At 41.4% G+C, this 72089-nt stretch overlaps 2 protein-coding genes across 2 annotated transcripts; one reads left to right on the forward strand and one right to left on the reverse strand.

Annotated features, from left to right (window-relative positions):
- Positions 1–1382: 1382 nt before the first annotated feature.
- Positions 1383–46837, forward strand: CEP162 (centrosomal protein 162). The gene is made up of 28 exons (XM_063124901.1): positions 1383–1469; positions 2056–2163; positions 8813–8939; positions 11910–12023; positions 16065–16214; positions 16892–17078; positions 18543–18610; positions 19436–19515; positions 20631–20658; positions 21446–21565; positions 22220–22408; positions 24258–24339; positions 25380–25647; positions 26376–26631; positions 28219–28352; positions 29564–29791; positions 30300–30437; positions 31833–31945; positions 32762–32867; positions 33595–33721; positions 34392–34555; positions 35494–35598; positions 37081–37311; positions 38693–39363; positions 40365–40506; positions 43006–43104; positions 45526–45660; positions 46392–46837. Exons 2-28 carry the CDS (start codon positions 2107–2109, stop codon positions 46599–46601), a joined length of 4329 nt encoding a protein of 1442 aa, XP_062980971.1. The 5' UTR covers positions 1383–1469; positions 2056–2106; the 3' UTR covers positions 46602–46837.
- A 4233-nt stretch (positions 46838–51070) lies between these two features.
- MRAP2 (melanocortin 2 receptor accessory protein 2) lies at positions 51071–57436 on the reverse strand. The gene is made up of 3 exons (XM_063125783.1): positions 57307–57436; positions 52694–52793; positions 51071–51464 (listed from the first exon to the last, which is right to left on the reverse strand). Exons 1-3 carry the CDS (start codon positions 57434–57436, stop codon positions 51071–51073), a joined length of 624 nt encoding a protein of 207 aa, XP_062981853.1.
- Positions 57437–72089: the final 14653 nt, after the last annotated feature.

Genomic DNA, 72089 nt, shown 5'->3' on the forward strand with positions numbered 1-72089 from the left:
GAGGGATTGGCCCTCCAGATGTTGTTGGACTGCAATTGCTACCATCCTTCACTGTTGGTTGTGCTCCACTCATAAAAAACAACCACCCACATTGTGTAGAGTTTAGCTAAATCATGTGAAATTGAATCAGGGGGAATAATTAGGAAAGCCACATTTGGAGCTGACATCCAATAATAGTAGTAGAAATAATAGCAGTAACGATAATAACTTTTTATTCCTTGAAGGATGGGTGGCCATTTTTCAATCCTCACAACAACCCTGTGAGTAGGGTAGGCTCACAGACAGTGACAGGGCCAAGGTCACCCAGTGAGCTGCATGCCTGAGTGGGGATTTGAATCCAGGTCTCCTGAGGCGTACACCAGCACCCTAACCGCTCCATCACACTGCCTCTCACTCAGGATGGTAAAATCCCAGGTAGGCTGTGAAGAGCTCTCTCCAAACTGAATGGGCAAAAGAACAGCAGATGAAATTTGCATTGTGAACCTAACCATTCAGATGTGAGACCACTCAATGATCTTGATTTGGAGTTGGTTCAGGATGAGACAAGGAAGCATTATTCTGTAGGATGACATATTTAACTTAAGGATTTCACTATATAGTGATGGCTACTAGCTTTAACGGGAATCAACAAATTCATGGAGCATAGATCTATTAACTGCTTGTAAGCTCTCTAGGTGAGAGTCTCACTGCCCACTACTGAAATCAGAATGTTGTATTAGATCAATCTTTGATCAGACCAAGCAAGGCTATTCTTATCACCCATATTTAACATTGATCAGATCTACATACATATAAGTCTTTTTAGGATTGGGCCTATAGAACTGAAATTTTTAAAAGCCCCTGATCTTCATCAACTGGATCCAGGGTTTGGCTCATCATATCAGTACACTTTTATAAGTGTGCTAAATTTGTAGAATGAAATAACTGCACCATGCATAGGAAAATCAAATGTGTTTTATGAAGAAAACTGGAGTTAGTTTTTTTACAAAACCCTGATTTTTTTAAAAAAAACTCTTGCTGTACTTAGTTGTATTCATTGTCAGTAAAGCAATTCAATATTATTTCTTGTACCATTTAAAAAAGGCAGATTAGATTATGTGTCATGGGAGGTGGCCTTTGTAATCTTCTTACCATGTTTTCTGAGACTTTTTCCATGAGCTTACATAACAATATCTTATTTAATTTAATCCTGTACACTTGTTCCTGTTCTATATTGTGCTACCAATGTGCTGTGTAGGTGTCAGTTGAGCAATCAGATATAGAAATTGGGATTTGTTCTGGGGAACACTTTGTGTAAGCCGTTATGATATTGAAAGAGGTTTAAAATGTTAGAAACTAATCTGGAAATTCTTCATTTACTTTTTATTTATATAGTACATATTCCCATGGATCCTGAACTGCTTCTAGAAAGTCTTCTTTAGTTGTGTCCATCCGTTTGTATTGACACGGGAAGGATTCTTTGCTGGCAGGTAAGTGTGTCAATATGTTTATCTTTGTAATGAGAGCAGGTATAACTTAATTAAGGGGGGTGTTTTTGTTATTTACTGATCCGTGAAAACATATATGAGAATTATACAACTAGAAAGTAACTCAGGAGATATCCAAGTAACTCAATATTATGAAATATGCTGCCTAGACTTAGCTAAGTCTAAGGGCCATTTTTGTAGTGTTGGTTGGAGCAAGTGGCTTTTTGGATAAAACTAATCTTGTTTGTTTGTATATTTATGTGGGGCCATCAGCATCCATGGTGCTTTAAAGTGTAATGTAAAGAAAAAACATTTTCATGCCAAGGAGCTTATGCTTACCCCAGTCTTCTCCCACCTGGTGTCCTCGAGATATGTTGGACTGCAGCTCCCATCATCCTCAGCCAGCATGACCATGCTCGCTGTGAATAATGGGAATAGTAGTCCAACACATTTGGAGGGCACTAGGTTCAGACTGGCTATTCTACCACAAGGATATACGCTTGTCTGAGAAAAGTTTTTATTTTAAGGTTGTAGTCCTTTCTGTAATAATTACCTTTCTGAATAATTCTATTTTTCTTTTTCTTTTTAGTATCTATTTAGTCATTTCATTGATTTGGGAGTTTAAATCCAGTTGCTGGCTATGGCTCACCAGTTATCAGAAGACACAGACGAACTGTTTGAAAAGTTTTTGAAAGAGGTAGAACTATGTTTTTTTTAAAAATGTATATTTGAACTGTAATACCACCCTGCCATTGCCACATTCTGAAAGCTTCCAGACTGTCCCCATCTCCTAAAGTTGGCTCAATCTGGTGTCAGCCAGTAGCTCCGTCAAGAGGTTTTAGAATGTTTTAAGGATGTTTTAATCATGCATACTATGTTTTTAATCAGTTTTTATGTGTTTTATATTCACTGTTGTTCCCTGCCTCAATCCAAGAGGTGGGTAAGAATTATTATTATTATTATTATTATTTTACCAGTATGTTTAGCAGCATATAGGGAAAAGCTGTCTCACTCCTGCCCTGTTTGACTTACATTGCAAGTCAGTGTAGCTCTTGGCGATTGTGACAAAACGATAATTTATGTTATTGTTTATATGTGTATGTTTAAGTGTTTGGTTCAGGTTTGGATTTGCTGGTGTCATCCGATTGGTTGGTTGATTTGAATGGAGAGAGCGGAGGTGGGGGGGAGTGTGAGACAGTTAAGGGTTTTTTTAGGCAGTAAGAAGAGTCATTCAGAGTCAGAAGAGTCAAGGTTAAGGAGTTAGTGAGGGTAGAACTGAGTGGGGTTTAGTAGAGGCTTGTTTCAGTATAGTATTAAGAAAGTGAGGTTATAGGATTTGGAGGTGGTTAGAATTCCCTGGGAGACTGAGGGAGGTAGATGTATGTGGATAACGTAGAATAATGTTAAAGTGTATTTTAAAATCTTTTTCTATATGAATAAACTTTATTCTTATTTTGTTTAACCACCATGTCTGCTCAGTCATAAGTGTTACTTCAGGTGTACAGTACTCACACGCACTCACACACAAAGATTTATTATTCTCTCATTCTTTTAGAAGATAAAGAATAGGGTGGTGGCAGCAGAGGAGAGGTTTGATAATAGACGTCACAGAAGCTGGTGATGCCACAGCTATCCATTACCAAAATGTTTTATCTTGTTACATGTACCTACAACGCAAAATGTGTGTACTTGACTTTATTATAACTTAGTCCACAACCCACCAAATGAGATAATATTATAAGGAATTCAAACAACAGGACATTTCTTTGAACGTTGAAAATAAATGCTTGTAATTTAAGTTGATTTATGCACCAGTCTTTAATTACCTGGAATTAAAATTCCAATGATAGTGGAATTTTCCTTCCTTTAAATGTGGATAAAATCACAGCTGTTGTCCCATTCAAGTGAATGGACATACCTTTCCCTTTGTAGGATGGCCCATTCCAGTAGCTGAAGACTGGGGTGTGGTGAAATTCCTATATCTCAGTGGCAACAGGAAAAATGTGTTCTTTTAAAATTAGGCTTTTGTCAGACCTAAGTGGCCACACTAAGTGTACACACTCTGTACAGCACCATGTACATTGATGGTGCTATATAAATAAATAAATAATAATAATAATAATAATAATAATAATAATAATAATCTGGGCAAAATAAGCAGTGGCTAAGTGATAGAACTGCAATATCCTGTAGGGCTTGTTCTGTCTGGTTTGGTTGAGGGGGATTCTAAGGATTGTCTCTCCCTGTGAGAGACCTCGCTTAATCAAAAGCCCAAAGCATCCAGTGGAATAAGTCCGTCAGCCAAGGTCCGAACCCATCCAAACACTAGCACGCTAACTGCACATGTACATTGATGGTGCTATATAAATAAATAAATAAATAAATAATAATAATAATAATTCTGGGTTTTTATACACCTGTAAACAAAGATTTTGATGTCATGTCTATCATGGCTAAAACATGCAAGAAGCAAGAAAAGTATCAAGAATTGTAGTTTGTGCCTAAAAACAAAACAAAAAAGATTGCTCTTCTGCCGGAGGCATCAGTAAAATACAAAAGAGGATACTTTAAGCCAGGGGTTCTCAACCTGTGGGTCGCAACGCTTTTGGGGGTCGAACGACCCTTTCATAGGGGTCGCCTAAGACCATCAGAAAACACATATTTCATTTATTTGTAATTAGAAATAAATATTTCACAATATATAATTATATATTGTTTTTGTGATTAATCACTATGCTTTAATTATGTTCAATTTGTAACAATGAAAATACATCCTGCATATCAGATATTTACATTACGATTCATAACAGTAGCAAAATTACAGTTATGAAGTAGCAACGAAAATAATTTTATGGTTGAGGGTCACCACAACATGAGGAACTGTATTAAAGGGTGAGTTAAATTAAATTTAACTGTATTAAAGCATTAGGAAGGTTGAGAACCACTGCTTTAAGCTAATGGGAGCTCCGTCCAGCAGAGGGGTATCTCAATTTGGCCAAGTTGTGAAACCTATTTACTGCCTGTTCAGTTTCTCTTACCTATACCTCAAGGGTTTTTCATTCTAATCAGGGCAGATACTTACGTGGAGCTGTGGCATGGAGGGGGGTCCTTGTCCCTCTATGCCTTCTATTCCTAGCCATCTGCTCCTGTTTCTTTGGGAAATTTGTGCCCATATATTTAGTGTACTTTAGGGACGTTAATGCAGCCAGTGTATTCATAGTAGGGGCAAGAAGGAGTAGAAAGCTTATGTGTTTGTGTCAGGTAATGAATTTGCTAGTTTGAAATTCAATCTTGCATGTAAAGTGTGTGGGATGATAATAGTGATGATGTCAGACTCCCTTCTAACTTCACAGAGTTTTAACAGTCATGATCTTGAAAATGCTTAATAGTGTACGTCATTAATGAGGCAATCTGGTTGACTTAATTAATACTGTATGTGGACTTTTAAATGCTGCTTTCACTGGTTGCGTTCGGATGACACGTTAGTCCACGGAGTGTGAATAGTCCACTCGACAGATGACTATTTGCATGTTGCACTTGGGCTCCATGGAGTATTCACACTCCATTGAGTAGCTGTCTCTCCCCCCTCCAACCCCCACCGAATGGTGGCGCTAGTTCCTGCTTACCTTATTGGGGTGCTGCCATTCTGTGGGGAGGGGCAAAGTGGGGATGAGAGCTGCAGCACACGAAGATACGCCATGGCCGTTGCCAGAGCAACGCTGGAGGCAGCGCATTGATTCTACTTGCTGTCAGGAGGTATGGTGCCTCTGCCACCACTTCTTTCTCCCGCAAAGGCCACAGTGCATCTTTTGCAGTGCCCGTCGCCAGAGAAAGAAGCGGTGTTGGAGGTTTTGCTCCTCCTGACAGGAGGTGGAGTCAATACGCTGTCACTCCAGTGGGTGCGTTTCCTCCCTGGCTGTGCAGGGACAGGTCATGGGGATGGCGCTCGACACTGAAGTGTCCTTTGCCAGTGGCTGGATCCCATGCCCTGATGCACAAGGAGACGGTTCCGCAGCTTCTTGCTTCTGCAGCTGGCATGTGCAGAGAAACATGCGCCACAGCCACCGCAGAAGCAAGAGGCTGCAGAACGGTCTCCTTGCATGTCAAGACATGTGATCCAGCTGCTGGCGAAGGACACGTCAGCACCGAGTGCCGTCTTCCCTGTCAAGATCACATGGCTTGGCGCCGACACATCCGTACTTGTCGGGGCCATAGCAACAGGGAAGTGGGTAGCTATAGCAATGCTGCCCCCTTCCCTGTTGCCATGGCCCCAATGGGGAAGGAGGAGTGCCGCATGGGTGCAACCATCTGTCCTGCAGCTGTGACGAGAAGGAGAGTCTTGCTCTTCCTGTCTCTATTCACCACACCAGAAGGGGGACGGGAAGTCGAAGCACCACTCCTGCCACTGCCAAGCCAATATCGGTAGATGGATTTCTCCTTACACATCAAGCCACAGGGGACATCCTTCACCACCTGCCCTGCGATCCATTTGGGAGTCGGCTCGAGGAGATGGAAGGAGCTCCTTCTACCCCCTCAAGCCGATCTCCAGATGGATTGCAGGGTAAGGGGCATGCACATCCCTGGGAACATGTCGGGCCCCGCAGTCAGCAATGCCCCACCCAGGGATGGCATGATCGGCAGCTCCCAAAACGTTTCCCGGAACCAGCTTATTTCCCATGCCGATAGAGGCACGCTGGGCAAGAGCAGCAAGGGTTTCTGCCACTCTGGCCTCATAATTCTGTAAACACGGGAAATAATCCATGGAGCCCGCCACATGACATGATAAGCAACGGTTGTGCAGATAAACAACTCTGCAATTGGTTGGTTACCTCTGTTGATTATTTCTGGAAAATAACTAACTGGCGTGGTTTTTCCCGACATACGACACGTTAGTCAACGGGGGACTATTTAAGCAACGGTTGACTAGCGTGTTGTCTGAACTGACCCATTGTGTGTTAACTTACTGATAAGAACCATCTATTTTTATCCAACTGCTTTGTGTACACCATCTTTTTTCCAGAGTTTCCTTGTTTGGAAGGTTACAGTTAGAAAGGCCTGGAGATTTGTTCCTTTTTCAATATTTCCTGATATCTCAGGCAATTGATATATCAGGAAACGGCAATGGCATTTTTTCTGTAAGTGTTTTCTTCCCCAGCTGTTACTCTACTATTTGAAGTTGACAAGATGGCTGGACATAGAAGGTTTCCAGATCTCAGTCACAACATCTGGGGAGGTTTCAATTTCTTCAGTTACTATACTCTGAGGAGTATCAGCATCATCCAAGTCCCACTTGCTGAACAGAGGATGCAGTCAGTCACAAAAGAAATAGCAAGTGATAACAGAACATGCATCAAACACCTGTCAATAGCTCCCAAGTCGTTGTTTTGGGGCATGGTGTTGCATTAATACTTGCGGTTTGCCTTAAAAAAACAGAATTTAACCTTGCCTTTTTTATTTATAGGCTATACATTAAAATTATATTAAAAAAAGTAAATCTCCTTTCTCTGGATAGTTCAATATCTTAGAAGAATAAAAATATATGTTGTTGTTTTTTGGCTTTACCATTTACTTAAGGCCTGCTCCATATACCATATTTCGCTACATGGAATGTCTAGACTTGCTTTCCCTAGGCTCCAGATGTTTTGGACTAAAACTCCCAGCATTCCTGATCATTCGCCATTGTAGCTGGGATTGATGGGAGTTGAAATTGAAAACATCTGGAAGGCACCAGGCTGGAGAAGGCTGTCTAGAAAAAGTATGCAACCTGCACATAGATCACTATGGCTTGGTTCAGATGTAAGGCCAGACCATGGTTTGCACTAACTCTAGTTTAGACTTCAAACTATGATTTGTGTTCCAAACATGCAGGCAAACACATGGGTTATGCAGTTTCCTTCTCCACCCATCTTCCCCAAGAATCCCTGAATGCTGTCCTAAGCATTGGCTTCCGAGGGTGGAGCAGCATCCAAAACCATGATTTGTCAGTTTGGCTATAATACAAAAACATAGTTTCAAACCATGACTTGAGATTCTGGCCACTCACAAACCATTGGCCCTGTTCAGACAATACACTAAACCATGACTGTTAAGCAGTTTGAGCTACACATTCTGGCTTAGTGTGTTGTGTGAACCATTCCTAGCCATGGTGGCTACATAATCATGGTTTAAACACACTAACCTATGATGACCATATGAAAAGGAGGACAGGGCTCCTGTATCTAATAGTTGCAATGAAGAGGGAATTTTGTCAGGTGTCATTTGTATGCATACAGCACCTGGTGAAATTCCCTCTTCATCACAACAGTTAAAGCTGCAGGAGCCCTGCCCTCTTTTGTATCTGGACACTCTATACTGCTGCAGCTTTAATGTTGTGATGAAGAGGGGATTTCACCAGGTGCTGCATGCATATAAATGACACCTGCTGAAATTCCCTTTTCTAGGCAATTGTTAAAGATACAGGAGACCTGTCCTCCTTTTCATATGGCCACCCTACACTAACCACTTGCCGCAAAAGGCTTAGGGAACCGCCCAGGGAGCTTCGGCTGTTGGGCGGTATAAAAATGCAATAAATAATAATAGTGGCCTATCCATGGCTTAGATGTTATCTGAACAGTCCCATAGTTTCTTAAATGGTGTTTGTTCAGACTTCACAACAAAGTATGGCTTTGCAAGTCATTGTTGGGTGTTTATGTCTGAACTATCTCAGTGAGTGACAACTGCACACTTACCTGTTTGGTGCAAGTTTTTGGTGTATAAGCAAGTGCTTTTTTGTTTTATCTGTCTTTTTTGCAGCTGGTTTTATGGTATTTGTGTATGCTATTGTATTTATGAGGGTTGTATGCCACCGTGGCCTCTTTGGTGAGGAAAGGCACGATATAAATAAAATAAGTTGCCACAAGCCTCTGAGTTCCTTCAGAAATATTGTAATAAATTTTTCAGCAATAGATGCATACATCTACATCTACATTTGTATACATATATAGCACAGAGGCAAAAAACAGACCCTCTCTCCATTGCTGGAAATGGCAGAGATGGAAAATAAACTTTGGATAATTCTGAGAGACTAATATGTAGACTAAAATACAGGAAGAAAATATAGAAACATAGCACAGATATTTTACTTAATCATTGAAATATGTCTTCTCTGTTTCTGCACTAAATCAATGTGGATATGATCAAGCCAAAGTTAATTACTTCAAAGTCCCGTTGAATTTTAAGCACATACTCAATTCTCCTTGAAATCAGTGGGACTCAAACATGCTTAACTTTGGCTGGATCATGCACAATTTATGGGGAGCCAACAAAAATAAACCATAACAGCACAAGTGATTCTTTTACTGATTCAGTCTCTTTCAGATGATTCACTTGGAAATGAACCAAAGCAGAAACGCGGTATTCCTGAGAGCATTGGACAATCTAGGAATAAGAAGCATTCTGTGCCATGGTGGATATCTGAGGAAGATTCAGACGATGGTAGTGAGTTTTGTTACGCTTTGTGTAATGTCTCTGTTATTTGTGGCCACAAGATGTCAGTGAAGGCCTTTTGTGTCGCTCACTGCTTTTCTCCCCCTTCTTGTTTTACTTCTGACCGCAGCTCATGTCTCAAACAAAGCGATTTTCAGTTTTGAAAATGGTGTTTCTAAATACAACATATGCATAACAGAAGCAATGTGCACTATGAAGTGTATGAAAGAAGCCTCTGTAAGCAGAACATAAGTCCCTGAATGCAGTTTGAATTTATACTTGTGCAAGGTTTTGCACAAACCGTATGCTCGCCAAAAAAATAGCAGTTCTGCATGTGGACGCTTCTTTCTATCATATAAGTGATTCATTAGATTAAAATCAGTGTCTTGGATCCTAAGAAGTTCACAAAGGAGAGTTTCTCATTTTCTCCACTCTCCTGCAGCCCCCTTCCCTCCGTCCCCCAAAAGCCTTTCTGGAGGATCGGGGGCCCTTCTGAACAATGTGGGATGGGATGCAGAGGGCTGAGGTTAGGAGGAGGAGAGGGGGAATACTTGTTCCATGAGCCTCTTTAAATTGGTTTATTTTAAGATTCAAGCCAGTATCTTTTATGAATTACATGTCAGAACAAGTGCAATTGGAAGTCTGGGAAATATAGGTTAAGCCTTACAAAGTTCTGTTTCTATTCTTAGCTATATTCTAATCATAGGTTTTCCTTCTTATTTCTGCCAATAACTCAAAAAATCCATAAGGACTTCTGATTAACCTATACATAAGTCCATTCCACTTCTTTCTTCTGGAGTATTTCAAAATGCATGGATGCTGTCTCCTTATTTACTTCTGCATTCAGGGGACTACAGACAAGCAGAAATGAGAATATTCACCTGCAATCCTAAATGTGCTTATTTGGGATTAAGTCCCATTGAGTTCAGTAGGTCATCCTTCTGAGTAAACATGCAAATGATCACACTGTGATTTGGTTTATATATTCATTGGGAGCTGAACTAACATAGGATACTATAAGCAGGGATTACATCTGCCCACCCCAGATGTTTTGGCCTACAACTCATATGATCACTCACCATTGACTATGTTAGCTAGGGCTGATGGGATTTGTCGGCCAATAAAGTACAGCAATCTGCTTCCTTACTTTCTATCCAAAGTGTGGATCTGACAAACTAATATATTAGGCGAGCAATTGTCCTTTTCTGTATGTAACCTATCATTATGCACTGTCTGTGTAAAAATACAGTTCTAAATTCCTGTATGCAAGTACAGGTTGTGCGATAAATGTTTCATTTCTCATCCTGTCTTCTGATCAAACTTGGTCATAAATTAGAAACAAGAAGTATGAAGAACAAAGGAAGTTTTAGGATTGTTGGAAATCAAATGATATTACCAGACCAATAAAACAACTATAGGATAAAACTTGGCTTATTTTTTCTAGATAGCGTGCCACTACTTTCCCAACAGATCTGAAAATCTGTTTCTCTGTTGAACTGCACAGTGTTGATTTCTGCAGAATTAAGCTTGGTGTTTTTTTTAATATAAGGGGTTTCATGTTTTTATATGATGCAGTTGTACATCTGTTTCTGCTGCATTTTCAGCTTTTAGGCTGCAATCTTAAACCACCATATTTTGAAGTATGTTGATTTCAAATGAGCAGAGCAAGTAAAGAAGTTTAGGACTGAGGTGCTAGTCAGCTTTTCACTGTATGGTCCTTGTTTCTTTGGCCTGGATCTAGACCTGCTCTTCTTTTAAATAGAAGTGCTCCTTCTGTTCATGAAGGCTCTTGATCCACCAGCAGTTCTCACCAGTTCCACCTTCCCGTGCAATCCGCTGTGTCGCATCCCATATGTTTCTGGAAAGGAGCATATTTTCATGGAGGAACGGAAGGAAAAAATCAGCTAAAATCTCACCGTCCTTCTGCCAGTGGAACATCGAGTGGGTGGGAGTCTACTCACAGGATCTCTGGATCCAAGCCTATTAGTTTAAACAGCCTTAGATTTTGCACTTCTCTGAGTATGTAATACATAGAGTGAGAAGCTTAATATTGCATTCGTTCAACTACAGTCACTAAGATTCCACAGAAACACCCGGTCTGAGAATCAAAACCTAAACAATCATAGAATCGTAGATCATAGATTCATAGAATAGTAGAGTTGGAAGGGGCCTAACAAGGCCATCAAGTCCAACCCCCTGCTCATTGCAGGAATCTACCTCAAAACATACCTGACAGATGGCTGTCCAGCTGCCTCTTGAATGCCTCTAGTGTGGGAGAGGCCACGACCTCCCTAGGTCATTGGTTCCATTGTCATACTGCTTGGTGTTATATTAATGTTTCTACATTTTGTTCCATGAGCAAAAGAGATGTTACTGCTACTGCTATGGACGTTCTGCACTGTATATGTCAACACTGTTGCAGTACTTCCATAACTGGTTGAAAGTCGAAATAAGATATGTGCACAAATCAAGGCACCTTAATTACTTGTCAAGAGAAGACTTTTTTTGTTTTTGGTGAAACACCTATAAGAAGTCTCCCTAATCTTAGTGCCAGCATTTCAGTAGAAAGCAAGACAAATCACACTACAGTCAAATGCAGGGATGTCTGGTGAGAGAACCTCCATATTTTATTAGTTTCAGATTGGAGAAAGATGGATTTGCAATGGATTTGCAAGCTACTTGCATGGCTGCATGGAGGGTGTAGTAGTTCCTATTTATGGGCTGAGCAATTTTTGAAGTAATGATGGCAGTAAGAAATATATCTCTACTACCTTATTGTGATAATATGTTTGGATTCCTTTATTCTTAAGCAAGTTTTTGTAATCCCACACTACTAAGCGTGTTGTGTAATATCGAAGCCATCTGGACAGTGCTTCTTTTTTCCTCTTTGATTAAATCATTTTTGGACTTGTTTATTTTTGCTTTTTAGTCACTATTGAATTTTTTTCTCTATGTTATGTTCTCCCTGGATTGCCCAAGTTCCTAAGACAAACAAGTTTATCAAACAAGGGAATGAGAAGAAATTTACTGGGGGAAAAGATGAAATGGTTGAAGATGGTGAAAAGAAGATACTACTTTCAAATAACCAGTCTGGTACTAGATTAAATTCCATGTTTGTAGATATCAGCTTGGTGTTGTGCTGTGTTGCAAGTAAAAATCAATTCCTCTGCCATAATAATGTGTTTCTTTTGTTTGATCGCAAGCTTTTTTGATCAAACAAAGATCGCTTTAGTAATTATGTCTGCTATTGCCAAAAATAATTAGAGAGCACAACCTAGCAGGAGTGAGTTGGTTCAAACAGAAGGTTCCTCTTGTATCTAGAAGGGCCCAGGTTCAGTCTCTGGCTTCTTCAGTTAGGACTGGTGAAAATGCTTGTCTGAAAACCTGAAGAACTACTGTCAAAGCATTTATTTTATTTCTGCCTTTCAGGATTCCCTCTCAAGGTGGCAAGTACCTCTCCAATAGGCAATAGTGAGCTAGTTGATCTCACTCGGTATAAGGCTGTTTCAATATTCCTGTGAAATATTTAAATGTACTATGAAATAGTTCTGTAAGCTTTCCTGGTTTCCTGAGCTCTGTGTGGAGGTATGGTTCAATGCTTAGTGAGGGATTGGGATTGAACTGTACCTGGACATGATCTCCTCCAATATCTTCATGTTTGCATATGGGCCTGTCATGCAGTGTTGAACAGGGCAATCTGAGCATAACACATTGTTTACAAATAGTGTGGTATGTATGCAAGAGCCTATGGAAATGTGATGTCCATTGTGTGGTGCCGCAGGGATCTGGTCCGGGTCAGAGAGAGTTCAATCACAATTCTTCCACTTTGAGCTTGACTCAATGATCGCAACAGGAAAAGCAGCCTTCGTAGCTTCTCTCCCCACCCCTGCATTTGCTGCGCGTGCGACTGCCATTTGCATAATCCTCATAATGCTACAAGCCCTACTGTATGTCATGGATTGTAGGGTGGGTGCAAAGCCACCCCCAGCGGGGTTCGGACAACACAGCAACCCATCACAGGAACAATGCCAATGGTGGGCACGCGATACACGCATGCCATGATAGCTTATTTTCCTGGTCCAATTGTCCGAACTCAGCCTGTATATTGGATTGAATGTCTGCACAGGACTGTAGCGTTCCAGTTTTATGTAAATTCCAACTTTTGCTTAGGAAGAGATGGAGTTTGTAAAGTTCCAAACACTGTACTGCAAACACTGGATGACTGAGGGCTCTCCTGTGACTGGAGGCTTAGCTTAGTGTAAACATTGCCTTTCTTGCTTAATTAGATTACTTTTAACACCCTTCTGAAAAACAAAACTATTCATTAAAAAAACAACCCTAATCTATGGGTTGTATCCAGTGGTTGCATGAGTGGAAGGCAGCTCACACACCAGTCTGCAGTTCCCTCTCCCCACTAAAAAGCTCTCCTGAGAGCTGGGGAAACCTACTAACCATACAGGGCTGCAGTAGAAGGGGGAATTTCCCAAAATCAGATGGGGGAACTTTTCGCTGATGACTCACATGGGGGAATGGATGGGAGCAGTATAACACTATTGGGTCTTCTGCAGCTTTCAGTGGTTTTTGTTACCATCCATCATGGTATGCACCTTGACTAACTGAGTTGGGCTTAGAACCAAGTAGGAGTTCAACCTGGCCTTGACACTAAATGGGAAGTTCAGGTGGCAGTGATGACTGGGAGCACTTTTTACCAGCTTTGGCTGCTACACAAACTTACCTGTCTGGACAGGATGAACCTTGCCTCGATTATACAACCACTAGAGACATCCAGGTTGGACTACCGTAATATGCTCTATGTGTCTTTCAAGATTCAGAATCTTCAACTGGTGCAAAATCCCTCCACCCAAGTAGTGGTCGAGGCTACATGGTCAGAGAATGTGATACCCATATTGTACCAGTTACACAGGTTGCCAGTGAGTTTCCAAGCCCAATTAAAGTGCTGGTATTGAGCTTTAAAGCCATAAACAGTTTGGGACCACTTTACCTGAAGAATGACCTTCACCTATAACAGCCTGCTACTTATGCACCGGCCTGTGAGAGCAATTAGGTGGGTGGGCACATGGGAGAGGGCCTTTTCAGTAGTGGCCCCACATTTGTTGAACTCTGTTCCAGTGGAGTTACATCAGGCCTCATCATTGTACTCCTTTAAATAGGCCCTAGAGACTCATTCAGGGTCTCCTTCTAGCACAACAGAACTTTTCCCCTGTGTCCTCACTCTTGCAGCCATCTGTGGCACCCAAGAATAATGCTCCAAAGGGTTTCCCAGCCCTTTGGAGCAAATTTTGAGGGATGTGCATGGGGAATTGGTTCCACTGATGGGCATCCTAGTGAATTAAATGTTTTAGAAAGGAATGACAGTTTATGGGAGCATTGGAGCTGTGCATTAAAAAGTGTGTAATATATAAATATGGAGTACTGATATTGACATTTAGACATCTAGAGTTTCATCTGAACCACTGCCTCCCTCTTGCAAAGTCTGCTGACTTCTGCGAAAGCATTTTAGAAATAACTGGAACTGGGAGTGCTTTGTTTAATATTCTGCGTCATTTTTGGCAAAGTAGCAGACCAATTATATTACTATTCCTTATTATCCATCTTGATAGCTAAGCCTCACTGCAAACGGTATTTGAACAGTTAGAAGATTTATTTATTTATTTATTTATTTATTTATTTATTTATTGCACAGGGCAGCCAGATCTCTTTTCAAGTCAAATAAACTTGTATAATACTACTTGTAGTGCGAGATATACTTTTTTCAGTCTAGCACAATTAAATCCCCCAAACGGCATGATATTTTTTAGAGGAGCTGCCTAACTATAGGTGATATAGTCCAGCCTGCAATGTGAAAATAACTACCTATTGAATCATTTTTCAGCTTAATAACATTATTTATCCTTCTCTTTGGCCCCTAACCCATTATTAATAAACACTTGTGACTGTTTGTGTGTAGTTAAAGTAGTTACTCCTAAACCTTTTTCAAGCGCATCCCGCAGCAAGGCACTGGCTAAATTCAAAACACTGGAAAAATCCCTTAAGGCAAAGAAAAGTGTACACTTAAACAAAGAAGAAATCCCTGCTACTGACAACCGTGATGATACTGAGGGTAACAGTTCTACTGTTTTTTTCCGTGTGATTTTTTTTTTAATTTAAAAAGTTGAAGCGCACACCTTATTCTTAAGAATTATTTCTTCTCAATGACCCTCATTGGTTTTTATAGCCAAGTTGATGATGGGCTTAGAGAAGTCATCAGGGCTCTATTTCCTGGATTATGTATGATTCTAGTTATTTGTTCTACAACTTACCGACTATCCTAATTGTGAATCTTTCAACCATTTATTAATCGGCTATTCAAGCCTTGGGGATACTTAGCTGTCAGATATGGTCAGGGGCTGGCAGTGAGACAGTTTGCACGTAACGAGAGGCCACTGTGGGTGAATTTGCCTGCGGGACTTATTTGTTATTGTGGCAGCTGCCACTTTGAATGAACTTGGCGCAGTGAGTGCACATCATACCTTCTCATCGTGTACAAACCTGGTGAGGTTGAGTGATTGACAAGCCACCTGCAACACTGAAACAGCCCATGGGTTCTGGGTGGCTTGTCAACCACAGCAACAACCCACACTTGCCGGGTTTGCACATAATGAGACGCTATCGCTGCAGGGGCTTGGATCAACAACTTGGCAGCTGTGGGCACTGCAACCCACTATGGCTACTAAGCCACAGTGGGCTGCAGTGATCATGCGAACCAGGTCACTGTGGAGCTAACGGGAGCATAAGGTAATGTTACCTTTTAGCAATGATCTGGAAAGTGAAGTTGCCAGGTTAGTATGCTGATATACCATAGAGTCATGAGCTGTCCAGCAAAGATCAATAGCTGGGATTCAAAGAGCCCCATGTGCTTTGTGCATGAATTGGAGGGGGGTATTAATATTATTTTCATGTTGTCATCCTTCATGTTGCTTTTTAAACATCCCAAGCAATATGTAGACTGTATTGACCAATGAGGTGCTTTTTGAGATCTTAATCATGCGGTAGACTGCTACGTAAACAAAACATTCATGTGTTCCAGTATAGAATTTGATTTCAATACTTTTCGTTTCTCTTCTTTGTTTTAAGGAATACGTGGCACAAGTGGTAGCTTTCTGAAGTCAAAAAGGCTTTCTCATTCTATTGTGGAAGTAGATGAAGATAATGCAGAAGGCGTTCAGCTCCAACAACCTAATGTTGTTTCCGTCTCTTTAAGCAGAGATAGCCTGGAAACCAATGGTAAAAGTACCTGAGACACTCCAACTTCTCTCTCCCTCACTCCCATATATTTTAGTTAATTAGTAATATATCACAGGGTATGTTATAGTGGGTTTTTAAACAAGTATTTATAACTGAATAGGTAGAAATACAGAACTGATCACTTCAAAGCAATATTATATATTTATTTGTACATTGATGCCATAATTTAACACATGCTGGGATTGATCTAGAGATTGTAGTACAGTTCAGTCCTATTGAAATCACTATTTTAAGTTTCTCTGAATTGCTGCCAGTATACAATTACTCCAATCCTGCACTCCATTCTGACCATAGGAGTGCCACAGCTCTCCTATTATCCAAACATCTTCCCAGTTCTGTTGAGAGAACCAGTCTAACCCACCCACCCCATTCTTCTGTAGTCCTAGATTTACTTCCTCTATTGAAATATATGGGAATTTAAAGCCACTTGCCATAGATGTATGCTTGTGAATCTCTGGTTTGGAATGTATATGTGTAAGATCAAGTCATGCATTTGATCTCTGGATTTTCTTATTTAAAACTGTGTTTCGACTTTATTAGGTAATCTTCCCCCCCCCCCCGTAATTACCCTCTGATGAAAATGAATGCATATTAATTGACTTTACCAGTTTATATTCTTATATTACTGTTTGTATTCGGATGCTTTTACAATTTAGATTCAGTTGTTGCTCTGGGGCCTAATGAGAATTGTTTGGTAGCTGGATTGGATACTTTGGAAGAACAAGAGGAAAAGGAGAAGTTCTTTGCTGACCTTGAGAAAGGAGCATCATCTACCATTGACTATTCAAGATTAAATAAGGAGCTGGACTCCAATGATTCTGACGTACTGCAAACATTTCTACGGTAAAGTAAAAGAGATCAGCAGTGGTAGGAATACCAGAACTCAAGTATTTGGAAACAATCACGACAATGAGCTTCTTGAGCAGGACTTGAACTGCTTAAAGATTTTATTATGTTAAGTGCTATATAAGTATTGTTAGTAAATAAATACATTTTAAAACATCCCAAGTTTTTCTAACAATGAATTATGTGCTCTGAATAAATTATGCAAATCAAATATGCTATGGCAAATTTAAATCCATGACTCTGGTTGCAAAATGGGTGTTTTGCACCATTTTGCAACAGAAAGCCAGTGTCGTGTCGTGGTTAGAGTGTTGGACTGGCACTTGGCAGATCTGGATTCTATCCCCCACTTGGCCATGAAACTCACTGGGTGGCTTTGGGCCAGTCACTAATGCTGCGGTTAACTTACCTAACACAGTTTTTGTGAGGATAAAATGGAGAGGAGGAGGATTATGTGTACGCCACCTTGGGCTCCTTGGAGAAAAGGCGGGATATAAATGTCACAAATAAAAAAAAACACATTGAAAATAGCTCCCTTCAGTGATGGCACATGCAGCAGGGCCTCTGATGGAGACCACAACTTATGGACAGGCTTATACGAAAGAAGGCAGGCTTTCAGCTATCCTGGCCCCAAGCCATGTACAAGTTAAAACCAGCACCTGGAATTGTGCTTGGAAACAAATTGGAATCCAGTGTAGTTGCTTCAAGACCCATGAGATGTGGTCTCTAAAGCACATGCCGAAGAACAGCCTGACTGCTACATTTTGTACTCTTGTAGTTTTTGACTACTTTTTGAAGGCAGCAGCACATGGAATGTGTTACAGTAGTCCCATCATAAAAGTAATGAAAGCATGGATCAACTGTGGACAGATCAGCTTCCCCAGTATATTCAATTATTGAATTAGACTCCCAGTATTTATCTGAAGAAAAATACATAAGATTTATTTTTTAGGCCAAATTCAAGCAAGCCTTTATGATGTGATAAGATTATGTATTTTCACAGGATCCCTTTTATGGAAGGAACCTTGACACAACAAACGAAAGGGGCGGAAATAACATATGCAAGCATTTTATCCAAAGTTATTTGTTGCTTGCATTTAAAAATGATGGACGCATGTTATGCTATGATAAGATTGACCTATAGATTTGAATTCTGTTTATCCTTGAGGAAAGCATTCATGTTGCTTAAAATTCAGCAGTTTTAAGTAAACACTATAACTTTCAAGCTGTATCATCCTTACCTGTGGAGACGATGTTGTTGAAGAATTTACTTTAGATAATTATTCTTCAGTACTAATTTTAAAAATGGTTTGTATGCAGTTTTTGTTCTTTGTTTTTAGAAAGGTACGCTGTTAGTTGCCTGAACAGCAGGGCAGTCTAAACTATGAGCATTAGAAAATATCTTTTCAATCCAATACTGAGTGAAGGATACATTATCATAACTAATACTGTTATATGTTGTAGGAATCACCCAGAAGTAAAACAGATGGAAGAAAGACATGTAGATGAACCTAAGGATCATGAAAAGTCTGGTAACGTACATCAGTGGTTTTATTTATTTATTTATTTATTTATTACATTTCTATACCGCCCAATAGCCAGAGCTGGTTTTGAGATAATTTACTTTGTAGCCAACAGTTTAAGAAAAAATATTAAATTATGGGATTAATTGCTAAAGGATGTTGTCAAAGCCAGTAGTTTTAATCGACAAATTCAACAAAGAAAGGTCACTCAATGGCTATAGGTCATGAATGTTTAAAATGCAGTCTCCATACTTTGAGGCAGTAAGGCTATAGTTACCTGAGAGAGAGAGAGAGAGAGAGAGAGAGAGAGAGAGACAAAGGATATATTGTTGCCCACTGTTGGTGTCAGAGTTATGGACCAGATTTACCTGTGGTCTCATCCAGTAAGGTAGAGATACATTCCAATGGGGCATCATGGCAGAACTGGTGAGAGCTGAACACAAATTTTCAGTACTTGCTGCAGAATATCAGCATCTGCAGCACGGTGTGTGTGCTTTGGAATGGCGCAGCGTATTTTAAGTACTGAGGTTTATTTGCATGATCCAGTTTTTTTTTCATTAGGAGGGGCAAACAATTCTTCCTTCCCCTGGAATAGTTCTGCTGCTTTGTGAACATGTGCAGTTTGCAGCCTGCTGAAGAAGAAGGTTGGGGCTGCTTATTCATGAGTAGATCTGCTGATAGGAGGATTCCAATTGCAGCTTGAACTAACATCTTCCCAGCCATTTGATCTGACCCAAGGAAAGTTTATGTAGATCTTTGTACAGGAAGATGATATTGCTGTAACTACCTATTTCTTATGAAGAATTAACATATGTCTTGTTCTAAACACCCCAGGTGATTATAGTGAGGATTTTGAAGACTCAGAATCTAATGAAGACGATAAAGTTGAACAAGCTGTCGTGTCGGACGCTAATGTAAGTATTTTGGACAAGTACAGCCATTTGATATTTTAAACATTACTGGCAAATAAATACTGTGATTTTAATGGAGCACATATCCAAATAAGGACTTGTTTAGACACTTAGAGTGTTATCTTACACATGTTTACTCAAAAGTAAGGCACATCATGTTCTATTGTCGCCTTAGTGAATGCATGCACAGCAACCCCAACTATCCTGATTCTAAGAGAGTAGCGTGGCGTGATGGATAAGATTTATTGGTTAGCCTTGCTACTCGGGGCAGGTGTGAAAACGTTTTGTTTGTTTATAATATTTCATAACCCACCATTTCAGTCATGGTGGCTTACAGTTCTTAGAATAACACAGGACATTACAAACGTCAAATATCAATACATTGCAATACAATCTGACAACAGCAGCAGATTTAAAAGAGAAAGAAGGGATCAGCAGCTTAATGCTAGGGCAGCTGCTCTGCATGCAGAAAGCCGCAATCCCAGGCAACTCCATGTGGGTCTAGGAAAGAATCCTGTCTGAAACCCTGGAGAGCCACACCCAGTCAGTATCAGTAATACTGGGCTAGTTGGACCAAGGGTCTGACTCAGTGTAAAGCATCTTCCTGTTTTAATGTGACCATATAATCTGGTAAGGTTATTTCTTCTCACTCTGAAAATTATTTCTCCGAAGAAGGTACATTAAAAATTCCGGTGTTTTGTCTTTTATTTTCAAACAGTGGGTTGTATCTAATGGTGTCCTTCTTAAACTAGTGGCCCAGACACTGCTAGTGGATTAAATCACCCTCCCACCCCCAGCAACACTCTGCTTTGCTCTGGAAGGTTGGGGGATCGTCCAGAGCAGATTCAGGGTGTGCGGAGGTGGGGGCTGCAAGGGGAAGGTGGGGAAAGGAAACTCCTGTTGCACAAGCAGAAGTCTGCCTACGTAATACTGGTTTTAAACCATTACTTTGGCTGTTTTGTTCTAAGCTCGGAACTGCAATGGCGATTTTCAGTAGTGTAAACCTGATTTAGTCTCACTTGTAATCTTTCACTTACATAAAGTTCAACTTACACAATGTTCAAAATACATATTTTTAAAGTCCATATATATTCATATCTGTTCTCTTGACCTTTTAGGAAGAAAAGACTGGCATGCTGGCTAAAGGTACAAAATTCAAAACATGTAACAAAACATGTTATAAATGCAGCGCATGACTTGATTTTTGCATATAGCTTTGCTGTGCCCAAATTTTGCTGGAACATAGTCAGAAATAATCCGTGAACCTACATCTTGAAAAAGGCTTCAGTGCTTGTTCTGAATGTGCTGACAAAACTTGTTTTAGAGATGTTTTCAGGATAGCTGTAGAAGTATCTTTCTTTTTATTCCATGGGTCATGTTTGCTATTGGGCTTGAGCCGTTTATACTTCCTTTTGGAATCAGTCATTTATCAGTAAGTAATCAATATTTATCATTTTTATTTATCCACATTTTGTCTGGAAAGACTTCAGCAAGGTTTGGTGTCAAATCTATCAGTAGTAATCATTGTTCTTGGCTTCAATCTACCTAGGAGTCAGTTTGAGAAGGTAGTTCAAAGTGTAAGCTAGTGTAAGCAAAGTTATCTAGTGTAAGCAGTTACCAGAAATATTAATTTTTATGCTTTAAAAGAACTAAAAAATCTCAAGTAATACTGGAACTAAAAATTCCAGTAATACCAGAATGGAATCGGCAAGCTGCAGTGGAATTGACAGGGGCGTGTCATCTCATCCTAAACTTTATTTCTAGGAAGAGCTGGGAGTGAGATGGGATTATTTAGATTACTTTACAAGCAGCATTGTGGTTACTGGAAGAGCAGATGGTTGACACTGTATAGTTTTTAGATAGGCAATTTTATTTCATAGGCAATACAATCCTGTTAAGTTGCAGTATTCCCTAACCTCTTTTTTGTTTTTAGTTGTCCTTCTTGATTCCCAAGACTCAACTTTGGAGACTCAAAAAGCCAGTGAACAGAAGGATGCAGCTGTGACAGAACATTGCTTACCTCAAGCCACTGCAGATGAAATGAACGGAACAGGTAAGACTGCTTTTTATTGGCTGCTGATTTCTTCAACTTCTAACCATGCTGAAAATCCGCTTCAGAATTATCCTTTGATCATGGATTGTAAACCTTTAGGGCCCCATCCAGCGAAAGCTAAGGTCTGAGGTCTCATAGATGTCTCTGGAAGAGAATCAAACATTTAAATTCAAAGGAACTTGGAAGTGCTTAAATGTAGCTGGATCACATCCTCATTGTTTAATATCTTCTTAAGATATGTGAGCATGTTGACAAGCCCTAAGTAAAAATACAAGAATCATTCGCTTTGTTTTTGTTTGGTTTTCATTAGTTTTAGTTAATAGCTAAGGATGTGATCCACATTTTATTGTCATCAGCGACATTCAGTTTTAATAGTTGTGAACTAAAGCCTTACTCTGCAATCCTAAGTTTATTTACTTGGAAGTAAGTCTTCCTGAACTTTGTGAGATTTGGTCTCAGGTAAGTTTGCATAGAATTGTGATTTATAACTGCTCCCACTAAACTGGGACAAGCTCTCTTGAACTCAATGTGGAGGATTTAACTGTTAGTCTCTTACATTACTAATGTAATGTATTAATTTACTGGCTTGTAACTCTTGAATCAATATTTCAGGTTACTACACCTTGATTGACTTTTTCGCCTCTCCTTCCTCAGGTGTTTCCTGTGGGCAAACAAATAGTGATATTGAAGCTCTGCATCAGGCTTACTGCCACGTTGAGCAGTTAGAAGATACCGATGAGCAAAAAATTCATGCTGATAAAATGGAATCTGCAGAGAACTTGATCAAAGATGCTTCACTGGATAAAGAAGACTGTCCCAAAAATACCTCTGCTACTGATTCTGGTAAATTCAGAAACATCCCAATACTTGGTTGATAAGGCATATTTAAATAAAAGATACATTTTAACCTCTGGATAGAACCAAAAAGAAGACAGAAATCTGTCCTTTCAGCCAAACACCAGAATTTCCACTACTATTGTTTGTATTGCAATATCGCTGATGGTGCAACCACCACTTCGGGAATTGTGTAAGTGAGAGTAATTGCATGAGTATTTCCCACCTGATGATCATCCAGATGGGAAAGACAGCAGGCAGGGATTGGGTGGGAGATTCAGGTGACTGGCCCTGCCAAGGGGATCCCATTATTCATACACGAGCTGAGAGTGCATGCGAATACAATCAGTGATTCATTTTCTTAAAGGTTAACTTTATACTGGTTTTAGAGAAGATATAGGAACCTGCATTTAGGTAATCCTGCTGTGAAGATTGTCTCTGTCATAGAACTTACTGAGTTCTATGAAATCCTGAAAAATCTCAAGGTTTAGTTTCTAACAAGAGCAGGTGCCTTGTTCTCATTGTTCCTGGCGAAAAACTTGTTTGAACTGTAGAATGTGAAGCATTTACAAAATTCTACATCCCTTTATCTTTTACACCCTCCCAACAAATGAAATGAAAACATCAGAATACGTATCTTTAGTCTGTTTAACAAGAAAGGTATTCCAAAGATTTCTATATTAATATTCTCCAGGTAGGAAATGAAATCTATTTGTAAACTATGTAAGGAATTCTGATTTATCAGTCTTTCAGAAACAAGCACAAACTTGTACTGGTGACCTGGAGATGGAAATTTTAAAGTTCCTCTGGATTCTCTTTGACCTGGTGCAAATGTAATGACAACCCAGAGTATGGGTTGTGTATGAGTTGTCATTGAATTGTGGTTTAATTGTGGGTTGTGGTTACATACGAACTCCGCAGTGTGGTTTAACTATGGGTTGTTAGCCATGAACAATCCATGAAGAGAACCATAGTTTGTAATTGGGTTGTGAACTCTAGTGGTTGTTAACCACTAACAACCCATAGTTAAACCATAGTGCAGAGTTTGCACATAACAACAACCTACAATTCAATCACAACCTGTACTCACCTCATATTCTGGTTGTCTTTACATGTGAACCAGGTCTTGTAGTTGTTCTTTAACCCTTCCTCCCCCGTCCCTCCATCTCCAGCATTCAGTCCTGTTTAGTAGGATGCAGCTGCACTATTACCGATCCACAGGTCAGCACACTGTTGCACAGGCCAGAGATAATTGCTGCTGCAATCTGTCTGCCAGCATAGGCATGGCTTCAGGACCATTGTCTAGGTCAGTTTTGAGGATAGCATCATTGCTTTTAAAACTACAGTTTGTCCCATGATTGCTTGTCCCGCTATCCAGTAAAAAGATATATCTTGGAGAATTGGCCTAAATGTTAAATAGTAAAATATAGGAAGACAGCTGTAGAAAAATAAAAGCATTGGAAATTAAAATACATATATAAAAGTTAGGATTCAGTGTTTTGGATGTAGTCCTGAGAGGTTAAGAATTAGCTCACAAAAGGGAAGGTGCTGTTTATACTTGTTACGCTATGGACAGGAGAGATTAGACCCCTATAACTGGAGACTTCCTATAGTCAGAATTTCAAAGGCATACTGGACAAGAAAGACCAAGGGCACAATCCTCTGCATGTTTAGACACAAAACAGTCCTACAACTTCAAGCATGCCTGAGCCAGCTATGCTGGTTGGCTGAGGCTGGGAGCTGTAGGACTTTGTTCTGTCTAAACATGCATCGGCTTTACTCCCTGAATCAGTGGGTGAATTTTATTTTATTTTGCCATTGTGCATTGATCTAGAATGTTGTCATTTACTCTACTTAGATTTGCCCACCATAGAAGAACTGATGAAACCTATCAGAGCAGATTCATCTTTTGCCAGGGGCTATGACCTGGAACCTGCAAGGTATGCATTCATTCATTCATTCATTCTAGAAAATGCTTTGTTTAGCCAATGAATCATTTTATGTCCTTTGTTTCTGATCCCACTCCCTACCTTTGTCCGAATGATTTGGGAATTTGTCTTTGTAGGCAGTTTGTGTTTTGCAGTTTGGAAAGAGTAGTTAAAGATGGTCCAGAAACTTTGAAGACGGCCCGGATGCGGGTGAAGGCAAAGGTGGGGGTGGGAGCATGAAAGGCAAAAGGAGTGGGGCAAAAATACCACCATCATCACCTTACTGTAGCGTAAAGCTCGTACTGCCAGTAATGAAGCTTTAGCAGGGGCATTTCAACCTTTTAGAATGAGGAAAATACTGGGCAAAAGCTGGAAAACCACCGAACGTTTGGCGGTAGGTGGGAAGGGGGTGAGGCCATCTGGGGAGGCCCAGGAGGGCTGGATGTGACCTGTGAGCCTGAAGTTCCCCACCCCAATCTAAACTTATGTATAGTTCATTTTACCATTATGTATAAATATAAAACTTTAGTTGTGAAATGAACCTTACTGTAAACACTTGCCTTTATTTTACATTCCAAAACCAAGCTGGTTGATTTTTTAAAAAAAATGAAATGAAAATACAGTTGCCATTTCCAGCTCGTCTCCTCGCACCAGTTCTAGGGTCCCTACCCTAGTTCTGTTCTGATGAAGCCACAGCCACGGCTGTTTCTTTTTTACTGTACTGCAGTACAACTGTCTGGCATCAATCCCTGATCGGCATTGGATTTTACAGCAAGAGGCTTTTAGAAAATAATAAAGAACATGAAGCTGTCTCTATCCCACTTCGTCGAGTATAAGATGCTGCTTTTTAGCTGTCTCTGTGCAGTCTGCTGTTTGTGCTATGAGTGCTTCAAGGCCATCCATTTACTGTGATCCATTAATAGTTATGTAACCGTGAAATGAAAAACCAGTATCAGATACATATAGTCTTTTGATATCAGACCATCTGTTAGAGAGTAAGGAAAGAGCAGGTCCAATCATGTATGTCTTTTTCCCCTTCTCTGTTCCTGTAGTTCTGTGAAAGCCGCGAACAACAACACAGATGAATTAGTGGGCCATTTGCCATTTAAAGAGCAGCAGAATGATCCTTCTCTGGAAAAGCAAGACACTGGTGGTTTCTTGGGTCATCATGGTGAGCAAGAGAATGTTTCTGTTCAGCCAGTTGCAAAGGAAGATACGGCAGGCAAAGACAAACTGCCTGATAAAACTAAGCATGATACCTTCAGACAAAATACTCTCACAAATTCTTCAGCATTGCATCAAGACAACAAACCCAACCAGGTAAGCAGCATCTGGATGCCTTGTTTAAATTATACAAGTATAAAGATTAACTGTGTACAGAACATATGATGACTTATTGCTCTTTTCGCATTGTCCTAAGAATCTGTAGATGTTTAATTGTTGGACTTAAGAGATGGATATGATTATACTTTTCAAGACAGTCTTTAGTGACTGCCTGTTGTAGTTCAGTTGTAGCACTTTTTAACAAGCAAACTATTTTATAATTCTGAACAATAATTTAGATGCGGTGCATTGAAAAATAATCTAGTGTTATGTATGTCTCTCAACAAAAGTTGCTGGGAAACATGAGCAGGAGGGCACTATTTCACTTCTGTCCTGCCTCTGAGCTTCCAATAGGCTTCTGGATGGCTGCTGCGGGAATAGACAGGCCTTTGGTCTGATCCAGCATGGGCCTCCTTATGTTTTTGTGGTGCAATATGTTCTAGAGCCTGCTTTGCCCTTAAATCACCAATCTACCTACTTTCCCCCATGGGCTTTCATATGGCACAGTGCTAGATGTGCTTCATTGTGAAACAGACAAGACATTATTATTCCTTAGATATGTGATTGTTTGGATGATCAAGAATTATCTATAGTTTATTTTCCCATTATGTATAAATATAAGACTTCACTTTTGATATTCACCTCATTGTAAATACTTACCTTTATTTTACATTCCAAAACCAAGCTGGTTGATAAAAAATAATAATGCATAATGTCGTCCACAGATACGTCAGCCCAACACTTGGAATAAAGAGGGTTTAAATTCAATGCTGAATAAACCGGTAATGTATAAAAATACCAAAAATGCAGTTCCTTTACATCGAAAGAAATCTCTGGGTGGACCTCATAGCTACGTTAGAAGTTCTGGGTACGGAAAATCCAATTCTTCATTAAAGCAGCTTTCCACTGTTAATGAAAAGATGGTAAAAGAAAGCATCAAAAAGCCAATTTTGAAAGCCAAATCTCCTCCAAGGCCCAAAGGTAATTAATTTTTAATGTAAATGTGTTTATTTTAATGAAGGAATAATAATTGTGTGTAGGATTCCTCAACATTATTACATTACCATGTGCTACATCTTGCAAGAGAACAATACTATTTTAAAACATGACACTTTTAGATGTAGAAACATGTTTTTGGTGTCAAAGTTTAGTAGATTGACCAGAGCTCGACACAGAAATGTGATTCATACAAAGGATTTCAACCTCTTTAAAGCAAGGCCAGTGCTTAACTAGATAACTATGAACATTATATAGCCCTTGAAATTTGTCAAAATGCATTCCAGAAACGATTGAAGATTTTCAGGGAAATCTCTCTGATCTCAAGTCCTTAGAGTCATTGTAGGCAGTGGGTAAGAGAGCTAGACTTGGGTATACGAGAAAACTTAGTTCAATGGACTTAATTTTGTGACCTTAAGATCACCCAAAGGGAAAATTCTGTCGTGGCCTGTGTTCTTCCTCTGATTACCACTGTAAAGTGCTGTTGTGCATATTGTCTGAACTAGTTTTGAACAGGGTGATAATTTTAAAGAGCAGTTTGATGTTTGCTGAGGTGGGGGGAGGGATTCTGAAAAAGAAAAGGTGCTACTTTGGGCTAAAAGCAGATTTCTTGGATGGTGACATATCAGGCAATGAAAGCAGAGAGATAAGAGGAGTGTGGTGAGGCTGTATACAGATTGACAGACTCATGGGCATTGTTTGAACATGCAATTCCTTACATAACTAATGTCTGTTTAAAGTGGATCTTGTCCTGAGAACTCTTAAGGGCATGTCCACACCATGCTTTTTCCCTGGGATTGTCCCTGAATCGTCCCTGTGCATCCACATGATGCACAGGGGATCCCGTGAGCAGGCAGGGACTATCCCTCCATTTCCCCAGGATTTCTGGGACCACTTTTTTCTCATTTTTCCCCATGATCCCAGGACAATCCCAAGGACTGCAGGCAGTGGGGGTGGGGGCTGTCCCAGCTTCTTCCCTCCTCCCTGCAAGTAGCGGGGGTCAGCAGAGGGAAGGACCCGGGCTGGGGGTAGTCCAGGGACAATGGGGGTGGGGGGAGCGGGGTCAGGGCTTTTTTTTTCTTTTTACTTTTTCACTGGAGCACAAGTGTGCTCCAGCTCCTGTCTTTTTTTTAATTAAAAAAATTGGTGGCTGCGATGGCTCAGCACCCGTTTTCCCTTCCGGGATGTCGCATTTCCATTTAGACAGCCAGGGACAATCCCAGAAGCAGGTAAGTCTGGGATCGTCCCCCCTCCCTCCCTTTACACTCTATGGTGTAGACATGCCCTAAGAGTGTTCCTTGCCGTTTTAAATGTGTAGGGAGATAATGGGATATAGAGAAAAGGATGGTGACCTGTGGGAAAAGATTTGTTTTTATGGCAGAGTTACTCGTTTAGCTCCTTTTTAAACTAGGAATGCAAGAACAGTAGTAATAGCAATGGCTCTTTTTTGTTACACTAATTACTCAAAAAAGTATAAGGTGTCTATTTACATTTTGAACAATGCTTAAAGCTAGTGTTTTAAAGATATAACACCCAGTGATTATTATTATTATTATTATTTTCCTATCAAAGAAACATCTGGAACTAAGATAATACAGGCAACAAAAGATCCAGTTACCACAAAGAGAAATTACTGTGCTACACCTGAGCAGTCATCTGCAAGTAGTCTTCAACAGCAAGTTAAAGATTGCATCCTGACCCATAACGTAAGCCACAAAGTCACGGCTCAGCTTCTTCCTTTTTTTAAAGGCGGAAAATAGCACAGCAACAGATGTATGCATTTGCAGAATATTGTGAAACTCTGCTGTCCTGGACTGTCTTGATGTCACCCATGTAGTCTACCCTCTCAGATGAGAAAGCAGAATGTGCGCACAAGTCGATGCCTCCTTGTCTGGTGTAGTCTGTGGACAGATCTACATTGAGACCATAATGTAATGCCAAACATTGCACAAAAAGTGCATGTGTGCATTTGATGCTTCTTTGCATTCCAGAAGCATCCTACTTTCCCTTTCAATCCAGTAGAGTGGTGAACACTGTAGGAAGCCAATTTAAAATTGCATAGGCCCCATTCAGAAGACACCTTAAACCACGGCTTTAACCACTGTTGTTAAGCCAGAAAGCCAGGCCATGTTGAGAAGACACCTTAAACCATGGCTTTCCGTCTTAACCACCATGGTTAAAGCCGTGGTTTAAGGTGTCTTCTGAATGGGGCCATTGAGTTGGAACCAGAGATCTGTGAATGGGGTTCTACTCATGCAGCATATCCATGAACAGAACGGGGAGAGGTGATTTTTGCCAATTCCCTCTGTACCCCTTGCACCACCCAAAATCTGCTCAGGGTGTGTGTGTGTGAGGGGGCGGGGAACCTTCCAGAATAGCATGGGAGTTCATGCAGGAGGCTGCATTGCAAGGGTCTGTTAACACACACACGAAAATCCACCTCCCCCATTTCATTTGAGGAAGCACTCCTGTTTGCGGAAGGGCTATGGATCCGACCTAAAGTAATATTATTTTATTTTCACTTTATATCCTGCTCTTTAGAGCAGCTTCACTGGGGCTCCAATGATTTCCCCACCTATGGATCCAGATCACCTTCAACAATGCTACTGCTTTGGATGCTCCCAAGCCATTGACTAGGCACAGTGCATTTGATGAACATTTCTAATGTACCCACGTTTAGTTCCTCCATGTTGCCAATGGCACGTGGCATCTTATTTACATGGAAAATTGATGTCATTAATGTTTAATAGTTCCTATCTAAACTTTAAAATATGGAATGAAATATTTTGTGTAAAAGTTCAGCCCTTGAAAATATTAAAACTTCCAATTTGTGCTACAGAACTGCAAGACAATGGTCAATTAATTTTGGTTCTTTGAGCTATCTGAATATTGTTCTCCCCACCCCCTGTCTCATCAGGTTGCTTCATATTCTCCTTCCCAAAGTAGTGGAAGGGAGCTTTATTTACTAAAAAGAGTCCAGGAAGCTGAGGAAAAACTGGATGCAGCCCATGATTTGATTCAGCATCTAAAAGCCTCCTCTTTGCAAAAGGAGAAGGAAATGGAGACAAAAATCCTGGAAATGAAAATGCAACAAGATAAAGACCTTTTTCAGCTAAATCAAAAAAACTATGTTCTTCAAACACAGGTACTAGTTATTTCCTTTTCCTGTTCCATGAAATAAATAATCTATTTTGATGCCGTCCACTAAGAAAACCATTTTATTCTGTCATTTTACTTTCTGAGAAAAACAAATTGTGAAGCATTTCATGCAGTATATAGTTATTCACAACTGGAGCCACTCAGAAGATGTGACCCTTTGCTTTTAGAATAAGGAAAGTATGGCTCGTAATTGGTCAAGTTGCTTTTCTCACTGTTGTCTGTCTTGCTGTATTGCATGTAAGGATATTTAATATTAGTCAGAGATAAGTCCTCTGTGGTAAGTGGTGGCGGTTGTTTTTCATGTACTGTTTTCATAAAATGGGATAAACTCACATGTGACATCCTAAGCTCCTTGGGGTAGGGTCAGGATGCAAATTTGATTATTAAAGCTACTAACATCCAATTAAACGTAGAAGCACCTTTTTTGATAAGGCCTCCTTCTGCTTAGCAATTTTATAAGGTGCGCTTTATTTACAGTGCATGATTTTTCTTAGTTAAATAACAGAGAGGAATTGAACAAAGGAACAAAGTGGTCACACATTTCAGGAAGAATTCCAGATGATGGAGAAATGTTGAAAGAAATCCAAAAAGAAGTCCAAAATCAGGAGACTCTTCTTCAAGGGTATCAACAGGTAGAGATTTTTTAATAGTTTGACTGGGTAAAGCAACGAGACCTTCCCTTGGTCTTCTCTCACCTGTACTTCCCCCCCCCCCAATCTTATCTAGAGAGTCCCCCAACTCTCCAAAGCAGATTAGGGTGGGCTGCAGTGGGGAGGAAAAATCCGTTCTGCCCTCCATTTGTGTTCTGCTGGTGGATGGCCAACGTTGGATTCAACCCAATAAATCTGCTAGTTTCAGGATTTAATCAAACACTTCTTCACTGCATAAAATACCCTGGAGACAGTGGGTTCAGACAACATGATACGGTTGTGTGTGGATTGTCATTGAATTGTTATTGTTATTGAAATGTGGGTTATTGTGTTGTCTGAACCCAGACAGGCTAATAAATCATGGTTAACCATGAACAACCCACAGTTCACTTCATGGTTTGTTTGTGGTTAACAAACTATGGTTTGCCAGTGCAGCTGTGTTCAGACAACGTGATAACCCTTGGTTCAACAACAACCCACACTCAAACCATACTCAATCCTTGAGTGTGAGTATTGTGTTGTCTGAACCCAGTCAGTGGCCAGATTTGCATGATCGGGGGAAACCATGCAGTAATGGTTGTTTCCCCCTCTCCTGCCCGCCATTTGCTTAATTACCTGTACTGTGTAATTATATTGAGTTAATTACCTGGTTAATTAACCATGTTCTTTTGCTGTGTCATCTGAACCCACTGCGTGGCAGGGGTGGCTTCTAACTCACCCCACAACCAATGACATGTAGTAGGGGTTGTGGGATGGGTTAGAAGCCATCTCCGCCACACCACACTCTGGGTTTGGATCACAGAGCAACCAATCAAGCAATCAACCGGGTGCATGAGTGGCACATGTGGGGGTGGGGGAAGCAACCCGTTCTGCATGTCTTTTTCTGCAATCGTGTGAACCTGGCCAGTAGGTTGGTTCACATGATCGAAATAAGTCACGATGACTTCTTTAAATCATGCCGGGTGTGATTTGAATAATCTCCACCCAAGCACAGCTTGTTGCGTCATCTGAACCCAGGTGGCTTATTGGAAGAGGAAACAACTCTCCAATAACTGTACAACAGCCCATGGCTTATTAGAAGGTTGTTTTCCCCTCCAGCAAGCCATGCCACTTGGGTTTGAACAACACAACAAACCACACCCAGGCAGTGATTATTCTAATAGCACCCAGCTCACACCATAATTTAAATAAGTCACTGTGGCTTATTTTGATCAGGCGATCCAGTTCAGTGCATAGACTGAGGGCCATACATTGGTTGAAGTATTTTGCCATCACAGGGTAATAGCTACCCTCTGGCATTTGAAAAGCACAGTTCTGAGGCACGTCTTCCTGCATGAATGTATCATAATTAAGTAATTATCTTACTTGATCTTTAAGGAAAATGAAAGATTATATAAGCAAGTGAAAGAGCTACAGCTGAACAACAAGAAAAATGAGGAAAATATGTTTAAAGAAAACCAACGTTTGATGACGGACTTAACATCCTTACGGTGAGTTTACTGGAACTTCAATTAAAAAACTGGTGACTTTGAATAGGTCTTAATACATAAAGCAAAAATAAGGAGAAAGCTGCTCTCTTATGTGTGAATAAGCCCCATTTAACACAGCGGGACTTACTTCCCATTACGTTTGCATTAGATTGCCTTGCATATCGCATTAATGCTTAGTTGGAAGGAGTTAAGCATGTACATACTTCTCCCACTGAAGTCAGTGGGCTTAATCATGCTTAGCTTCGGCTGGATCACAGCCTCTGTTTTATACTAGGTGACAGATGTAGGAGTTGCATCCCAAATACTACCTCAGTTTTAATATTGTTAAGTGGATAAGAATATATTGGTGGACTTGTGATTTCTAGTTAATGCCCTAAAGAGAAATGTTGCAGGCAGAATCCACCTGAACCCCCAGTTTATTTTTCTGCACAAGATCATTTGGATAACTTTGGTCTTAATTGCAAGGCAGAATATTTTATGGTGTCTGTGACTAAGCAAGAAAATGAAAAAGACCTGTATCACCTTTTGATTTCAGCTTATTCAAATTGAAGTTTGTTCTTGAAAATGGAGACCATTCAAGAAATCCCCCTGTAGAGGATTTCATTTTGGCGAAAGGGGTACCGCATAAGCAAAATGTTCTGGGGGTGCTGCCTGTCCTTTGCAAAGGATTAGCACTGGGATTTGGGTCAGAAAGGGATATGGATTTGTGGAATAACGGTCAGAGTGGAACCACTGTGTGTGTCTTTTGTGAAGGCAACGTTGGAGGCAAAATTACTAAACTTTCCCCCTCCCCTCCATTCCTTTAATTTAAATTAGAGAACAAGTGGATAAAAATAATATTTTATCACATGGAGTGCAGAATGCTGAACCAGCTAGCAATCAGCGTTTCACGGACTTGATTTTAGAACTCCGAGCAGCCAAGGTAAGTGCCATTGCTATTCCCCTAGAGTACTTTGCTGAAATACTCCCCTCTTTAAAAACTAAAAATATCGCCAGCACATTTTTGACTCCTCTTAATGTGCACATCAGATTTAAAGCCCTGAATGGCTTGGGAACCAGGTTACTAGAAGGAATGTTTCTTCCCATATCCACCTACCAACTCACAGTGCCACTTGCTTATGGCTGGACAAACATTTTTCAGTGTTCCTCACCTCAGCAATTGTCCAGCTTCTCCACCTTCATTAGGTCTTTTATCCATTCAATTTCTTGCTTAATTTAAGTTAATGTACTTTCATATCTACCCCCCTCTTGTAGGCCCCTCCCTCACTTTATTTGTTGGGGGCACTGGAAGGAGGGCATGACATGTGATAAGCAGAATTATTGTGGCTTGTTTGAGTCCATACCATGCACTTCATATTCATTTAAATTTTGGTTTCCCACTGCTGAATTGAACACTATAACCTGTACTACACTGCCACTGTTGAAGTGGGCAGTAATGCAGGCTGGTTGCTGGATATAGAGAATATTTTCCCATGCTGTGTCCCCAATACAATAGATGGGTGCATGGAAATCTCTCACTACCTGTGATGTTCAGTTCAAAATTTCTAACAGTTTGTATCCTCATGGCTTTTCCTCCCCTTTTATTTCTCTCTCTCTCTCTCTTTTTTTTTTTGTATCTCTTTGTTCTCCTTTTTGGGCGTGGGCTGAAGTCTATAGAGACCAATTTGCTTGAAGAGAGAAAGCATCTCAAGCAAGATAAACAAGCCCTTGAAGTAGATCTGGGGCAAGTGAAGAAGGAGCGAGATTTGGCAAGAGCCCAGATTGCTTCCACTTTAGGTAAAGCACTGCTTTGAAGAGGCTATTATTCTGTAGAATAGTAAGATCGTTGTTCCTCGCTGGTATGAAAACTATGAAATCCCATTAACGTTGCACTTTGCTTGTGACGGTGAAGCCTTGTTATGAACAGTGCCTGCATCAGAGAAGACCGAGGGGGGGACCATAAGATAAGGTTGGGGAGGGGGAGAAATAGAGCCCCATTTTACATCGGCAGCTGCCCTCCATCCTCCACTTTCCCCTCCAAGAACATGTGAGGAGCTGTTGCTCATGTAAGTTCTCTCCCGTGTATGTGTGTGTGCAATGATCACAGCTTCCACTTCATTTGTAATCATAGGAAGCGGATTCTCCATAAAATGACTGTCAGTGCTACGGAATTCCAAAGCCCAAGTTTGCGCAGCCCTACTAATTAACAACCTTTAAACTCACTTTTTTACTACAAAGAAACTGAGTGGGGGGGGGGGTTGCTCTTGCTTTTGTTTGTTTGGATTCTTGATTATTTACTTCCAACTCAGCACGATTAATTAATGCTTTGTAAAAAGCCTTCAATTATGTAAAATTAATTTGCCTCATTTAAAAAACAACAGTAAAATATATGTGTGTGTGTGTGTATTTAGGTGTGAATTATATGTGCTTTGTCTCATATTTTTCAATGGAATATTTTACTTCCTAGCTGAAAAATCATATGAGATGAAGATTATGGAAGAATCCTACAAAGATGAAATTGGTCGTTTGCAGAAAAGACTCCAGTGGTATGCTGAAAACCAGGAGCTTTTGGATAAAGATGCAGCCCGCCTCAGAGGAGCAAAAGAAGAAATTGATAAACTGAAACTAGAGGTGATTGACGTGTCAGACCCATCCAGTGCAGCTGAAGGGGGCACAAGGCAAAGGCCTTCTAGAGTTAGGCACAGGTCTACTTGCTCACACAGAGCTAAGAAAAAGACTAGAGTAACACAGCCTAAACGTCATGTCTTTAATTGAAACCCTTCCATCGGCCATGATCTCACCCTACCTTGTGATGTCGCCCTACCTTGCATCCCTGTGATTAGAAAGTTAGAATTTAATATTGCAACTGCCATTGGGTTTACATTGGGACTATTGTTCCTTTGGTTGCATAGACAAACAAGAAAGACTGACTCAAGAGCTGTTATACAGTTCAGGGAGTATTTGAACTATAGCGGCCTGTTGGTAAGAGAAGACTTCAGTGAGCGGTGTGCCTAGTTTTAGCCAGAGTTGGGTAGTGGCACTCGGACTGAATCCGTCCACATTGCACCCCCCACATTTCCAATTCAAGACCCACGGTGGGCTCGCATGCTGACACGTCTCTTCCTCTCACGTTTTTGGTTTTTAGATTTCTCTGTCAAAAAGTAGCCAAAAACATAATTTGAACAGCTTGACAGAGTGAGTTTTTCCCCAGCCTGTGTGCTGCCTCTCTCGGTTTCATGGTAGGTCAGGATATGTCTCTCCAGAATCGGTGTCCAGGCCTGAATTCAATTGAACTCTTTCCAATTCAGCATATATGGTTCCAACATTCCACACTTGGCTGCACTGGAATAGAACAACCCTTTCATTTGCCATGTTGGTTGCTGATTTCTCCCTACTGTTTAAATAGTTAGTGAAACCAATAAAACAGAAGGTATAATTTCATATGCACTGTGGTTACCAACTGCAGTGTTTAACGCTCAGTCTTTCACTGGAAAAAGCAAACAAATGTGGCAGAATTTTTGTGTCTCCCTAAAGAATAGATTCCTTACACTTCTCCATGTATTGTGTAGGTTGACAAGCTTAGAAGTGAAGCTGGGAATCAATCTGCACAGCAAAAGAAACGGCTGAAGGACAGGGCAGCAGACGCGAAACGAATTCAGGACCTTGAGCGGCAGGCATGTAGTACAGTCATCTTTTCCTGTTCTATCATTCACAGTAAAATCCAACAAGCCCAGAGAACCGCCCAGAGAGCTTCGGCTATTGTGAACCACCCAGAGAGCTTCAGCTATTGGGCGGTATAAAAATGTAATTAATAAATAAATAAATAAGCAAGCCATCACAACTGCAGTGCTGCTATGGGTGATTTGAAATGCTTATTTATTTATTTATTTATTTAATTACATTTATATACCGCCCCACAGCCGAAGCTCTCTGGGCGGTTTACAACATTTAAACTTATGCTAGGGCAGGAGGAATGGATAAATAGCACTGAGGGAAGGGGCGGAATACAGCCAAATAATCAGCTTTCCGAAATAGTTCCCATGGGTTGAGTCTAACTTAAGTCCCATTCAATTCAATGGGCCTGTTTTAAGTAGGATTAACATTGGATACATCCTCATGTATTTTAATAATAGCTTCTGTTCTTCAAAGCATTGTATCCAAAGAAGAGGTGCCCATTTTCAGATATGTGAGGCGCATTTGGGTGTTGGAGAAGAATCTTCAATCCAGGCTTCAAATATGGCCCACAAATACCTCTGTTAAAAATCAGAGAATAAACTGTTCTTTTATGAATTATATATGTATTTTGTGTAGTTTACACATATGGCTTTAAACTATGATTTTTCTATAGCCTGTTTTCTTTGGTATGTATATGTGGGTAGCAGAGGACTTTGGCTTGGTTCCTAGAACATAGGAAGATGGCTTATACCACATCAGATTATGTGTCCATCTCGCCCATAGTACTGTCTACTCTGGTAGGCAGTGGCTTTCCAGGATCTCAGGCAGAGGTCTTTCCCATCACCCGTCACTTAATTCATTTCAACCGGAGAAGCTGGGGATTGAACCTGGGACCTTCTGCATGCAAAGCATCTGCTCTACACTGAGCTATAGCCCTTCCCCTTGATCTCAAACTGCACTGTATTCATCTCCCCTACCATCTAGCACAGCCTTCCTCAACCTGGGGTGCTCCAGATGTGTTGGACTGCATCTCCCAGAATGCCCCAGCCGGGGCATTCTGGGAGTTGTAGTCCAACACATCTGGAGCGCCCCAGGTTGAGGAAGGCTGATCTAGCAAATCATTTTTGCAGCGAAGGGGACTTGTGATAAAGGTCTGGGTCTGCTATTCAAGATAAAAAAAATAGAAAGTTTTCAAGTACTCTTTTGATCCCAGCCATGTCTTGTTGGTAATAATGCGTTAACATTTGAATTGCTCTTACTAAAACATTCATAGTGCAATCTTGTGCTAACCTCTGCCGAGAAGTGAAGTAAAAGCCCCATTATGTCCGTGTAGCCTTTCAGTCTTGGTCTTAATTACTGGCAAAAGTATCATTTGTCATTGAAAATGACAGGCAATACTTTTTAAGTACGATTTTTTAAAAAACCCTGTTAAAGCTTGTTTCCATAACGAATGCTTAACTTGTTGCCCTACTTTTTGAAAGGTTAAGGAAATGGAAGGGATTCTGAGAAGAAGACACCCAAATTCTTTGCCGGCTTTGATTTATGCTGCTGCTACAGCAGCTTCGGAAGGAGACGGCGATGCTTCGGCTAAAGCTAACACAGTTGATTTCCTTGAAAGAAGAGTGAAAAAGTTAGAAGCAGAACTTGAGGGTAAAGACGATGAATCTAAAAAAAGTCTCCGTGCTATGGAACAGCAGTTTCAAAAAATAAAGGTGATTTAGATTAAACTGTGCTTTTAAGCAGTAGGGCTTCTTTTTTTTGACACGAAGTATAAGAGGCATCTAGGGAACAAAGAAGGGAAACACCATTGAATTAAATACTACCTTTAAATATTCTTTTTAAATTATTGCTATTCTACCATCAAGATTTCAGCACCTTTCTATTATAGACAAGTACCCTGATCTAGCCACATTCATGGACAAGAGCCACCCACAACTCCTGGCTCTGATGTGGATCCAGATCCATATTCATATCAAAAGACATATCCAGAGAATTCATTAGGGCTCAAGTGAACATCACAGTGGGGATGTGCAACCAGATGAATGTTTGCGTCCAAATTAGCAGCGTGTGTGGAGGCTGTTTAGATGTGCAGATCTCTTGCTGGATTCAGGCGCAGCTCTTTCCAAGTCTTGGAGACATTTTTGCTCTACCTCTTACACAATAAAAAATGGGAATGTCTGGTAAACGTTTTATATAGAATGATCAGATATAAAAACAACAATTTTGCTATTGAATGCTAAAATATGGTTCCTGCTATACCCAGCAACCTGCTTGCACACACAAAAATTGTACACAGTGTGAGCAGTGTTCTCTTGCAGCCATGAACTCCTATGAACGCCATTTTATGAAAAGAAGCATCACAAATAGAGATAGGTATTTTCACAGAACTGGAGCCACAATCTCATAGGAGTTTGTAGTTCTTTTAACATTGCTCAAGCAAGCAGGTGTGTATTTGTTTTTGTGGTTTTCTTTGTGTAGCTACTGGTGTATTGTTGGGCAGGGTCTTTTTTTCCTTTTTCTTTTTTGCAAATCCCTTCTTTCTGTCAAAATGAAAGAAAAGAGAGGATGACAAAGGATGTGATTCACCAAACACCATATCCAAATGGCTTCTACTCCTGTCATTGTGTATCCTAAGGGTGGATGTTTGGTGGATGCCATCCATACTCAATAATATGGTAAAGTGCTTTCACTGTAACTATAGATAGAAAATAGAAGACAAATTCAACTGATAACCAATTAAAACCAATAATAGAAGCCAGCAAAGGATGTGAAGAGAGTTGCCAACAGCACCCTACAATCAAAAAAAGGAGAAGAAACTGTCCAAACCAATTAGGGATGATAGGGCCACTGGAATAAATATTTTCACTTCAATATTATTCAAAAACTTCAACTCTAGTAGAAGCATTTGAAATAAATGAAGTGGGGGGGGGAAATGTGAAGCTATAATCATACAGTATTAAAAACCACAAAATTAAAAGCAAGTGTGAAAAGCAATAATTTGATATACATCATTAAAATATTATAAGGTATTTCTTATGCAAATCAATTAAATTTACCTGTGCAGCTTCACTTCATTGTGATCTGTCTTTGCAGCTTCAGTATGAGAAAAGGATCGGGGAGCTCGAACAGCTGCTCGCCTATAAGCTGCTGAACGAGCCCCAGAAGCTTGAGGACAAGACAGCCAACCTGGCAGCACTTGAGCAAGAACTCTGCAGTGTAAACGAAGGCCACGAGGCCACAGTAAAACACCTTCAGGCAGAAATTGATTCCCTTAGAAACCAGATAGCTCAGCTAGAACTCCAGAAGAAGACAACAGCTGATGCCGACCTACAGTCCCTGGAATACCAGGTGGAGCAGGCCCACGCTAAAGCCAAGTTGGTTAGACTAAATCAGGAAGTGATTGCCAAAAACAGAGAGATACAAGACCTCACAAAAACTGTGGAAAGGCTTCAGAAAGAGAGGAGGATCATGCTCTCTGCAAAGGAATCATCTGGCAAAACTGACAATAAAGAAAAACCTTCAGGAAGCATGAAAAAGGATGGTGCCAACTCTAATCAAAGGAACCCCAGAAATGAAGAGTTCTTTCCTGGCACTCTTGATGATAAATTATACCAGCCCAACGCCTTTGCTGATTCTCATATTTCGGAAGTCCTGCAAGAAAACACCCGGCTGAAAGATGAATTAGGAAAGCTGACCCTTGAGCTGAACCAACAACGGGTCAAAGCTCAGGCAGCACTGGCAAACTCTGAAAGTCTTGTAAGAAGGTAATCTGTCCGTTGCTGTGCAACTTTTAAAACGCTATGGCTGAGGGTCACTCCTTGGCTTAGAGCGCTAGTGAGAGGCAAATTAAATAGATTCCATAGGTTCCCTGAAGTGTACACAGAGTTCCCTGGTAGCACAGGCTGCCCTGTTCCCAGTCATGTTGGGAGTAGCTCTGCACACAAGTAAACCGGTCAAACTAGATGCAACCCAGCTTTATTTGTCTTCCAAGCACAGCTCCCACTGGCACCAATTGAGTCTTTCCATGTTCATTGCATTGTTTTAGAAATAGATGGGTTCTCACACACAAGGGGTGCGCTGCCTCCCATGCACCTGCAACTTCTGTTTTCATAGGTTGTGGAGTGTGATATCTGAACCCAGACCAATGGGTTGTTTAGGGGTTAAAATCCCACTGGTTAACCCATGGTTTGTTGTTGGGTTAACCACTGGATTATTTAGCCCCTAAACAACCCATCAGTCTGGGTTTGGATGACACACTCCACAACCTATGAAGGTGCAGAACATGGGTTGTGCAGTAAAAGCGGAAGAGATGGGCGCACTGCAGGTAATGCCCCCACTTGTGCACAACAGCCCACCTGTTTTTAATCCAATGGGTTGTCATTGCGTTCAAACAGGCCCAGAGAGTCCTGATCTGGTTTGACCTCCTTTCCACTAGGCTTTGTATGTTTAGAATACAAAGCATGCAAGCACACCAGTGCTAAAGGTGTGACTAATGTTGCATTTAGTTTGGTTCCAAAACGGACATCTCCTTAGCATTCCCATCCTGTGCCTCTCTTTTATATAGTGGGGCCAAGCAATATTGTACACCAAGAACTGTGGGCAGGAAAGGAATCATTTTACATTCTGCTGCAGGACCGTTGCTGAAATGAAAGTATATTCAAACGTAAATCAGCATGTGCTTTGCTTTGGATGAAAATGGGGGTGTATTATTCTCTACTGTTACAACAGGTGTTCCTTTTTTCTTCTTCTTTTACTACATTTATAGGGCAAAGGAAGACTCGGAAGAATACATTGCAGCCCTTAAAGTATCACATCAGAAAGAGCTGGAGAAGATCCTTTGTCAGCATGCGATGGAACATTCTGCTTCCAAAACAGCTGAGTTGAATAGCAAAGTTTCAACACAAGAGGTAAGATAGAACAGTTGTCAGTACCAGTGCTTTAAAAAAAAAACTTGAGAGGTTTCCTGTTTTTCCACATTTTTACTGTAAGGTTGCCTTCCAGATGTTGTCTCACGCCAAGTATAATTTATGAAGGAAGCAAGATAGCCATGCACACTTAAAGGTGTAAGGTTAAGTGAGAAAACATGCATCAGCTGCTACTAGAAGAGAAGTTTGGGAAATAACTATATACGTCCATCTCTTCCACTGAACTGGCAAACATCAACTTACTGTAACTTCTTTTCTCCCCCCGCCCCCAACAGCCACATGCACTGCCGTCTTTGCTCTCTTTTGCCCTTTTATCAGAGACCTGTGCATGCATGTATTCATTCATTAAGTGAGCTTCCCTTCAGGGCACAAGAAGCTGCCGTGGGAGACCCGTACGCAAAGCTTCTGCCTTTTATTCTCTATGAAGCTCCTTTCACTTTGCAAAGCAAAAGTTCCCTCATATTCTCTTCTCATCACAGCACATCTTAATTGCTGCAAAGCCCTTCCATCTTCCCGTATAGTAATCAGGGCTTCATCTGCTTGACATAGTCTCCTTTCCTAAAATCAACCTGCCTGCCGTGCATAAAACCTTCCCCTCTCACTGTGCACCAAAAAGAGCAATTAAGGGCGTTTAATTTAGAAAGGAAGTCATTGAAAAGATCCGTGATGATAAATTGTGTGAATAATCTTAAGGTATATAAGAACTTCCTGTTCTCAGTATGCAGATGTTCAAGAACATCTTCCAAAACTAGCAGGCAGCATTTTTGAAGGAAAATAGAAGAAACCGTGCATACAGACATACTTGGTTCCTGGCAGTTGGTATTGCAAGATAGTGCAACAGCTGCAAAGCGTAGTGTGTGTGGCATACCCAGTGTGCAGCTGTTGTAAAGAAGGCAAACTCCATGTGAGGCATTATTTGAAAAGGAATTGAGAATAAAACTGTCGGTATCATATTGCCTTTATACAAATCTAGGGTGCAACCACACGTAGAATATTGTGTACAGTTCTGGTCACCACACCTAAAAAAGGATATTATAGAGCTGGGAAAAGTACAGAAAAGGGCAACTAAAACGATCAAGGGACTGGAGCATCTCCCCTATGAGGGAAGGTTATAACAGCTGGGATTGTTTAGCTTGGGGAAAAAGAGGTTAAGGGGAGACATGAAAGAGGGGCACAAAATTATGCATGGTGTGGAGAATGTGGATAGGGAGACCCTTTTCTCCCTCTCTCAAAATACTAGAATCCGGGATCCTCCCATGAAACTGATTGGTGGGAGATCCTGGACAGATAAAAGGAAGTACTTCACACAGAGCATAGTTAAATTATGGAACTCACTACCACAAGATGCGGTGATGGCCACCAATTTGGATGGCTTGAAAAGGGGGTTGGATAAATTCCTGGAGGCAAAGGTTGTCAATGGCTACTAGCCCTGCTGGTTGTGTGCTATCTCCAGTATTCGAGGCAGTAAGCGTGTGTGTGCCAGTTGCTGGGGAACATGGGTGGGAGGGTGCTGTTGCACCATGCCCTGCCTTGTTGGTCCCTGGCCAATGGCTGGTTGGCCACTGTGTGAACAGAGTGCTGGACTAGATGGACCCTTGGTCTGGTCCAGCAGGGCTGTTCTTATGTTCCTAGCTAGGGTAACCTGGTGTACAGCATCAGGAGTGCTTGCTTTGTATATAGGAAGCTTTGGTTTGTGGTCCCCACTCAGGGTTCAACTATATCTTCCGTCTCAACATCATCTCCTTAAAGTCTGACAAGCGTTTCTGTGCAAGCCAGGGCTGGGCAAAGCGCTTGGCAGTGCTTAATCCTTCCTTTTAATGCTTGTTCTTCTGCAATGTCCCCCTATCAGCTGCTTCTGCACCCCCACAGCCCCATCTGAGCCTAAATTTGCTCCAGACTTTAAAGACGTGAGTCTGAGGCAGGACAAAATTTACTGGGTAGCATGGTCAAGGCACTGTTTTTCAAACTCTTGCTACTGGGAGGCTAAAATGCTGCTCTAAATTCCTTGTTGGAACAGTCAAGTGCAAATGTTAACAAGAAACTAATGTTAACACTATTTATTTATTTTTTTAAAAAAATAGAGTTCTATATGGAGAAGAGATAGCACATCATTAGTTAGCACATCATGCTGTTATCCCCAAATGTCTGTGGCTGCTGTATATTGTGAAAGATAAGACCTCTCCCTAGAATGATCAGGTATGGCACACAGATCTAAATATATCACTGAGGTGGTGCTGTAGAACTGCAGTTATAATCTTGTGTGCTTTTAACTGGAGTAGTTAAAGTACAGCCCCCCGAGTGCTGTATGTTTACTCCGACATAAATCCCATTGATTTTAGTGCAGCCCCCTACTCAGCAAAAGTGCAAGTTGTTAAAGCACAGTACCACACGAGGTCAGCTCACAGTAAGATTCAAGAAGTACTTTCTCTTAAAAAGAAATATAATACTTTAATAACTGAGGATGATTAAATCTTTCCATAGATCTTTATTAAACATCTTCAACAACAAGTTCGTGAGTTGCGGAGAGATCAAGAAGCCCTTGCAGTTTCACAAAAGAGAGAGGAAATCCTTCAGAAAGAGGTAAACAGAAAGTCTGAGTACTTTAAACTGTTATACTAATTTGATTCTTGAAAGCCAGTTAATAAAAACATGTCATATAGTGGGCTATAATTTATTAAACCAAGGACAACTCTGTTGCCTGCACTCTGCTCTCATTTCCCCCTTTCCTTGTATACTAGCTTTGGTGCTTGTATGGTCATGACTTTAAATCAGGGTTTCCCATTTCATCAGAGAATGGTAAACTGTGTTTTAATCTTGAACTCCAAACCATTATACAAACCAGGGTCTGATCCTGGTTTTGTATTGTAATTTGGAGTCGTAAGAACTTTAGTAAACACAAATTTACTAAAGTGCAGTAACTACTGCACATAAGCACAGGAGTTACTGTGAATTTGTGCAAATTAATTTTTGTGAACCGCCCAGAGAGCTTCGGCTATTGGGCGGTATAAAAATGTAATAAATAAATAAATAAATAAATAAATCTCTCTAAACATTTTTTTTTAAGTTAAATATGCACAAATCTCCCTGAAGGTGAAAAAAGAGTCACTGTCTAGGGAGGTGACCAAGTGGAGGAGTAAATCGACTAGTGTCATTTGAAGACGTAATAGAGAGGGGATATCCTTAGCGAGATCATAAGGACAAATCAGTTTTTTTGGCACTCATGCCAGGCAACTCTGTAGCTCTTTCTGACAGCCATGCACAAGGCATCATGCCGGGTTCACACATCATGACAAGCTAGTCTGAAATCAAGCCACCTTGAACAAGCCATGGGTTCTCATTGCGGCTTGTGCATGGTTAAACCATGCTGAGGAAACTGCTGGGTTCAGACATCACAAGCCAACTTGAAATAAACAAGGCTGATAACCCACCGTGGTTGTCATGTCATGTGAACCAGGTCAATGGAAATTCTGGTTTAAAGTAACCATTATAGAAGTGCTAGATGGGGCACGGATGGAGCAAGAAAGAGCACAGGCATGTCACTTGTTTCCAGCTTAATAAAGTTGGTTTATTACCAAATTCCATGTTAGGCATAGTTAGGAATGGAATTGAGAATAAAACCACCAATACCATAACTGCCCTTTATGCTACCTCCAGTAGTAGAGGCAGTAAGTCTATGTACACCTGTTGCTGGGGAACATGGGCGGAAGGGTGCTGTTGCACTTATGTCATGCTTGAGGGTTTCAAGTGGGCAGCTGGTTGGCCACGTTGTGAATAGAATGCTGGACTATATGGACCCTTGGTCTGATCCAGCATGGCTCTTCTAATGTTCTTATTAAGCTGGGCTTGTAATGGCAAAAGCTCAATCTGGTTCGTGTAGTGCTTCACAACCTTCACCTAATGAATTGCAGTAACATGATGAAAGCAACATGTAAAAACTAACCTTTCATTTTAAATTGAGTTAGATTGAAACAGAACTTCATAAAAAAGTTACAATTCCGATATCAGGTAATCTTGTTCAAATGCGTTTTTGTCTCCTGTTCGAATGGGTTTATTTTAAAAGAAACCTTACTGTTTTATTAGAGATCCACAGAAATTTGAGTTCATCGACACATGTAGTTCACAGTACAGTTCCTGGCTTATTTAATAGTAGACTCATATAGGACATCTAGGGGATTAAAAGCAATATGGGGGCAGACAGATTCCTCTTTCCTATTTGGAGTAAGCAGCCAGTCAGAACTCTGCACTCAGCATTAATTAATTAGTTAATTACATTTCTTTACCACCCAATAATAGCTGAAGCTCTCTGGCTTCCAGTTAACAGACCCTCATTGAAAATGATATAAAATTGTATCATATTAAAGATGAATAAAATTGTATCAGATTAACAAAGCCCTCTGGAAGAGGCTGCAAGGAACAAGGATCCCTATTCATGGTGGTCCTGCCATTGTGTCCAGACATTTTGGAAAACTATTTTTGAAATTATTTTAGAACTAGTACAACAACTCCTGATTAGACTCCAGAGGAAGGTAAAAAACGTAACCAATAATTAAGTATTGATTGCAGCAGCCAGAATAGAAATTCCACAAAACTGCAAAAAGGGCACAGGATATAGAGTTCACAGTTGGTTCTAAAAAGTTTCAAGAGATTGGTCTTGCAGAGAAATAAGAGGTGATACCAAACCAGATCTTTCTTTCTTTTATTTTTTTAAGAAACATGGTTCCCTTTTATAGTACAGATTTTCTGTGTTGTCCCTCTTTCTTCTACAGAGATTATATTACTTGAAAAATCAATGTAAACGTCTGTTAATACTTACCTGTTAAAATCTGTTGGCAAATAGGAACTATGCAATCCTTTGTTCTTCCTAGTTTGTGGTAAGGTCTGTTATTGTAACTTCATTGTTGTTGCATTTTTATTTTTATTTTTGTAGAAGTTCAATAAATAGTTTAATTTTAAAATTAATTTTTTAAAAAACCCTGATCATTTCCCAATCCCACATTTTAGATGGCAAAACTGTTAGAAGAACTCGGAGAGGCTAGAGAGAGCCAGAGCCCTGAGATGAAACGCTTTGTGTGTCTAGAAAGGAAGATCAAACAGTTGGAATCCAGATACGAACAAAGAGAGCAAGAACTTCAACAGGTAAATAAAACAGGGAGTTCTTAGCTGAAAAGGTCAGTGTTTCATGTGTGTATTGGATTTTTGCAACCTGGCAGCTATAGCAACCATTCTGTAATATAATAAGCACCCACTGTCTTATGGCCTTCCAGATGTGATGAACTACAACTCTCATCAACCCCAGCCACCATGTAACATCTTCCTTTTATCCTCTTCCTTCTGTACTGGAGTGCTGCTGTTTTTTCTGCCTCCTCTTAAAACCTTGACAAAATGTCTCTTTTATTCTTATTTAAATAGTTCAGCCTAATAGCCCTTAGAACCTAATAAGTAATTCTGATTTGATCATAACTGTGAATTCTAACAAATGTGCTAATATAACCTTTTTTCCCTCTGCATGTGTTAATGAGCTCTTTTCACAATTTGGTTGTTAAGATCTGGGGCTTGTTATTGGTCTCAGGAAAGAAAGCACACAAGTCCACAGGGCATATTTCATAGACTCAGTCACGGGAAGAAAACTGCACCCGTGCCGCTTCTGAGACTTCAGTTGACCATAATTTGTCTGTAACTTTTGAATGTTATTTGTAGAATCTTTTCCTTTTCCCAAGGGCTTTTTTTTTTAACAAGCATGAAAAAAAGTGTGTGTAAATTTTCTGATCATGAAATAGTTAAAAGTTAGAATTATGTTGTACTATCATATCAATGAACATGTGTCCAGAAGTTGCGTCTAGAGATCAATATATTCCCTTGCAATGCAGGTAATACAGGAAACACAGCATATTGCAGAGGTGGAACAAATCCAGGAAACTGAGAAATGGAGAAAGCTCGCACTGCTGAAGAATCAAGAGTTGGAAAAATTTCGCATAGAACTAGATTCAATGTTGGATGTTCTACGGCAACTGCAGAAACAAGGCGTTATCATTCCAGTAGGTGGCTCAAACGTGCCAGAAAGTTACTGGAAAATCTAAATGCGCACAAGTTAATCGGAGAAGGGATGTTTTAACAGAAATAGAAGTAAGCTGAAAGCATTCCATAGAGATCACTAGTTTATTTTTAAGGCAGTGTCCAGATTTCTACTATTTAAATTTATCTCTGTTGATATTTATTACTGTATGTATTAAATACTGAATGCAAATTCAGAATGTCAACCCCGTGTTTTGTTTTGTTTTGCCAATCCAATCACTAAAAAGTTCTTCATACTTTATTGGATGTGTTAAAAATGCTTTGTCTACTTTAGTAAACTCACTTCCAGTTCTGCCCTTACAAGGTTTCTGAGAAGCTTGGGTGATGTGACCAGGTTTATTTAACAATTGGTGATTAGGTAGCTGGAACCAGAGGCACAGAATAACGTTGACTTTCTATTGCCTTGTTATTTTGGCCAGCAAACGTCATCCTTCATTCCTCCCCCTGACCCTGTATGAGTAAAGGAGCTTCTTCCCCATTGTGGAAATGAAATCTGCCATAGATCTCTTTCAAATATGAAGCTTTGTGCTACAAGGTATACAGCAAAGCAAAACCACTCAGCCCTGTATACTAGTAATATCATATTGGATTCCTATGTATTGAAATTATGCCAAATGGCAACCATCGAAGCTGTGTTGGTTTAGTGTAGCCTATTTATTTATTTATTTATTTATTTATTTATTACACTTATATACCGTTCCCATAGCCAGGGCTCTCTGGGCGGTTTACAGAAATTCTAAAATTGAGGTAAAAACAAGTATACAAAATTTAAAACTCTAAAACACAGAACATACACACATAAAGCATTAATAACCAATTATAGTTCTGAACTGGAACATAAGAAATTGATTGCCAGTGCTTATACTGTGGGAGGTTGGGGGGGGCGTGTATTTGCTGGGTCAGGGCACATTAATTCGTCTCTTTAAAAAAAATGTGACAAAACTCTCTGCTAAAATGCAGTATTTGCACAGATGACTCTCATTACAACTCAATACTTTTTCTCATTTTCCATTATGTGACACTGTCCACTCTTTGTACCTTATCCTTCAACAGCCTTTATTCACACTAGAATTTTCTATTCCCTTGTTTTCCTCATCTACTCTTGAAATTGTCCCCTACTCCATGCTAATCTTGTTTTCTATTTTAAATTTTCCTCTGTGGGGCTGGGCTTTTCCTTAACTAAGTTTTTAAAAAGATGAAGAGAGAGGTCTTGTTACTGACCTAGTTGTCTCTATGGGTGGTTGCAGGTGGCTTAGTATAATGTCCAAAACCAGAGCGGCAAAAAAAACCCTGCCAGCCCGTCCTCATGATCTCACTAGTAAGATCCCTTCCCTATTACAGCTTGAAATAGCACTAGTCAATTTACTCCTCCTCTTGGTCACCTTCCTAGACAGCAGCTAGGATTTAGACCAGGCTAAATCCCGGGGTGATCCCTGGGATCATCCCTGTGCGTCCACATGATGCACAGGAGATCCCGAGATCAGGGAGGGATGAGCCCTCCCTTGCCCCGGGAATTCGCCCTCCCCTTTAAGCCCAGTTTTTCTGCAGACTCGGGCTGAGCCTGAGAATGCGGAATGTGTGGTCAGGCGCTGTGATTCCTCGCGAGGAGCTGGGACCTGCGCCCATCGGGGGGGAGCGTGGAAAGTAATTTAAAAAACAAACTAACAAACACCTTACCTTTTGCACTCGAGCGTTCATGCACTGCTGCTCCTTTAAGAAAATTTAAAAATGCCAGGCCGTGTTATCTTGCGATAAAACCATAGCGAGATCTTCACCCCGCCATCATAGACTAACAGGTAGGTCTAGCTAAGGACAGCGACACGTTTTATTTTTCACCTTTGGGGAGATTTGCACAAATTTAACTTTTTAAACTTTCGGGGAGATTTGCGTAAATCTCTCCAAAGGTGAAAAAAAATTCTACAAAAATCCCTCAACTCCGCTAATGAGCACAAATGCTGAGGTTGTGCTGCAAAGGCCCACGCGATATGAGTCAGGAGCAGGCCAGAGGACTAACAGGGAAAGAAGCCGTAGAGTACCTGATCGTCTTGGGAGTAACATGGTTTCGCAAGTGAACAACCAACTCACTGTAGTTTATTCTCAGGGTGGCTTATTGTGACATGTGAACTCAACCGCTGTGTTTTTGCTCAGTAAGACTAGCCATGTCTGTTGTTCAGCAGTAGATTTCTGTGGACTGTGGGTGGTACCCTTGATTCTATTTCTGATGATTTCCATGGGATCTTACCCCAAGCAAGCCTGATTCAAGGCCAGACAAATTTATTAGAGGCACATGTCAATAACTATTGGCCTCAACAATCGGACTCTACGTACCTGTGCTTATCAGATGATGGAGGCAAGCAATCAGAAATGAAGGAAGCATGATTTACTTCTGTGTTTTAACACACAGCTGGCTACTGCTGGAGACAGGATGCTGGGATACAACGTTGGCTTAATCCAGCAAGATAGCTCTCAAAACATTAGGTAGATTTCCCTTTTGCCTTGTCCTGCTCCTAGTTTTAGGCTTTGCTAATTAACAGTGAAGAATTAAGGTAATGTCTTCTCTGTGTTTTTAATTGGGATAAATTAGGATAATATACATTTTTCATGTACTGCACAGATGAAGGCTTACTAAATAGCAACATGTACACCCAATAACTAATAGCTATGCTGTAATAATAGGATGTATGCTAGTAACAAAGGCACGCATACCAAAAAATAGAAACTACAAGAGCATACATAAGGTGCATGTGTGTGTACAGTACTAAGATCTATATACGTGTTCAGTATGGCAACATGTAGGCTCTAACTCCACAAGGGACATCACAGTTGTAGCATTTGCACAGAAAGTAATGCTGAACTGCTCACATAAAATGCCAGCAAATTACAGTCTCCTAAAGCTGATGCAGCTTGTCAAAATAAAAGCAAGCCGAGAGGTACAGGTTGTTGTTTCAGGCATCTCAGAGGCAATTGTTAACCTAATAGCTGTTGTTGAAATACCATCCATTTCATTGGAAGTGGGCAAAGTGAAGAGCCCAGATGATGTCAGTTGTGGTCACTTTCCACTTCTAAGAATCTAGGAAAAGGCTAGTTAAAACAGGAGTAGTATGTTAGGATAGGAAGGTTCCAATATATAAAATGATGTTGTGAAATTGGCAACACATGAATTATAATGGATTGCCAATAATAAGTCCTGAGCAAAAGCAGGCCAATTAGCTGTTAGGGCTACTTTCAGACATTAAAGCCAGCTAAAATTAGCTATGTGTGAGATGCCGGGCCTCAATTCGGTGTGAAAGTTGCCCTCTCTGCCTTTAGAAGCCATTTCCACTCATACCAAGTCAAGGCGCTGTCCTCTTTCTACCCCACTCAGCACTGGAATTGCCAAAATAAAATGCCAGTGGCGTGATGGGTTTGTTTGAATGCTAATCACACTCTTTCCACTAATGAGACGACCATCAGTGCAGTCACAGAAATGCTCTATGCTGCAAACGATGACTGCAGTTATCATTACAGCCACAACAAAATGATAATGTAAACTGTTGTGGCTGGTATTAACAATACTGAGCAAGTTTATCAACCCTCTCGCAGCCTGGTTTTCTATAGAGTTGGACATACCTGAGCTTGTTGATAATCAATAGACCTGTGGGCTCCTGTCTCTGCATAGGCTCAAAGAATACGCGTGGAATATAAAAGCCTTCGTGATATCACTAACATTGCACTACAGTATCTCAACTTTCCTGGAGATCGCATGAAGGAGTAGAAAAGTAGAGGGCAAGCTAATAAAGGTACACCCGCTACTGCTCCAATCTCTAAATGCGGTACATTGTTGAACTGTAAAGATTGTGTGTGCACACGTGTGCTTGCATGTACGGTACTAGGTATTTCAAAAAGCAACAATGGGCGAGTAGGAGAGAGAACAGCTAACTTCTACAAAATCAACATTTCAGGCCATAAACTTGCCAATGTCTATGCCAGGGGTGGGCAATGTGTGGCCCTCCAAATGTTTTAGCCTACATCTCCCATCAGCCCTAGCTATCATAGCCAATGGTGAGTGATCATGGGAGTTGTAGGACAAAACATCAGGGCCGTACAAGTTTCTCACCCCCTGGCCTATATGGTGTTAAGTAAGCAAACAAACCCCAAAATGGCTTCCCTTACTAGCATATGGTTAACGCACACATAAGTACTCCAGCATTACTAAAAACAAGTGGCCTGTACTTTAAAAAAAAAGCCTAAATAAATAAATAATGGCAAGTACTTTACAAACTTTGGGTCTTAACACTGAAAAAGACAAAACAATCCCATGTGTGCCAAAAGCACGTTCAACCAACTGTAGTCTTTGTACCCACAACTAAAAGAGGATGGGAGCTGAAGGAGAAATGTGTCGTCTTTTAATGTAGACCCAAAGGTGCAATGCTAACATAGGAGGAATCTCAGCTAAAAAAGAAACAAACCCAGAAATATTTTGTTCCAAGTTTCTTCAGTCAAGAATTTGCTGGGAAGCTTGACTTACTGGTTTGTTCTCTAAAATGATAGGCGGCTCTGAAATCAGCAGGTCATCTTCACCCAGGGAAGAATTCTGGTCAGTGTTCACAAAGTTGGGGATGTTGAATTTTGTGTGGGAATGCAGCTCCTCTTCCAGTCTCCCACTATTCTGACTTACCTCCTGGAAGTGGATATTACTGTCCATAACAGGCATTTTAAGGCACTGTTTTGTCCTGTCCATGTTCTCACATTCATTGATGTAACAGTGGAAGAGCAACCTGGATTCTTCAGCAGCTTGTGGAGAAAAGATCCTGTCAGAATCCAGTGGGTGGCCAAAGTCAGCCACAAAGTTATTCATGCAGAGCCTTTTCTCTGAAGAGTCTGTATTCCTAGAAGGGAATTGTGGGTAAGAAATTAGGCATGGTGTAATTTAGGCACAATGTGGGGGATGAAATGCCAAACCACAACTTCGTTAATCACACACCCAGAAAAGTTCCTTGTTTACAGCATGTCCAAATGAGAGATATTTGGCCTGTTCACACATAATGCTAAGCCACTGTGCTTAGTGTTGGGAATCAAAACATGGTGGCCTAGTGTATCAAGTGGCAGGAGAAAAACCAGACAACAAAAGCTAATACCGTCCCCTTGCAGTGGAGTTAAGGGCGCCCAAGTTGGCTTACTGCATTGTCTGTTGAGTTCCCCATGGTTAAAAATGGCTGTGCCGTGTGGAAATGCAGTGACTGTAGAGTCGGCCACTTTGAGCATCTGCCTGTTCCGCCAATGCTCTATGGTTGCCGTTGAACCTTGACCTCCCACTGCTAGTTGTCTCATCAACTGCCGCACCGGGAAAATGCATGCTGGAAAGGGTAAGTAAACCACAGTGCACTGCATGGTTCCCGGATGCGTACATCATGGTTTTCCTAACCCCTACCCCTCCTAACTATCCTTCCCCAAGTCCCATCTGAATAGGCCCATTGGAATGTGTATTTCTAGTATTTTGGGTGTGTGAAAAGCTCAGTCTGGTCTGGTCACATTACAACTTTCAACAATGGAAGCTCAAGGTTTCTCTCCAGAAATCCTGGTGTCACATGACATGTAAACACAGCCAGTCCTGCAAACACAGTGTAATTCCATCAGTGTCATTTTAACTACTGATGCCAATATTAATATCTGGCTATAGAGTAAAGTAGATGCTTTAGTCAAATATAATATTTAGATTTATTTGTCAGCAACTAGAGTTTCTGACATTAGTAGTTCATCATTTTGACTTCTGCTTAACTTGCAGGGCTATCCTATACATGCCTGTACAATTCTGAAGTAACTGAGTTCAATGGGACATCCCAGGTGAGCACAGAATTGCGGCCTAAAATGGAAACCCCATGTCCACTTATCTGGGGATAAAGCCCCATTGAACTCAATAGGAACATAGGAAGCTGCCTTGCTGATCTTGCAAGTTTGACAGCTGCTCCATCTGTCTACATTGACTGGCGGAGGCTCTCCAGGTAAAGGTTTAGCCCTGCCTGGACACACCAGAGATGGCTCCCTGGGCCTGCCGCATGCAAAGCGTGGGTTCTACCCCTTACACTAATGACATCCAGCTGACATCGGCCATACTTACTCTTGGTGTGGCGCTCCTGTCTTTGTCAACAAGGTCAGCACAAAGAACATAAAAATGACGAAGACAGCCAGGCCAACCCAAAACCCAATCACAATGGAATCTGTAAGAGAAGGAGAGAAGTTAATCCGTTGGTGCAGGAAGGGTGGCGAATAAACTTTGATTAATACAAAAGCAATATCTATATCTCTGTCCTCCGTAAAAACTGACCTTGCAATGTAATACTCAAGAGGGATGGATGTATTTAAAAGCTTTCTTGGCTGCCTTTCAAGTTAGGAGGGGCTTGGGGCCATTTTCAGCTGCCTTCCAAGGCAGGGCAATCGTAGCTGCCTTTCAGGGCGAGAGCAGGTTTTTGGTGAATTGGGGTTTTGGCAATTTTCTCCCAGCAGTCTGTGGCTTATTAGGCTGAGCGCATGTGTACACTTAGCCATCCCAATCCCACAAGGACTTTTTTGGGCAGAAACACATTTCTGCCATCTGGATCTGGGGCACTTGTACAATTTTCCAAGCATACACCTGGCAATGTCAGCTGGGAACTGTGCTGATCGCTTGCTTGGGAGCAGGAACAGGGAGTCTACACACCCATTTCTCCCTCTCCCTCCAGCCCATAACAGGCCGTCAATAGTGTCAGGGCTCACATTTGTCAGTCATCTTTTTGGCAGGAGAGAAGGTTTGTGCAGCCTACTGCTGTGTGCACCGATCTCTATATTGGGACCTGGGGCCCATGTTTTTATTGGACAGTTAGAGTAACAGTGCAAAGAAGACCAACGCATGGCGACGTAGACACTCTGCTAGCAGATGTAGAACATGGAAACAGCCTTGTTGGGCTCCACATACGTTTTCTGGCCACTCCTCTTCAACGTGCCAGTAGCTAAAGTCAGCACGAGCAGGGAACGCAAGCCAACGTGATGTGAAGTACTCAGAAGGAAGATACTAAAAGCTACTTTTTGTTAGCTATATCATTTTCAAACAATGAAAGGAATGATTATAGCATGGCATCAGCAAGCAGCCTGTTATTACGGCTGATTGCAGATTTATTATGTTCACCCCCACTGAAAGTTTTACATACAACTCCAGCAAGCAAGTGCCACTTGGAAAAGAGGAATATCCTTTCATTGAGGGCATCATAGCTCTCATTAGAAGAAGTCTCACTGCATAGTCAAAAGAGCAGCTCTGATCTTCAACACAAATTAACTCTGCTTGATCATTTTGCATACCCATGAGACATAAAGAGCCAACAGAGTCTGGGGGCTGCAATGTTGGTGGCTCTGTGATTCCATTCTGGGTTTCAGTCAGAACCGCCCAGAGAGCTTTGGCTATTGGGCGGTATAGAAATGCAATAAATAAATAAATAAACTCTAAAGGAGCTGTCCAAGATGCTAGACCCACATAGGGTTCAGTAACTTGGGCAGCTCTTTTAGAATCCTGGCTGATTGTGACTGAAACCCAGAATGGAATCACAGACCCACCCAAATCAGAGCCACCAGACTCCACTGGCATGAGCTCATCCACATCATAGCTTAGCATTATGAGGACAATCTGCAGCAAGCCTCAGGATCCCCCCTCCCCGCTTTCCTTGTGAGAAAGAGTTTGAAAGGGATCACTCCATTTGTTATTTAACCCGACTGTCATATTCAAAATTGGCAAACTGTGCTTAATCTTAACTAGGGTTTGTTTCAAACAAGCCAGCTTCAAACCATGAGGTACAAAGTCTATCTTGTTTGAACAAGCCATAGTTAAGATTAACCATAGCTTACAGGTTCAGATGCGATGCTAAAGTATGGTTGATCTGAAATTGAAGTGGAGGCTTAGAAACTCCTCACAGTTGCCCCAGAGGAGGAGAGTCCCAGATTCACTGTGACTCAGTCTCATAAGTCAACATAGGGTGATCAGGCATAATGTATATGTAAAAAGAGCTCACCAAACATTCCTAAGACCTGGGGGGGAGCCTGGCTTCACAACAAAAATGTCATACATACATAACAGTGCATTGAACAATAGCTCAGAAGTTCCCCCTCCTTGTAAGCATCACATTTTTTAAAAAAAACCTAGATGCATTACATGAATGTTCACGTGTTTACCCTTTCATTTTTCCATTAAAAAAAGGAAACCTTTTTTTTGTAAGTGCTCTGGAATTGGAGAAAGAAGGTCTCTTATTAACATCATAGAGGGTGATTCATGCCTATGTGTTGTCTACCTATCTAATATTATTTCTAGGCTGCCTTTAAAGGTGGAAGACAGAAGCCAACCTCCATTTTACAGAGCTGGTTTCTGCTTCAAATTCCACCCCACCCCACCCAAAAGCTCATGCCTTAAACTTAGATACAATTGGGCTGAACACAGGGAAGCTGTTTTTACATCAGCCGCACTGCCCTCATTTCCCCCAGTAGTCACAGTGTTTCAGCTAGAGCAGACCCCCCCTCAGTGCCCCCCCTTGCTGCTGTTGCTCCTACTCCTCTTTCTCATCCTTGCTCCCCCTTGATTACTTGGAAGCCAGTGAGCAAGCAGGCAGGGGCATCTGCTGCTCGTCCTTCTCACCATCGCTGTTGTCTGGACATGAGCGAGAGGCAGGTGAACAAGCAGGTTACACTGGGGACGAGGAGGGGCAGATTAAGGGGCCCTTGCCAGTGGATCCCCACTCAGCAGGGGCTTGACAATGCCCACCCTGGACACCAGCCCTTAAGCCTAGCCAAAGAATGGAACATCCGTCCCTGTACTCCGTAGAAAACATATCTGCAAAGTGACACTCAAGGATTGTTGCTTGTATTATATGCAGAGCTGATTCGCATGCAATAAGAAACCATGGTTTCCTGTTTCTTCTCTCTTCCTCTTTTATGTACTGGGGAAGATTGGAAGCTTTTGATTCTGCTTTTAAACTACCCATAGTTCCCCATCCAAATTTGGGGAACTGTGGTTTGTTTAAACAAAGGTTTGAGGACAAGCCAGGATCAGAAACTATCATTTGATGCTGGCTTCTTTTCAGAAAACTTACTTAAACAAACCATAGTTTCCTGAGTTCAGAAGGCATAGAGAAGTGTAGGTAGTCTAAAAGTGGAAGCTTTCAATCTCTTTCTTTGGTATGTATTATTATTATTATTATTATTATTATTATTATTATTTATTTATTTATTTATTTATTTATATAGCACCATCAGTGTACATGGTGCTGTACAGAGTAAAACAGTAAATAGCAAGACCCTGCCGCATAGGCTTACAATCTAATAAATCATAGTAAAACAATAAGGAGGGGAAGAGAATGCAAACAGGTACAGGGTAGGGTAAGCAGGCACAGGGTAGGGTAAAACTAACAGTAGAAAGTAACAGTAGAAGTCTGCACAACATCAAGTTTTAAAAGCTTTAGGAAAAAGAAAAGTTTTTAGTTGAGCTTTAAAAGCTGCGGTTGAACTTGTAGTTCTCAAGTGTTCTGGAAGAGCGTTCCAGGCGTAAGGGGCAGCAGAAGAGAATGGACGAAGCCGAGCAAGGGAAGTAGAGGCCCTTGGGCAGGCGAGAAACATGGCATCAGAGGAGCGAAGAGCACGAGCGGGGCAATAGTGTGAGATGAGAGAGGAGAGATAGGAAGGAGCTAGACCGTGAAAAGCTTTGAAGGTTAACAGGAGAAGTTTATATTGGATTCTGTAGTGAATTGGAAGCCAATGAAGAGATTTCAGAAGCGGAGTAACATGGTCGGAGCGGCGAGCCAAGAAGATGATCTTTGCGGCAGAGTGGTGAACAGAAACCAACGGACTGATGTGAGAAGAAGGAAGGCCAGAGAGAAGAAGGTTGCAGTAGTCCAACCGTGAAATAACCAGCGCATGAACAAGCGTTTTGGCAGAAGAGACAGACAAAAATGATCGAATCCTGGCAATATTATACAGGAAAAATCGACAAGATTTAGCTACTGCCTCAATATGAGGAATAAAGGAGAGCGAGGAGTCGAATGAGGAGGAGGAAGCAGGGAGCCCAAAGCTTGGGCAGGATTGTTCATTGTGCAGGAAACCATGATGTCCCATTAAGGCCTTTATCTCTAGGATACTGATGCCTACAAAAAGCTACCTTAGAGACCCAGCCTAAGTGTTGTTTATCTGATCAGTCCATCTGTTCCCTGCCTTCATGGTATGAAAATATATGATATTCCCATCCTACCATCCAATTTGTCAACAAGAGTTTTATAGCATCATGGCGTTCAAGACAGTAACAGGTGTCATTCCCAACCCCATTTGTTGGCAAAGACGCAGAAACATTTGCAGGATAGTATTGAGTGGGTGAGTGCTGAACCTTAACTCCAGCCACTGCTTTTCCCCTTAACCCCTCATTCACATCCCCAAGGGCTTTTTCCATGCAGGGCTCCAAGACCTATTGAAGCAACTAATGCCGTCTTTTGACATTAAATCTGGAGGCTTTCCTATCTGAACCCAAATTCATCATTGCAAATTGAGGGAAAGAATAATGAAAGAAAATGACATTTTGTAAAAATAATGGTGCTGTTAGGGTGTGGGTGTGTATATGCGAGCAAGCAAAAAGAAGAAACTGTTCCCAAAATACATTTTCTTGCAATTACAGCTGAAAATGAACCGAGGTGAAAGTTCTGAAATGGAGAACTTTCTGGTAAGACTTACACTTATGAGCTTTGAGGTCTTCAAAAGAAACTGGCCCATATTCATAATATTCATACTCCCAAGTGTAATCCGAATTCGATAATAAAGCATGTTGGGAAGTTCTGTTGGAAATAAATCTGGGTCCGGCCATCTCCAACCTGTATCAATACATAAATGTGAAGACGACAAGCTTTTGCAAACTTGCAAACTTTTGCAATTCCAACCCACACGTACATACACCAGTATCACTTAACATACTGCCCTCTGCTCTGCACTCCCATTTCACTAGCAGCAGCCCTCTTTTCATTCAAAACTCCTATAATCACTTACCATTGACCCTACTACTAGCTCTGGCTGATAAGATTTAAAGCCCAAAACGTCTAGAGGGCACCAAATGTGGAGAGCCAGTGTCATGTAGTGGCTAAAGTGTTGGACTGGGAGTTGGGAGATCCAGGTTCTAGTCCCCACTCGGTGACTTTGGGCCAGTCACAGACTCTCAGCCCAACCTACCTCACAGGGTTGTTGTTGTGAGGATAAAATGGAGAGGAGGAGGGTTACGTACGCCGTCTTGGGTGCCTTGGAAGAAAAAAGGCGGGATGTAAACGCAATAATAAAAAATTAAAAAGTTGGAGGAAGCTGCCCAACCTCTTTACCAGTCTATTTTTAACATGGTTAAAATCAGCAATGACATCAGCTGACCATGAGTCCATTCCAGAGCAGATTTGATGCTGGGAGTGAAGTGATGCAACCATGTAAAAGAAGCACTATATACAGCCCCAAGACTCATTCAGAGATGATGGACAACTGTTATGAAACCCATGTTACATTTTTATATTGTACAAAGTTCTCTGTTTTATGGGTGTTGTACAAAGCTACTGTTTGGCCCTTGAAAAGAAACCTTTAAGGCCTTACTGTGACCCTGCTAAGCCATGGGGGTTAAGATTTTGAGCTAAACGTTATGACTTAGCATGTCGTGTGAAGCATTTCTAACCCTGGAGGCTAGATAACCACAGTTTAAACACGCTCACTAACCACTTGCTGCAAAGGGGTTAGCAGCCTAACCATGGCTTAGTGTGTTATCTGAGCAAGCCCACTGTCTAGGTCCCAGGCACCTCAGGGAGCGTCTCCTCGTCCCCTATGTCCCATTCCACCACTTAAGATCCTCAGAGGGTCATCTGCTGCGATGCCTAATGTGAGATTGGCAGTCACATGCCAGCGGACCTTTTCCTTTGCCACCCCTCAGCTGTGGAATGACCTGCTGGTTGAAATGCACCTGCTGACCACTTTGAATGTTTTTAAGCCGGAATTAAAGACATTATTATTATTCCAGCAGGCCTTCACTTTGTAGAATTCTGATTTCTCTTTGTTGATTGTTATAGAATCATAGACTCATAGAATAGTAGAGTTGGAAGGGGCCTATAAGGCCATCGAGTCCAACCCCCTGATCAATGCAGGAATCCACCTTAAAGTATACTTGACAGATGGTTGTCCAGCTGCCTCTCGAAGGCCTCTAGTGTGGAAGAGCCCATGACTTCCCTAGGTAACTGATTCCATTGTCGCACTGCTCTAACAGTCAGGAAGTTTTTCCTGATGTCCAGCTGGAATCTGGCTTCCTTTAACTTGAGCCCGTTATTCCGTGTCCTGCACTCTGGGAGGATCGAGAAGAGATCCTGGCCCTCCTCTGTGTGACAACCTTTCAAGTATTTGAAGAGTGCTATCATGTCTCCCCTCAGTCTTCTCTTCTCCAGGCTATATACTGCTTCTAGGCTGTATTGTTTTTATAGTTAAACTGGTTTTAACCTTGTATGCCGCTTAGAGTACTTTGTATATAGGAGGGTTATAAATTGAATGAATGAATAAATGAACACCTGGAGAGGGCAGCAGAGGGGCCTTTGGATATTTCAGGCCACTTTCTGTCGCTGCTCCAACAGTGAAAGAGGGCGGAAGGGGGTATGTCAGAGGCAGATTTGGAGTGGCTGTGGATGTACAGAATCCATTTCCCAAATTACACCTCCAACATGGGAGAAAGCCTACACCAACTCTGGATCCCATTGAAACCAATGGGACACAAAATAAAACTACCAACAGAGAGTGGGAAAAGGGGGAATTGGAGGGGGAAAGACACCCACACCCACACAACTTTTGCCCTGGCAGGAAAAGCCCAGCAGGACTTAATAAGTGCAACCTGATCCACCATAGACTCTTCCCCACCTCATCCTGTAATATTCTCCTTGGACCTTCACAGCCATTTCACAACTCTGAAAAATGTGCACACATACATAAAAAAACTATTCTCCAAAGGCTATTTGTTATTCTCTCCTCATGCTGCATAGCTAAGCATACCTGTCATGGTGAAAAACAACGCTATGCAGGCTCAGGGTTTTGTTTTGTTTTTTAAATAACAACTGAGTCTTCATTTTGACAGACAGCTTCTAATGCATTGCACACATTTTAATAAAAACAAGCTAATTGGTTGCTTCTAAAAACAGATTGCTAACATTGCACTTTTAAAAACGTTGATATAAAAAATGCCTAATTTCTTTCAGGTGTTAATTATTTAGATGCTAGGGGGGAAAGTATGTGCTTAGCTCTCACAATGAAATTAAACAAACTTAGAAGTACTAATTTTGGTGGATCGTGTACAAAAAGCTGCTTTCCAGGATCATTTCATACCTTCTATATAGTCATTGGGGTTTTCTAGATGAGGCTTTTAACCTGCCACTTTACTGTGGCTTCTGCTTTCAGATTCTTTGTGAGATTAAGATCAGATCCTCTACACACACTTTTTTCCATCTCTTTTTCCTTCTCTGCCTTCTGTATGTTCTGCTACATAACCTCCAGGTGGTGCTGTGGTATAGCAGAATTACACCGCTACACAAGAATTTTATTCCACCACTCCACCATTTTTCTCGATCAACCTGCCTGCCCCCTGCCCCCCCCCCAAAAAAAAATGCATGGAAAGCATGGGAGAGACCCTGAAGTCTCTCCTATGGACAACCATCTGTCAGGGATGGACAACCATCTGTCAGGGATGCTTTAGGGTGGATTCCTGCATTGAGCAGGGGGTTGGACTCGATGGCCTTGTAGGCCCCTTCCAACTCTGCTATTCTATGATTCTATGATTCTATGATTCTATGATTCTATGAAGTTTGAGAATGCCATCTAAAGCACCCATAAACTACTGTGAGAGAGGAATCATGAGTGCACCATAAATGCCTCATTGTCTAGTTGGCTCTTGTTATCCCATCTTGGTGAAAATATTCCTTGCATATCCTAATGTCTCACATCAGTTAACTCAGAGGCATAAAGTAGGCTCGAGTTTTATGTTTAGGGGGTATATATAAGCCCATTTTTCATCATGATTGTACCATTCTTCAGTGTATTAGAGTTATCATCATATTTATCCTCATATCAACTCCACAAAGCAAGTAGAGTGTCACTGATGTACCCCAACCAAAAAAAAACTAACTTGGCCAAACTCAACTTTCTGTCTTCTAAGCCAAACTGGCCCCATCTTTGTATTCATTGGGTTGGATTCAAACTTAGACATGCTTAAAGCAGACCCATTGAAATCAACAGGCCTTAACACAGTCATGACTAACTTGGCCTGTTCATTTCAATAGCTCTACTCTAAGTATGACTAAATCTGGATCCAACTCATTCACATTTGATCATTGGTCCTCATCAACACTTTCCTTGCTTCGTTTTACATTTGTGAACTTTCAAAAGCAGTGGAGTTACTATAATCTACAAACAGAAGTGCTAATGCACTGTCCTTTAAAAAGAGATCAACTACTAGCCTAGATCACGAGCCTCCAGTGTGGCAAAGCCACATCTCCCTAAGCTAGCCTGTTTCACACCCAAGCTGGCCACCGAGTCTGCTTGATAGAGAGCCAGAATCAATCCTAGCTCCTTTTATCAGTGTTCCTGTATGAAACATATGCATAGAAACACACGTTGGATCAAATTAAACATCATTGTACACCTAACAAATATAATGAGGGAAGAGCCCCTTGTTATGCCATGTTCTTTGGGCACCTTTTGTTCAAAAAATAATTGAGGAGGTTCGTGGAATAGAGTTAGCCCAGCAATACACAAGACTGCTATTTAGGAAATCCAGTAGAGTACGAGTTCTTTCCTCTTTATGACCAAGATTTGGAGGTGCAGTGACAAACTTCCATCTAAGCTAATGTCATCCTACAGCAGTCACGCAGAACTGAGAATCCTAAGAGCTGGGAAGTTGTGGGTGGGGAAGCCTAAAACACAAACGCTTCTCTGCGACAGGAAAGAGGGAAAATGACTCAACTTTTTAGCACAGTGGACTTTTAAAAATGTTTCTTCATATCATGTTTGCTAGCTGCTGTTTAGGATAATTAAACCATCCCTTCATGCCATCAATTAGAGCCAGAAATGGTTATGCACTACGGAGTGTTGTATCATCAAAGCAGCCTGTCCAATTAATAAGCACAAAGCGGTGGCAGAACAGAACTCCTTTTGTCAGTTGGTTATCATGGATTTCCATTTCTCTGTTCCAAAAGCAAGGAAGGAAGGAGATGGCCGGAACAGAAATGCATTCCATGAAACTGTTGTGTGAGAGTTGGTATTGCTTCTGTCTTCTGTACAAACCCCTATCATGTGACATAAAATGAGATCCTGCCCTTCCCTCAAGTCCTATGGCATAAGCAGAGGACTCATGGGGACAGGGTCTTTTCTTTCACTTCATGCTGGCCTTCTGGATCATCTGGGTTAGGAGTGGGGGGCACCATTTTACAGTGGTTGCATTCCTACTTGGACAGGCACTTCCAAAAGGTGGTGCTGGGGGATTACTGTTCCATTCCATGGCAATTATGCCACTGGGTTCCACAGGCTCAATTTTATCCTCCATGCTATATAACCTCTACACAAAACCACTGTGGTGGGCAGTGAAAAATTCAGTTCAGCAGCAAATCAGCTTTAGTGACAAAAACCTGCCTGAATTTCCCCAATGCAGAAATATCAAAGCCTGACCACGGCATATTTGAATAGGTCAGTAATCAGAGGGCAAAATATAAGCAGCATAACAATGATTTGTTGAATAGGTCAGTAATCAGAGGGCAAAATATAAGAAGCATAACAAGGATGCCCATCACAAATATGAACATGTTTAAGAAGGTCCTAAAATTTTAAAAGGTTAACTTAACAATTTTGAACATTTGAGGTTACTATTTTATTTCTTCACGGCAGCAAAGCAATACTATGTCCTACATGGGTGACCTCTTTCCACCATAAGTTTCAAATGATACATTTAATGTGGCTTATTCTTATCGAATAAGATATTTGCATTAGACACATACTTAGGGCTGGACAAATTACCCACTTCTCCATATGCTTTCACATTCATCGTCTGCAGCTACATTAAACATACTCTATTTACTAAGCCCTAGTGCATCCAGACATAATGAATGTCTGGCATCATTCTCCTCCAAAGAATACTTCATTACTAAGAAGCAAGACAAAGAGAGAAATAATTGGATTATTTGAATGGAGTAATTACTAAAACAACACAGAAGAGGGTCAAAAGAGAAAGGGGGAGGGGGGACCTCCGAAAATAGCTTCTGCAAATTACAACTGAAGCTCCAGCTCTTTTACAAAACAGTCCATTTGTTTCTTTGCAATCAGTCCTGACATGGAAAGAGCTTCACCGTGCTTCAATGATCCAAACTATCCCACAGTGTTGCATTCTTTTTTAGCATGAACAGAAATGTAAATGTATTTTCAGGGCCTCCACAGGGTGTAGATGTTGGTCATATACATACATCCTCAGGCAATTCCAGATGCTGAGATGTCTCCATGACTATTGCACAGCCACCAACAAATCACAGCAAGCCCTCCCATTGCAGGGATCGGGTGGAGTGGGGGGGGGGGGGGGAATCGCCATTTACCAAGTACTCAAAACTGGTAACTAGAGTTGTTGGTAAACTGTGAATGGCCCTGTTCAGACACCACACTAAACCATGATGTTTTAGCATTTTAAGCTACACATTATGGCTTAGTGTGTCGTGTGAACCATTCCAAACCATGGTCGGTACATAACCACAGTTTAAACACACTCACTAACCTAGGGTGACCATATGGAAAGGAGGGCAGGGCTCCTGTATCTTTAACAGTTGTATAGAAAAGGGAATTTCAGCAGGCGTCATTTTTATGCATGCAGCACCTGATGACATTCCTTCTTCATCACCACAGTTAAAGCTGCAGGAGCTGTCTAGCATGACCAGATACAAAAGAGGGCTGGGCTCCTGCAGCTTTAACTGTGGTGATGAAGAAGGAATTTCACCAGGTGCTGCATGACTCCTGCTGAAATTCCTTTTTCTATGCAACTGTTAAAGATATAGGAGCCTTGTCATCCTTTTCATATGGTCACCCTAGCTAACCAGTTGCTGCAAAAGGGTTAGCGGCCTAACCATGGCTTAGCGTGTTGTCAGAACAGACCCATTCTGGGCCCAGCAAGCACAATTGCTCTGTGCTTCTCTCTGCACAGAGAAAGGGGCAGTCTCTGGATATCATCTAGCACCCACCCACACCTGCAAGGGTGACGTGAAAGGCAATCCGGTACTGTATTACATGAAGAACAACAGCCACTTCCATAAAAAGCTCTGTCCAATTACTAAATGGTGTTTCGGTCATTAAGGCTGGTCAATGTTGCGTGCAAATAGGACTTCTGATAAAGAGGTTGAAAAGGTATGGATGTTTGTTTTATTATAGGAGAAGCCTTTGGTAATATCACAGTCAGAGTTTCCCCTCTGCTCTGGGCTATTTAGGGAGGGGGGAGATGATAACTTGGCCCCCTTCTCTACATTAGACAAGCCGCTTTACGCCGCCCCCTCCTCCCGCATGTTCTTAAGTGTCGATCTTCACGGCAGCTTCTGTCCCCCTTTCTTTTAATGCATAAAAGAAACAACCATAGACTGTGGGCAGTTCAAATTATACCTTTGCAAAGTTACAGCGGAACACAATTTGTGTTGATAGAAATCTTCGATTTGCCCCAGAGTTCTATTATTACAGCTCTTACTTACAGGCAAAACATTCCCGTCCTCTTACCGACTTTGCTCCCTGCAAACAATTTGCATTTCCCTACATCGTTACACAAACATGATGTGCAGACTCAGGTACGCCAACTGTTCACCGTCTTCATGGTTTCTGCTCACCCTTGCTTTCTACTGTCTAATTCTTAACGGTTGCACAATTTGCTCTTTCAAAACCAAACAAAACTAAATCCTTAAAACTCTGTCCATGTTGTCCAAAGTCAGTATGATTTCAGAGGGAATGAAGTAGCAAGCCCTGGACAGCCTTGGCACATTACTCATTAAGGGCACAATCCTATGCATGTCAAGACAAAACCATGTAGGCACTTTTTTCTGTCTAAAGTTGCACAGGATTGCACCTTAAGAAGCAATGGTCCTTCTCCCACCACAAGGCCAGCAGACTCCAATTGCTGTATGAGAAAGATCCTAATGAGTGCTACGTTTCAATATTGTCTTATAGTGATGTTATCATGTTTTGATTTTACCTTTTGATATTTTCTATTTATTTATTATTACATTTATAGCTTGCCTTTTTTCCTTTAAGGGACCCAAGGTGCTGTCAGGATCTTCCTCCTCTCCATATTATCCTCACAACAACCCTGTGAGGTAGTTTAGGCTGAAAGTCAGTGACTAACCCAAAGTCACCCAGCAAGCGTCATGTCCGAGTGGAGACTGGAACCCGGATTTCCATACTCCCATCCAACACTCTATCCAATACACCACTACTATACCTTTAAGATGCCTTGGAAGGTTTATTTTTTAAAAGGTAGGATATAAAGAGTTTTAATAAAAAAAAAAAATTAAAACACTTTGCATCCTAACTGTTTATTGTTTATTATTATTGTTTAATAAATAAATAAGCACCCAACAGTATATGCTGTAGGGGTAACTTAAAGGACAAACACAAAACTAGGTCCACTTCATGCCTTCTCCAAGGGGTGCAGCTGCCATTAAAAAAGAAATGAATCATATTTCCTTTAAAAAAAACTTTGGTGAGGCAGTTTGGAACTGTACCCATTGGCCATTTTAATTTGGCCCATGGCTGCACCACCTCATATCAAATCTGCCTGCTATGCATGAAGTCATGGTCAGCAACTTAGATGACTTCAAAAGGGGATTAGAGAAATTCATGGAAGATAAGGCTATCCTTATCAATGGCTACTAATCACAATGGCAATATGCTTCCGTATACCTGTTGCTGAAGAACATGTGTGGGAGGATGTTATTACATTTATGTCCTGGGCCTAATCTACACCAAGCAGGATATTGTACTGTGTACTATGAAAGTGGTATGAAAGCAGTATATAAGAGGCAGGAGCCACACCAAGCTGGATATAGCGGTATAAAAGTGGAATATGGTCTGTGTCTATGGGCCCCAACAGTTGTCAGTGCACTTTAATACCACTATAAAGCAGTAGTGTGTCCCTTGTTCCCCACAGCCCTTAGTCAAGTACTTATTTAGCATTCCTCCCCATGCTCGGTACAGAAAGGGGGGGAGTCTCACTGTCATGGATTAGACTGAGTCCATAATTGGGCTTGGAAGATCTAAGCTCAAATCACCACATAGCTTACTAGGTAACCATCTCTCAGCCTAACCTGCCTCCTAGGGTTGCTGGGGAAATATATTGGATGCCATCCCTGAACATATTGGATGAAGGGCAGGAATAATCAAAGTCAATATTCCACAAACATTATCACAGAACATTGGGGGATCCTTCCGTCGTTCACTGGCGTTCTGGCTGCCTTTGTCCCCATTTCACCTCTATCTGTTCCTCTGGATAGAGGGAAAGTTGGGAGGTTTTGTTTTCATTAGTAAATAAAACTGAAAAATTAGAAACCCAGAAAGGATCCTTGATGCAGAACAATCCAGAAAGGATAAAATATGAAATCTCTGAGATTTCAGAACAGAAATGAATATGCTACATTTGATAAAACAAGAAAGAAAGAAGCACATCAACCCTTGTGGAATCCTGAGCCTCTGGTGCAAGGCAGCTAAGAAATTTGGCATCAAAAATGTGTCTGTGTCCTTTCAGTTTGCCAGGCCAGGGGGAGGGGGAGGTTTGTTTTCTTGTGGAGAAACAGCAAGTGTTAACCTGGAGGATTTTAATATCCACAGCTTGACAGATAAGGATAGGAAGCATCAGTCAGCCCAGTATGGTGCTTGCTTGTTGTAATACTGGCAATGAGACAATCAGAGAACTAAACAAATGCTTCTCTTGCAGAGAACTAAACAAATGCTTCTCTCTCCCAGTAACTTTCCATATCCGTCAGCAAGCAAAGTCTCTCTCAGTTCAGCCAATATGTGTCTGTCTGGGCACATATTGTTCAGACTCTCTTGGTTCATCTTTTCTCTGAAAACTAATTATAAATTGAGACCAAAGTGCTCATACACAGTAGTTCCAGCTATAATGGATCTGCTCTAAGGAAATAATCTAAACTGCTTTTCATTCTGGATTAACAAGTCTAGAATAGATCCCACCCACTGACTTCGCTTCACACGTTGGTGTCACATCAGTTTCTCACATTCCCAAATGTGCCCCTGGGTCCCAAAAACTTAGGGACCCCTATCTTAAGACCTTGGCCTTTGCTAGACCTACCTTAAAAAGTGTGACGGAGGAGGGGAGAGCCCGCGATGCAACTATCGTGGGCTGTCGCTCTAGTCTATACGTCAGGTGCGACGAGCTCACGAAGAGAGCTGTCGCGCCCACCAATTTTTTTATTGTTTAAAGGGAGGATGCACATAAACGCTCGTGCACCCAGGTAAGCTTTTTTTTAAAAAAAAATCGGTTTCCCCGCTCCCCCCACCCTGCCCCCAATGGGCGCAACATCTCCTGGCTACACGCGAGTAATTGCACGGAGCTGGGAAAAGCCGCGGAACAGGCTACATGCTCACGGTCTCAGGCTCAGCCTGAGACTGTGGGGAAAATTGGGCTTAAAGGGGTAGGCTATATCCCGGGGACAGGGAGGGTTGATCCCTCCCTGAGCCCGGAATCCCCTGTGCATCCACTGGACGCAGGGGCGATCCCGGGTATCAGCCTGGGATATAGCTTGGTCTAGCAAAGGCCTTAGTTATGGACAAGAGGAATTTTGTTATTTATTATTATTATTTATTATTATTATTAATAAATAATAATAATAAATAAATAGATGTCCAGAATACAAATGAAAACACTGCGGAATGAATCCCAAGAAGTGTACGAGGTTAATCAAAGAGGGGCAGGTTACAAGTTTAAGCTATATTACGCCGCTATTTTGCTCCCATTCCTTTTGCCTTTGGTCCTGCCTTCCTTTTCCTTCATCTCACCAACAACTGGAGTACAGCACCACCACCACCCTCCAAATGTTTCTCTGAAAAGGAATTTGGCCCTGGGGCTAAAAGTGGTTCTGCACCCCTGTTACAGAGGTATGAGTAAGCTTAAATAGAGTCTGACACCTCTACTGAGAAAGTGTTATCAATACACCTCTCTTTCAGCATAGGTTAAAGTCTGTAATCTACAGTATACATGGAGTAGTTGCGTTCACAGTACCATAGAAACAAGAGAACAACCCAGGAATTTTTTCTGCGTGCAGTCAATGATTGATGTCAAAGGATACATCTGTTTATAGTACTATATTTTACTCTCACACCACCACTACATGGCCCAGTGAGTTCTCAAAGAACTGAGATTTTCTATTTCATTTGTATATTTAGAATGAATGGAATCATTCATGGTCATATTGTTCATTTTCATTACCATTCCTGGTTATTATCTCTTCTAAGTTGTATACAGAGTTTTATTAAGCGTTGTTGTTGTTTTAATCATGGCATTTCATTTCATTTTGAAGGCAGCAAAAGAACATACATAATAATAAATCAAAATCACCAAAGAAACAAAGGAATTCACTAATTATAAATCTTATAACTGATATGCCTATGGAATATCTTCAATAAAGTAGGATCTCAATATCTGCTGAAAATACAAATAAATTATACAACATATAAAAGGAGTGTCTGTCAGTGTGTGTCATACTGCATAACATCAATCAGCTTCATGAGATGACAGTTTGACGGAGCCTCTAACTCACTTAGGTCACTCTACTAAAGCTCATGCTCCAAAACAACGATTGGGTTTGCACTATCAGGGAGGAAGAGTAGCCACGGTGGCTTATTTTCCTGCCCTGCAAATGGGAGATTCAGGATGGATAAAAGGAAGTATTTGTTCAAAAAGCACGTAGTTAAACTACAGAATACGCTAAGGAGGGGACCTGACCACCTTTACAAAAGAAATTAGTTAAAATGATTGTTCATCTGCCCACCCTTTGAAAGGAGCAAAACAAACCTTTGTTCCCCCTCCCCTGTAAACCTTTCCCAAGGGGCAGGGCAGGAAATTTCACTGGCATAGTAGCACTCCAGGTGAAAATATACATGAGCTGAAAGAGCGCAATGTACAGACATGAAAGTGCCCAGCGCTCGACTCACTAAGGAAATGGAGGGGAAAACCGCAGATGAAAATTGGATTAAAAAGAAGTAGGTGTGATGGAGCTCTAGGTCTGATCCAGCATGACTCTTCTTTTGTTCTTATAATACATTAAAAAGGCATTTCTCATTCTGCTGGTATTGACCAAGATGGTCTTTTAAATCATTTGGTCAATGGCTAGTGACCTTTCCAAAGACAGAAAAGGAGGGGGGATGTCAGTAGGCAGTTTACTGTTTGGGACTTTTGCACTTCCAAAAAGCCAGCATTAAAACACTCATGCGACTCTGATTAGAAGAACCTGTGAACAGTGCCATAACTAATTCTCCACATTAAGGCTATGCCTCCCATCCATTATATAAGGGATGCAATTATTTCATACTACTGGTTTTTCTGACCTGAAATTTAGCACTAACATTTTAATGCTAAGATGCATTAAAACCAGGGATATGGTCTGGATTTCTTTAACTGTTAGGGCTGCTACATAGGGCATCACTAGTGCAGAGCAGAAGCAAAGTAGGTGCACTGAGATCACTTGTCACACAAGCATAAAATATCCTTGACTAGACACACGGGATCAGCGGTGGCGGGTTATAAACAAAGTCACAATATGAAGCTGTGATTCGAAATCAGCCATCCCCAAGCAAGTGTCCTCCAGAGGTGTTGCCCACACTTCCCATCATCCCCAGCCAATATGGCCATGAAGATGGGAGTTGTAGTCCAAGCTTTGGAGAGCACCTGGTTGGAAAAGGTTGCTGTAAATCATTACAACTACGATTGTAATCCCCATTTGGCCATGATGCTCACTGAGTGACCGTGGGCCAGTCACTGACTCTCAGCCTATCCTACCTCACGGGGGTGTTGTGAGGATAAAATGGAGATGAAGAGGAGGGCCATGTAAACTGCCTTGGGTTCTTTGCAAGAGGAAAAGAAAAGGCTGGAGAGAAATGTAATATAATTAAATAAATAAAGGAATTTCCCTCCCCACCATCCTTTCCACAACCGAATAATTTGCGTTACGCATTCCTCTTTCTACTCGCGCGTCTAATAAAATCCTCAGACGGATCAATTCGATTTCAGACCGGGGCAACTCCGCCATGCGCCCCACCCGTGCAAATCCACTCCCATAATGCTTATTTAGAGCTTCCCAGCCACAAGTCAACTCCGCTCCTTTTTGAAACGGAGGTTTCTAAGCGCCTCCGTGCCTGTTGACGCCCTGCTCAAGAGGGAGGCGGACGTATTTGGAAATCAACTCCAGTCCAGGACGTATTTCGGAGGGGAAACGTGCTCACGATGAGCCTGTAAAGAAGGAGGACGGACGCTCCCAAGTCTGCGGAACCCGGCCACGATGAAATAGGTCACAAACGCCCTGAGCAAACGTGAGCTATAAAGATCTCCAACCATCCCACCTAACGACCAGGATCACCTTAGTTTTGCAAAGCGAGCACGCAAAGGAAGAAACGCCCAGGGCCGCTGTCCCCTGCCTTTCGAGGGGCACTTACCTGTCCAGGTGGCCCTGCAATCGATCCACTTGCCAAGCGTGCCCCCGCCGTCTGCTTCAGACTACTGGCCCACCGCTTTCATTCATAAGACGCGGTGCGCGCCGCAGTGAAGCGCCGGCGACAGGCAGGCTCCGCCCCCTCAGCCAGTCTCGTGAATGAAAGCGCTCTAGCTCCTCCCACCGCTCGCTCTGGTCACGTGCCCCCGAGTTTCGAAAAGAGCCGAAGCCATCGGAGCGAGGCGGGAGAGACAAGGGGTTGATCATGTTCGGTGGAAAGTAAGGCAGATGAGACATTCTAGGCATTGCAGATTTTACCACTTCAAATGGTAAAATGTTTTCTACTAGCAGATTCCGAAAGTTGATAATAGCTCTAACTGTATGATTTCATGTTTGATTCTTGATTTTTCATGGATCTATGGATCGCAATAAAGACGCATGCATACTAGCAGATTCTAATTATAGGGCACTCTCTGATGTGTTCTAGTTGACTACACATAGGGAAACTATGTTTGGCTCTGTTGCGTTCAAATGCCCTATGAAGTGGCATTGTACAGAATTCTACCCCCTCATTCTATGTAATCATCATCATTATAATCTGTATACCACTTCTTTTAAGTATTCAAAGCATTATCTATCTGTAATCTTACAACGCTCCTGTGCGGTATTATCCCCCATATTGCAAAGGGCAGGGGAGAGACATGGAAGCACAGAGCGAGTGGTCATCTAGTGAGCTCCTGGCAGAAGTGAGATTCAACCTGGCGGTTTAACCACTAGACCAGGGATGGGCAACCTACAACTCCCATAATCCCTGATCATCGGCCATGGTGATTGGGCCTTATGGGAATTTTAGTCTAAAACGCACGCGCACACACACACAGAGCTACCCCTTCTCATACTTCCATTAAACTCACTGGAGGCTTTTCTGCATGAGGCTTTTAACCCGTCGCTTTACCAAGGCTTCAGCTTTATGCATGAGTTTTTTCCTGGGCATTTTGGTGTTAGGTTGCACAACCCACTAGGTGTTGCTATGGTATAGCAGAATTGTGGAAATCCACAAGGGTTCCATGCCAATATTCAGGAAAATACCAGATTTTCTTTGCTAAAAACATACATGCTAAAATGCTTGCAAACCACAGGTGAGGGCCCGGAGGATGACAACATCATGAAAGGGACCTGCAAACTACTCTGAGTGAGGAATCACGAGTGCACAATAAATGCCTTGAGTAGAAAAACTCTAAGTGGTCATGGATACAAACCCACCTTTCAACCTAACCTATCTCAAAGGGTTGTTGTGAGGCTAAGGATATATTGCAATGTGCCCTTTTCAATAGTGGAGGGCAGGGGGAGAGAAGAGAAATTAGATGAATAAATATGAGAACTGCTGACACATAGCTCCCTGCTGCCGTACAGCATATTGCCAGTCATCGTTCATGTCAAAACACAGGCAAGCTAGTGTAACATAGTGTTCAAATGTCAAAGAATGGGCTATGAGCTAGGAATTCCCTGGAACAAATTACATCTCTGCTAAGAAGCTACAGGTACTGCACACCAGAGGTTCAGGCTATGTACTGTGCCTCAGATGAGGATAGATACTATGATCTATCCTTCTGCATTTCAAATAGGAGTGATTCAGTAGACATTGTTTACTTGGTCTTTGAATAGGTTTTGGACAAGGTCCTCCACCAAAGACTCCTGAGCAAACTTATCAGTCATGGGATATTAGGAGATGGCTCCTGAATTAGTGGGAACAGGAAGCAGAGAGTAGAAATTGACAGTTCTTGCAAG

Source organism: Elgaria multicarinata, chromosome 4, assembly GCF_023053635.1.
Source record: "Elgaria multicarinata webbii isolate HBS135686 ecotype San Diego chromosome 4, rElgMul1.1.pri, whole genome shotgun sequence".
NCBI lineage: Eukaryota > Metazoa > Chordata > Lepidosauria > Squamata > Anguidae > Elgaria > Elgaria multicarinata.

Coding starts and splice junctions, on each gene's coding strand:
- CEP162 (XM_063124901.1), top strand. CDS start 2,107: ATGGCTCACCAGTTATCAGAAGACACAGACGAACTGTTTGAAAAGTTT. Junction 8,940..11,909: donor TGAGGAAGATTCAGACGATG/GTAGTGAGTTTT, acceptor GGATTGCCCAAG/TTCCTAAGACAAACAAGTTT. Junction 20,659..21,445: donor GACTGGCATGCTGGCTAAAG/GTACAAAATTCA, acceptor TTTTGTTTTTAG/TTGTCCTTCTTGATTCCCAA.
- MRAP2 (XM_063125783.1), bottom strand. CDS start 57,436: ATGGCCGGACCCAGATTTATTTCCAACAGAACTTCCCAACATGCTTTA. Junction 52,794..57,306: donor AGACCTCAAAGCTCATAAGT/GTAAGTCTTACC, acceptor CTTCTCTTACAG/ATTCCATTGTGATTGGGTTT. Junction 51,465..52,693: donor ACAGGAGCGCCACACCAAGA/GTAAGTATGGCC, acceptor ATTCCCTTCTAG/GAATACAGACTCTTCAGAGA.